Genomic DNA, 60948 nt, shown 5'->3' on the forward strand with positions numbered 1-60948 from the left:
CACAATCCAGACTGCCCATTCTGTGTTCTATACTGGGGCTGTGTTGGAGTGTATCCTTCCTTCCTGGTCCCCTCATCTCCCCATGACCTGGAATGGGCTAACTGGCAGCCATGACAGTGAATATGCAAATTGTTTAAAAAACAAAGGAAGGAAATATAATGTGTTTCATTTGCCTCCTTAGGTGAGGGATACAATGATGCATCAATTATGGAACAGACTTATATAGGCTATATACAGTATGACTGCAAGTCCCACAATGCTTCTGCTTTTAACAAACAGTTGGAAGGAAAATAAATGCAGAGGAAAAATTATAGCTAAACAGGGAAGAAGTGAAGGATGGTTTTTACTGCTATGGACCTATGTGTCTGAAATAAAGTTAAATTGAAATTGAATTGATGGATACATTTTGTAAATGTATATCAGACCTGGGTCAAATATGTATCTTGTTTTAGATTCAAATACTTTTCTGTGCTCTATTGATCTTACCGGGTGTAATTGAGCCTGCCAATATGACCAGAAGGCCGGGTTTGCACTTTTTGAGAGTATTCCATTGGTTCCAATACACCAGACAAGATCAGTAAAGCATAGAAAAGTATTTGAATCCAAAACAAATACATATTTGACCCAGGTCTGATGTATACAAATTGTGACAAGTCAAAAAGAGCTATATGAAATGTTTGCTAAATAGCTTGGAACAATGGAAAAATAATAGAAAATAAGTATCTAAATAAAAAAAAAAGACAAGTAATGTCAAATCAATCATTATTACATGTTTTTTTTATTTATTGGTAATACCTTTTTTAAATAGCACACACACAATGAAACACACTGGTCAATGATGTGACATGGAATTTGTACCCAAAACATATTCATATGAAAAATATGTACATTTTAAAATTAAAACATATCTAATCTTATCTTCATTTATTAGTTGAGAGGAGTATTTATTAACAGCAGTTAAAAAAATTTTAAGGTGATATTGGGGTGAAAATTGTCAAAATTACATATGGGATAATTGTCCCTAGACTCAAAATGGAAAATGATATACAAATTCAATAAAACCTTCAATCTAGCCTATGGGCATAATTGTGTGTTTTCATTGATATATAAAAGCATTGCAATTCTGGAAAGAATGCCCAATTGTCCCAACATTGAGATTTCAGTCCATGCCATTTTGGATAACCGACATGCAGCAGCAATTTTATACCATTCCTGGCATTTAGGGAATTTTCAGGTAATGGAAGTAATTTTGATTATGGTCCTCACTTCTCTCTTCACAATGTTCTTCTCTTGTCTAGCAACCACAGACGTGAGGAGGCTGGAACGATCAATGTTTGAAATGTTATTGGATTTTGTTTGGCTTCATGTCATAAATTAACTACACTTGTGTTATTTCTGTTAAATTCTAGCCTACATTACTTCTTTACAATACCGTATGTGCCAGGAAAGTTCAGCGCATAGCCTATGAATTGGTTCATGGGCTGATAATTAAGCTAATGTTTTTCATGTTAAAATGTTTTATTGCTGCTATTATTTTCCAAATGGCCATATTGTACCAAATGAACCAAAATTCTACTCGCTACTGATAATTTACAGAATTAAAAAAACCTCCATAAGTTTCCAGTGTTTCACATTTAATATAAAATGACTGTTTTAGTACATCTTTTTTTCGGAGTCAATCTGAAGACATCATCCCATATGGAACCATTTTCATTGACCTGAGGATGCAACAATAATCTTATCCTATTTACTGGGATGCATTTCCAAAGATTTTCCAACCTTTCCCCAACTTTTCTGCAACAAGTTCTATGCAAGAAATGGCAACCAATGCACCCGTGTAAGTAGAACAATTCAAATTTGCCCATTTAATGCAATAATTTTGATTTCCAGTCATATATGTTAAGATCAAACCGCAGTTATTTATATACAGTCTTCAAACAAAAGTAAAAAGGCTATTTTCACAAATCATTGTGGCTGGTCATCTTGACATTTTTGATGAGAAACCATGTGATTCAAAATAAAAATGCACAAATTACAATTTTTAAAGAATATATCATTGAAATTTGTAGGCTACACAAAATATCAATGGAAGTATGAAGTGCTTTAATTTGTCGTTTTAACTCACCACACCCCTTTTTAGTCAGTTTTGCAACCAGTTATGTGCCATTCGGCACAAAATAACAACAAATTAAGAGTCAAGGGGCTAATCAAATTCAATATATGAGGCAACTCATGTTAGACAGTTAGATTGCATGGCTCAGTCAGCTCAAACAAGCATTACCTCTAACGCAGCGGTGCACAACTCGGTCCTAGAGGGCCGGTCTGCGTGCTGGTTTTTGTTCCACGGATTACCTTAGTTTTACTACGCTGATTTACAGTTAAATATTTAGGGGACACCTACAGTCTGGAACTTACACAAATGCCATGATTGAGCCAAGTGAATAAGAACAGAAGTTGTCACAAAATCTTGAAACGGATCGGCCCTTGCTATGCAACCCTGCTTCAACGCCTCCCTCATCCCCTCATCCTCCTCCCTCATCAAAGCATAAGCACTGATAAGCAGGCATATTCCGCAATCAGTGCTCGTTTCTAACAAGATCAAAGCCCTGTTAACTACACAGACTTAATTTAAAAAGTCATTTCATACGATGTGTAAACGCGGAATCTTAAATCAGGGTCAACCAAAAGAAAACAAAAACGCATATTTAATGAAGCAAAACAGAATATTCTAAGTGTTTCCGGTTGGTGAACAAAGATGTGCAGCAATTCATGTTCTACAGTCCTTACTCTTTACATGATGTTGCAATTAACAAGATGGGGATAAAAATTACAGCCAATTAACGTTATGCGAAAGCTTCAATACAGACGAAGACGTTACGCCATGACTGAGTAAGATCAAATGCAAGCACCAATTAACCACACAAATTTGGCTAACGACTTCCAAAGCAGAGTGCTTAGACAAACGAATTTCAGTTTCTAGCCAGCATAACACAACACCCATCTTAGCCAACTAGCATAAAATGGATATTTTCAACATTCCAACATGCCATCTATGCCTTTGCAGCTTTATGAATGACTGCTGCAGAAAACTAGCTTGCTTCATGACTGTCGCGGAACAGCGCAAAAACTGGAAAAAAGCATAAAACTGAAATGGGTTCAACAGTCTATGGTTCCAAACTGCAAAAGAAAAAACCAGTTACTGCCTCGCGTTACCATGCTAAGCTCTCGTCGAGAAGAAACAAGAACTTGTAGCGCGAGATTCAAAACTGCTAGCAGAAATCGCAAATACTTTAGAAGCGAATAATTCCTTAAAAAGCAAAGAATTCGGCGCTGCACGTGGACCGCTCTATTTCATCATAGCGAACTAGCAAGCAATAGAATAAAATAAAATAAAAAAATAAAAACAGAATAACTTCATATAATACAAGTTCACTTAGAAGCCTCCGATCACTGTACTGACAGAGTACAGTAGGAGGAGACTATTTATTGACAACCTCCTCATATGATTGGACGGATACATGTACTTGTTGTTGATTGGTCACATTTTGCAAGATGGCCCAGTGTTATCCGAATTGTACCATTTCACATGAAAAGGGAGTACAGAGAAAATATTCGACACCACAATTCTTAATGCGCATATAACAGAATGTTCGCGATTTTAAAAAGTCATATAACATTAAATATTTTCTGTACTAATAATATAAGGCGCTCGTTGATATATAGTAATAAAAATATATGACCATCGTGTTAGAAATGTTTCCCCTACGGTCTAGTAAACAAGGTATAGCTCAAAATGGCTGTAATGAAACAGTTATGCAGAGCTGCTGTTCTTCATGAGAATTAATGTGTTGCATTTGTTTCATTAATGGAGAAACCTATATGCGATCCGGACGAAATACCGGAAAGGTGAGGTTTGATGTGTTCCAATTGTTTTGAAAGATTTTCGTGTTTGCTATTGAAAATAAAACCCAATAGGGTTCCGGGATAATAGTACTACGATTGCCATTTCAGCCAATAGGAGTCTACAGAGCAATTGCAGGCTGTGGCCTCTCGAAGTAAGCAGGAAAAACAGTAAAGCAGGTAGCTAGTATGCTAGCTGGTTACTTTGTGCAATATGCTGCATTAAGTTCAGCTAACATAATGGATGTTTTATGAAGTTGCCCACGCGTTATTAGACGAAAGACGTAATCCTCTGCCGACTGTCAGATGCGTAATGTATTTGGCTCGCAAACTAGCTTGCAGTCATGTGCAAACATAGCCGCGTTCAACTTAGCACCAGCTAGCAGTAGCTAACTAAGTTATATCTTGTGTGTGGTTAGCTAGCATAATGCACATGATTGTAATCGTATAACGTACATCTAAATTCATGGTGGTTGTGTTAGATTTGAAGCTCTCTATTTTATCACTCAATCAATGACCCCTAAATCATGCAGCCTCTTGTTTGGGTAGCAGATGCACCTAGCCTGCACCACACGTTTAGTTAGACCATGATTCTTTCAACTTAAAATCATGCAACTTGGCCGTAAACAGCAGAATCTCATCCAAACAAAACTTTTCCGTTATATAATATGCCAATCCACACCCTTTATACGAAGTCAAAGCAGATACCAAAAGTTTAATAACTTGTATTATTGATGTGACTGTTCAGTGGCGTGTCTTCACTTTAACAACATCCACTCATATTCTCCCTCTGCTCCAGAACGCTGCCCTAACACGTCTGTCTGTCTGGAGTGCTTTCTGCGAAGACCCTCTCCGACTCCCCTGTGAGTTAAGCGGAAAATTGTTTCCAGCTAGTAATTTGGGTGTTCCTGTCTGGGAATAGGGTTTCTCCAATATTGGTCGTCATTTTAGCATCCCATAAAAAATAATTTATTATTGCCCAGGCTGTACAAAGCTATTCACTTAAGGGAGCATATCCAAGTCCCATACTTTATTCGCAAATTAGTCGGCCTGCAGGATTGCTTGAATATTAATCTAAGGACGCGTTGTGTTAATTAGACAAAGCTGTAAGTCTGGTATTCAAATCGAAATTTAGGGTTCAAATTCAAATTTAGGGTTCAAAGTATGGGTATGAAAATACCCATTTTATTTCAAAAGATGAATTGTTAGTGATAGATCTAACTAATAATTCCCTAGGAAGCACAAACTTTGAAACATATAGTCCAATACCAAGGGGGATTATTTTATCATCCTCCTTCATTGTACAAGTTTTGTTTTGCATACTGTTGTTTTATTCTTTGTTAGTGATGTAAGGACAACTGTGTACATCCACTTTAGTCAATTATGGTCAGATTTCTTTTTTTTAATTAAGAGAAGTAAGCCTCCAAAAATTCATCTTTCTTTGTGGGATAATTAGTAGACCTACTTTGTGACAAGACGCGATCAAATCTCGAGCATGAGTTCCTTATTAGAAGGGCCCATCAATGCAAATATTTACTTTCCGCTCTACACGAGTACGTTCTGGTAGTTACTTCGCGGATTTAGTGACCGCTTTCAATTAATCACCTGCGTCAAGGCCATAAGGATAAGTAGGGCCAAAGTTTTTCTTGACCTTGTTTCTCGACATGCATTCTGCAGTTTGTTCACCAGCCATCTCTATAGTTTCTCCCTATGTATTATTCTCTTGAATAATTGATCAGAGAGCTGATTGAAAACTCATCTTGATTTGCACCACGCAAATGGAGGATGGAAGTGCACGAGAGAAAATGTTGCGAAAAACTCGTGACCATAACCCCGGATTTACACCAGTGGCATTATTCTTGCTGGGCCTGGGGATATCTCCCCCTCTAGCACTAAGTAATGGATCCATCTAAAATAAGCAAGTTGGGAGCAGGTTTCCGAGGGGGCTGCATAATGGAACCGAAACAATGGTACAGTCTCATTTAAAATAAGACATGTATAACACAGTTCATCTATCCAAATCATGAACGAATGACTTCTGCTGAAGCTGAAAGTCATTCATAGCACTGGAAAGAGGGCTGAAAGGAGTAATGCCATTCTACCTGCTAGGTGCGCCGCTAACCTCAAAATAGATACCATGAGAGCATGTTAAACAAGACCAGGTTAAAACCTAGTATATGGCTGGACCTAACACACCAGCCGACCATAACTCGGCCGACCAGTGGTGTAACTTCATCACTCAGTCACTCAGTCACAGACATTTGCGTTTGTAGGGCTGGCCTCGCTGTTGCGGTTCAGCCAACAAAAATACAATAAAACATTAGATATAGGAACTATGCGAGAATCAAGGTTGTTCAGAACTGTTGAGTTAGTAACGTTGAAAATTAAGTGAAAATAAACCACGTTTAAGCTTGGATAATTTTAAAAGCTCTCATTTGGTGGCCCTTTTTATTAGTCAATAAGCTTAGGCTACATGTTTTAAGCCTAAGCTGGTTCTCATTTGGATGTTTTTATTCATGATTTTTTAAAAAGATACAGGACAGTAAGCGGCAGAATAATTACCTCTCTGTAGCCTATATAACAGAACAACAGAAAGCTATTGTCTTGCCTTCTGAGAAAGGAAAACATAAGCTAGAAGTTAAATGTTGTAAAGAATGCTTGTGTATTAATTGAAAATAAATGAAAACCTACTGACAAAGAAAAACATTAATCTGGGGGCAATTGCAGCGTTACGGACGTGACGTTTGGACAGAAAATTCAAACATAATGTCTGCTCTGACAATTCTGGGATGCTGTTGAAATTGGCAATGCATATTAATATACATTTCAGTTAGGGGAGCAAAGATGCAAAATATATTGACAAGGAGTGAGTACATATGCATATATATATATATATATACTTTTCTTGGAAAGTTTGAGATTCAAGTAAAATAAAATATTACTGCTTTGAATTAGAGACCATATCCTATACAGAAATGGCAATTAATAGGAAGTTTGATTAATGCATATGAAATAGGAGAGAAAAAATGGAGCGTTATGAACGTGGCGGTTACTGAAGTATGCACCAAGTGATAACGTGTCCAATCACATTTTGCTCTAACACACTTGTTGCTACTGAAAATGCGATATGGGTCAACTTTGATGTTCAGACACACATTTTCATAGAATTTTGAGTAGTTTAACTATTTCTTCCTTATTGCATTCCTTTCCATGGAATGAGTCTTTTACATTATTTTTAAACATTATTATATGTAAACATGGTCAGCCAAGCCAATTTATTATTATTATTATTTTTTTAAATCAGGCATATTTAACTTGAGGTCCTGTCTCCCACATATTTGTGTTTCTCCCTGGCAGTTTATGAGCCTCATACTGTACCTGAGATAAGACACTAGACCACAGTGACCATGATTGAGTATCCATTTTTTAAGTTATTGATACTGCACCTCTACCCCTGTCCCAATCCACATGCCCTGTCCATCCTCCCTTACTGTCCTATTTCTCATTGATATTTGGCTGTCATTGCTACTGTGGGCTGTGCTGCTCTGACAAGCGCACAGTGGCACATTCCTCAACACACAGCCTATCCAAAGTAACAAGACGTTGGGGTACACTTGCTTATTTATCCAAGAGTTCCCACAGATCGCCTTGTGAATCATTATAGCACCTTATCGCAAGAACCAATGTCACTCCCCGCCCTGCCTTACAAGTTTGCATTTATGAAACAAGCAAGAAGCAAGAAAGATAGACAAGCTCTTTGAGCAAGGGCTAATGTAATCTGATGTGATGCTCTACATTGAACATTATTTTGTAGATAGCCACAGACCAGAAGTGAATGTTTATCTAAAGACTAGATAGCCTAGATGTTTAAATTCATAGGCTATGACTAAGCACGAACCTGAATCGAGACAAATTATAATATATATTTTTTAGATGAATTTGTTGAAATATTTCTCAAGAGGGAGAAAGTCTGATCAGGGTGATGGTGTGGAGGCCAGCACTAGTGGTGAGACTGGTAATCATTATAGCACCACAACTCAATCTAACTCTGTGAGAAAATTCCTCTCATTCAGAGGTGCATATGACTGATTGTCATGTGGGCGTCATGTGTCTCAGGAAATATTCAAATAGTATTCCGCCACCATTACTACACAGCTGGACAGGTAGTGCAAAACTGGAGGGCTTGGAGTCTGGAATTGTCGTACGTCTTGTGACATTGGTTCATACTTGAATCTGTCCTTAATTTGCCAATGGATTATTAATTGATTTGAACAATAAACAGATGCACAGCTTCTTCCATCACATCATGTTAGGGAGATTAAACAGTAAATTCAATTTAGAAAAATCAGGTTTGATCACTAAATATACACGTAATGAAATATGCACCATCTTGTTAACTACTACATTAGCTTTCATTTAACTAGCATTAAAGGCTGTCTAACAAAAGCCACTACTTCTACACTGAGACAAAGTTCAAAGCATGCAAGGGATGATCCTAGTTGTATAATAAAATAGCCTACATGGCATCAGTGAGGGAACATAAGAAGAGGACCAGCCGTCTGCTGAAGAGAAGCACTAATTAAACTGCTTCTAGCACATTTAATTAATTAATGAATCAGTTGATGATTCAAACAGTGTATTAATATGCATGTGTTAGCCTGTTTTATACAAGACGACACATTGTTTCTGTTTAATTACACAGCTCCCCCCGAAGCTTACTGCCAACTTTCTGATTTTAAATGAATCTTCCCACTTATTTTGGAGCATTGGCAATAACTTCGGGAATCTATGTTTTGTGTAATAAGGAGATTGAAGAGCATTAATTGCTTATTCTACTTCCAGGTTCATATTCTGTTTGTTGTCAGTCTGTAACTGAAGTTTCTGTCTCTGAGGTTCTGTGGCATTTTAACTTCCCTGCAATTGTCCTGAGCAGTGAACACACCAGACAATCATTTGACAAGAAGAGGGGCAACGTCACACCTATAGCCTACACACAAACTTAAGGTGTTATGGGGGTAATCAAAAAACGCTTTGCTCGTTAATTTTCATAAAATGATTTAGGCTAATTATTTTAGTTTTATTTTTATTTAGGGAGTAATCATACCGCAGTTGCAACGATTCCCTGTCTAAACTAGCCAATAGAAAAATATAAGCAAAAATATGTCAGTTTTGTTAAGATAGTCCTACATACTGAATGTAGGGGGTGACCTGTGCATTTCACTATTCTTCTGGACACGTCCATGACAGAAGCCAGTTGGTGAAATTTGCTCCATTTTTGAAATACTGTGTATTTTTTCTTAGGAGGTGGCTGCCCAAGTGGTGGCAGTTTCCCTTCCTTCTGATGTAAAAGTAGGTTCCTTATTTTGGAAGTATACAGGGTAGGACTGCTTTAAAAGCTCAGTAGTGTTTCAAAATGAAAGCCGCTCAGACTATTCTAAATGTACGCGCACCTGACATATTTATTATAATTGTGTTTACTAAGTGTTCCGCAGCTGAAGTAGAAAGAAATATCAGGACGTCTTTCTGATTTAGATGGACCAGAGAACACTCTGTATTCCTTTGTGCTTTAGACCATGGTGGTATAAATGCATGAGGGAAAGTCTTGCTTGCACCTCAAAACTGCTGTATTGATATCAAACATTTGGGAAAGGAGCAAGAAAGATGCGTGCAAGAACATTTTCTTAATTCTGGATCTGTGTGCGGAGATTGCATTTTGTTAAGGGTTCTCAGGGGAGGTCTTTAATGACTGTGGGAGCGAATGCATTCTTATGACTGGCAAAGATAAAGAGGGAAATTCCATTATATCCAGGGTTTTTTAAACTTTAGTTTAACCCCTTCAAAGTCAGAAGGACAGCCAGAGATATAGGCAGACAGAGCAGCTCAGCTTTTCTTAACAAGAGATGCACAGGAGAGGGAACGCAGCATTAGCAGTCTTTATTTGGATACCCATTGGACTTTGGCACAGTTCAGTTCTCTCTCAGAATGCAGATACATTTTACAGGTAATGGAAGTGCAGCAGTGTGAGCAAGTCAAACCAGAAATGGCAAAATGCAAAATGTTTAGGGTGAATCAAATGTAATATTAATGCCCCCCCCCCAAACCAAGGTGATAAATAATGCATTGTTTTCCTCTTCCTTATTTGTTTTGTACGACTTGTATTTGCAAAGTGATTGCTTCCAATAGATTTGTGGTAACAATGGATGTTGCTCTGGTATTAGAGAATACTTAGGAATGCCGTGTTTCTGTATATTTTAATTGAAAGGTGGACTGCAGTTCCCCGGGACTGGATTTGCCGTAAACACACTCCTTTTGGAAAATGTGTGGGCTTGCTTTGGCATGGGAGTTGGTACAGTGCGGTTTCACATGTGGTGAGAGGCGGGGGTAAAAGTAGGAGTCAAGGAAGGTTCTTCAAAACAGAGCTGCTTATTTAACATTTCCGGTCGATCGCAACCGAGTCAACATCACACATTTGTTACGGGAGATGGAGAGAGATTATTTGCTTGGACCCGTGTTCAACCCGCAGTCGGTCTCTTTGAAGTGATGGCCAGCCATTTTGCTCGACGTTCGGACTCGTGTTGTGCAGAGGTGTATAATTGCAGCACGCATACCCATACTAATAGGAGGTCCTATCAGTGGAGAGAGCTGGATTTAGCTGACTGTGGAAATAACCCATTTACTGAAAACAACGTTTGGTGTCACGTGCAAAATGTAGCAAGCATATATTTTTGTGTTTCATGCTTGCAGTTATAAGTAACCAGTCTGTTTTTGGATAGTGAAATCAGTTGTTTTCTGTAAAACTTAAAAAAACGAATTTCTGCTTTATTATGTTGTCCCCTTTTTACAAAAGTTGTACATTTCATACATTTACATTTTCTTACATTTTTATACATTTTACTTTGTTCCAACAAATCTTGATGCAGCATAGCTTGCTTGTATCTCTTGCTTACTTATTTATGATACAGAGTAAGCATCATAATGGGCTCTTTGTTAAAAAAAAGATGTCTTTGTGGCATCACATTGAACTGTATTAGTGCCACTGTAAAGTGTGACAGAGCCTGTATTGGAAATACTGATTAAAAAATGTCAATAGTTCTACTACAAAGTTGTTTGTGATCTTTCTCTGTAGCTGATTGTGATACCTTTAAATACGGTATCCTACATTTAGAATCAGGGCAACGTTATATGAAATATTAAGCCCTAAATTTGATAGAATAGATTTGATGTGTAATTATTTATTTATTTTAGAAATACTTCACCTACTATAAGCAGAAGACAGGAGAGCTTGTCAACACGTTGTACATGGAAAGTGCATAAAGATTAAATTATTAATGGCAGTCACTACGTGGGAGAAAATGTATGTGGTAATAGTCTTGTGAATTTTTAATCTGTGGGCTGTTGCACTCCCAGCGTATTCCTTCGGTTTGAGAAGGTGTGTGTGTGTGTGTGTGTGTAGGTGTGTGTCCAACAGTCTGCCTCTCGTTCGCTATTTGCATCGTTGGCCCTTTGTCTCATGCTTGCTTTTGGAGAACTTTTAAAACCAGTGACGTGAGCAGGTCTGTATGTTTCTCAGCAGGAGCTAATCCTCGCGCGTGTTTGTTTCAGAGGAGTTTCAGGCTCTTGCTGGAAGCGTTCGTTGCCGTCACCTGACTAGGATTTGCAGACCTGGCTGCGACGTGTTCGGGCGAGCCGCGTGGCCGTCCGTGAGCGGGAGGCGCTCTCCGGCGGGGCCACGTGCAGGGGAAACAGGACCCCCGCCACCCCCTCGACCCGCGCGGCTTAAAAAAAAAAAAGGCGGACGCCAGCGTGTCCTGCTGTGACCTCTTGCCGCGCGGCGTGTTTGTATCGCAAATGTCAGGTGCACTCCCGCGTCCCTGTCAAAGATGTGCTTTCAGTCTCTCGTTCCCTTTCCGTTGTCTTCCTGTACAGGCTGTGATTTCTGCTCAGGACCACTTGTGCTCTGTTCCTACGCCCACTCTCAAACAAAATTATTGTAAAAAAGTAATTTTGTCCCCAAAGGGTAGATTGAAATTGTGGCTGCCTGTTGTTCTTCGTTAATGAATTAATAAAAGGTGCTAATGATCCACTACACGCTCATGTTGATTGGGCTGTAGGAGGGTCTCTGATCCTGTTTTACCAAACAAAACCCCTCACTGTTCGGGGTTGCGCGCAGCGCTCTGTGCTGTAGCCGTTACCTGGTAATGGAACTGACCAGTGAATCATACTGCATTGAATTGCACTGCATTTTGTTTTTGCTTTTGATTGGTGTGCGGTTCAGTTATATGCTGTATGATCTTTTTTGCCGATCAGACTCAAAGCCTTTATGCATCCTAACCTGCCAGGATCAAGAGAGCTCATTAGCACATATGGACAATCACAGTTTAGAATGTCTAACATAAAAGTAACTCTTATTATTATTTGAAATGCACACACACAATTAAAAATGTAGCAAATTAACTTGGCCTTGACCACAGTCATAACCAACTGATTCCACACACACACTGCAGCGCCACCACCAGTCATAAATCTAATAGATGTCATTTGAAAAGATCTGTCATTAGTTCTATATGTAAAATATTGACTGCTTTAAGGGGTCATGATTTCCCAGCAGGGGAAAAGAAAGGACGCCCCGACTCAGAAGTAAGGGAGATGAAGCTCCTGGTTCTTCTGCTGTGAGCTCAGAGAGGCTGCGTGCTGTTTGAGTACCACGGTCTCTGAGGGAAACGATAAACTAAGCACCATTGTTGTGGGAGCACTTTTGTGAGAAGTTACAGAAAGCACTCGATGCACGACACGTAGAACTGAGCCATAAATTTCCCCAAGGGGCACTAAGAACGAATACTGGACAAATAGACAGTTGCACACGTAAATCGTTCTGCCATATCTGTTATAAACTTTGTCTAAAGTTTAGAGCTCTGGTCCGTTTGTATCCCTGTCTTTACACTGTTAAAAATATTAAGTAATGGTCTACATGCGTCTCTCTGAAACCGCGCCAGTCATTGCATGCTGCAGTGGGAAGTGTATTATTGTTATTGGCTATGGGAGGACAAAGGCAATATTTTAGCATTACAAAACTGAATTTGGCATTGAGGGTGATAGTCTCCTGTTGTTTCAGAGACATGGTGGAAATAAAAAGACGTTCTGTTATGGCTAGATATTCATCATTAAATCTTCAAATGGCCAGTGAGGTGGGTCAATGAATGAAATGAAGTGGGAGTTTTTTATGTTTAAGAGTCTGATGTAGATGAGAATTTGAATGCCAGGAGATTACATAATGAGTCATACAGTAACAGCAGAAGTGCTTGCAGAAGTGCTTGATGCTCCTTTGAGGCTAAACTCATCATCTTTTGCTGGAAGATGTCAGTAGAAAGTGCAGATTGATTTGATGTTTCAGAAAAGTAGCCTATGTCTTATTTGTGCTTGAAATAATTCCTGAAATTAGCATTCTAGCATTTGACTGAAGAGTTTTGAATTAAGCTGCAGTTTTCATTTAAAGATGGCAATGATAACATGAGAACAATAAAATAAACGTTGTTTTCTGTAGGGAGGTAAACAACATGAGTAATGTGCGGTCCAAAGATTCTTAAAAGTCACCTGGTCTGCGCAGCTGAAAATTGATGCCACACTTTGCGTAAACAGGAAGTCCTGTTTAGCTGGGAGTCGCTTGGTATGTTTTACTAGTCCCCGGGTCACAGGAGAGGGGAAATGGGCAGAAACTCAGAAATACCTCAGTGAGGTTAAACCACGGTATTGTTGCCACTCTTGTGGGCTGCAGTCGGCCTTCCCAGCGTGTAGCTGCATGGGAGGGAGACGTTTACGGTCACGTTTCTCCGGGCAAGCCAATCATCTCTTTGCCCTGCACCTTTGTGACATAACGCTGACCGTCAGCACTGTGCCCAGTGAATGCACTGGATCAGGTTTCACCCCCATTACTCAGATTTTCCCTGGGAAGTTCTGGGTCATTAACATGGAGGTTCTGTGACCACTGATGCCTCTGATTAGTGGGCTGGATTTAAAAGCGCCCCAATAACTATATATAATATGACAGAAATTCTTATTGGTTTGTTATATACAGTAATGTGAGCACAACTTTTCAAATTAATGAAATGAAATGAAAACCCACTAGTGCTGCTTAGCTTGTTTCAATCCTGTTTATAGTATTGTAATTCCAAATGATTTTTATCCTCAAATTTATTACCTTGGAGCTGTACTGTGAATATATTATTGACGATAAAGACTCAGGTGGTCGTAATATGTAGCCTGTTTAATTATCTGTAGTGGTAGACGAGGATAACGTCGTCACTGTTATTGCAGTTTGTGGCTTACTTTTGTTCTGAGAATCTTTCATTTGGTTTGTCACAGACATAAAGCCTACAGGTTTTTGCGCCATTTTCCTTAGAACTGAAAAGAAGATGGCTGTTCGAGAGCACAGTGGCTTTAAGTTGCTGTCTGAGATTTATAGCACTCATAATTTTATGGTTACGGAATGTCTTAGCCTCTGAAAAGTGCCTAGAAATGTCCAGTAAAACACTATACTGTTCTCCTGTCCCATAAAGGAGAATAATGCTAGCTGTTGACTTGCCTTTCTCCTGGTTACAAGTGACTGTGTTGCCGGAGGGGGCTGGCCGCGCCTACTCAGAATACTGTAACCGTCATCACAATCCCCCCCCTCGGTCCACAATTACAATCTCTCGTACATCCACTCCCGCCAGATACAGTGCAGTCCGTAAGTATTGGGACAGTGACACAATTTTTGTTGATTTGGCGCTGTACTCCAGCTCATTAGATCTGAAATGAAACTATGAGTGTGAGGTTAAAGTAGAGACTGTCACATTCATTTTCCAGGATTTGCATCCATATGGGGTGAACCATGTAGGAATAGCAGCCCTTCTTATACATTGTCCCCCCATTTTGCAAGAGTACATGCATCCAGTGCCCTTCATAATTTTTGGGACAAAGTCTTTTTTTCTTCTTCTTGAATTGGCTCTACTCCACAGTTTTAGATTTGTAATCAAACATTTTTTTATACATTGAGAAATTACAGCACTTTGTTTTTACAAAACCAGTCCATTTCCGGGTGCCATAATGTTTGGGACATATTAATGTTATGCAAATGAAAGTAGTCACATTTAGTGCTTTGCACGCAGTGACTACTAAGTCTGTGACACCCATAGACATCACCAGGTGCTGAGTATCTTCTGTGTGTATCTGAGTTTTCTCTTCATCATATGAAATGCATGTTCAGTTGGATTCAGATCAGGTGACTGACTTAGCCAGTCAAGAATCCTCTAGTTTTTGGTTTTGAAAAGCTCCTTTGTTGCTTTAGTAGTACTGTTTGGGGTCATTGTCTTGCTTTAAGTTGAAGGGCCATCCAATAAGTTTGGAGGCATTCGGGTGAACTTGGGTAGATAATATGTGCACTTCAGAAATCATTCTGGCAGTTACATCATCAATGAAGATAAGTGAACCAGATCCTGTGGCACCCATACTTGCCAAAGCATAAGACCCCCACCACCATGTTTCACAGATGAAGTAGTATGCTTTGGATCTTGGGCAGTTCTTCTTGGGTTCAACACTTTGCTCTTGCTGTTACTAATATACAAGGGAATATTGATCTCATCTGTCCACAAGATCTTTTTTCTGGAACTCTCCAGGCTCTTTTTGGTACTTTTTAGCAAATTTTAACCTGGCCGTCGTGTTTTTGCGGCTAACCAGTGGTTTGCATCTTGCAGTGTAGCCTGTGTGGTTCTGTTTGTGAAGTCTTCAGTGGACAGTTGTCGCTGACACATCCATGCCTGGCTCCTAAAGTGTGTTTTTGATCTGTTGGACAGGTGTTTGTAGGCTTTTTTTTCATTACGGTGAGAATTCTTTTTTGATCAACTGTAGTGATCTTCCTTGGCCTACCAGGCCTTTTGCGATTACTGAGTTCACCAATGCTGTCTTTCTTCTTAATGATGATCCCAGTAGTTCATTTTGGTAAGCCTATTTTAAGTTTGGCCTATGACTTTTTAAAATTATTTCTCTGCCTCATAATGACTTCCTTGACTTTCATTGACTTTCGTCTGTGTGTGTGTGTGTCTGTGTGTGTGCGTGTGCACACGTCATTGTGTGTGTGGCTCACATTCTGCTCACTCTTTCCAGCGTAGGTCATTTCCAGGGCAGGTCAGAGCTGTGCAGTGCTGTGGCATTTCAGCCCGTGTCAGACGGCTGTATCTTCCATTTCGAGGTTCCTGCTGAAACGCGGCTTTGAGCAGCGTTTTAGTCACAGACGCTCATGCTGTGCTGTACCTGAACAGCCCATTTGAAAACATGCGCAGCTTTTAGATTCATGGGCCTTAAAGGGTTTATTTCCAAGCACTGGCCGTCCCATCACGGTGACCTTTGACACTGCTATTCAGAATGCCGTTGAGACACAATAATGAGAACAATTTTCCCCCCAAAATTATTATTTGATATAAATAAATATAGACTGAAAGGCTATTTGAAAAGTGCACAGAGTGTCAGAGATTGTGCTCAGTGAGCTTTATATTCCAGTTGTTTACACAGATTAAACGTCCATGTTTTCAAGTGTTTGCATAGCGATTGGAAGGCATTCTGCCTGGGGCAGTGTGCTAGCAGAAGGTATAGAGGGATGCAGTGATTGTTTATTAGTGTGCTGTGCATTTTGGCGCCCTCTCTCAATGTCTCTCGGCGGATCTATTTCTGCTTTCAGTTATTTATAATATTTGGAATTCAATATTTAGAACAAAAAATATATATACTTTTTGCCCAGCGGTACAAAAAAAAGAGAATCTTCTATTTTGTGGGCTTTTTTTTTGCTCGTCTGGCCTGTCTGTCTGAGTGGTCTCCCTGGGTGATGTCCTCGGTTATGCTGATCAGGCCCTGCAAACATTCACACCGCGTGCCCGTCTGGCCCTTCCCCTGTGTCTGTGGATAGGAACGGCGCTTATCTCCGGCGCGCAGTTCAAACTGTGTTCGGGGTGTTCGTGTTTGCTTTAGAAATTGTTTTTCGACAGCGGAAAAAACCGCGGCGGAGTAATCGGGTTACGGCTTGGCCCTCGCCGCGGAGCCCGAGAGGAACGCCGACGGCCTGGCGCTGGGTTCCGATCCGGGAACGCTGCGCCCGGCGTCGGGACGTGACCGAGGCGTATCCAGCGCCTGGTGGGGGTGGGGGGGGGGCGGGGGCGGGGGCGCCGGATCGCTTTCACACGGCTTTTGTTTTTAAAGCCGAGCCTGGCCCCAGAACTCACGGCCCACTCCTGTCTCCGCGGCGTGAGGAGCCGGCGCTGCGGTGAGGCGGGCCTTCAGCTCCGGCCCAGTTGGAGCGGGACACGCCGAGCCTCCCACAGCTCACTGGGGAGCTCTAAATTACAACTTCTCATGAGCAGGATAAAAAGCGCTTCAGATGTTTTCCTTTTTTTTTCCATCCATTTTTTCTGATATCATGTTTTTTTTGGTCTCAATGGCAACCATTTTTTTGGGGGAGAGAGGGAATTTGGGGGAGGGAGGGAGGGGGTGGTCCCCGCTTAATCTTTTATCCCTTTGAATAAAAGCAAAAAATAGAAAAAAATGTCGACCTTAAAGCCAAAGAGGTATTAAGTTGACCTTGGCACAAGAAGAAGTTTTAAAAAGCCTCAAGGTTAATGCTAAACTGCTGTAATACATTATTTGGTTGGTTTCAGAGGAGAGATAGTGAGGTTCAACGTGTACCTGTCAGTGCTAAATGATTGTTCATTTCCTGTGGAGTTGGGATGGAGTAATAGCATGCAGCTGGGAGGCTGGATCGGGCCCGCTTTCCCCCCTTTAGTCTTTATCAGCCTGGCCTCCGCCTGCCGCAGCCTCCCCCAGCCTCCCCCAGACCGCTCCACGGGCGCTTTCATGTTCCGCGCCGTAAAGGCTGGGGCTCGCAGGCCGCCTCCACACTCCACACTCCAGAGGTGAGGGGACTCTGGTTTCTTGGGGGGGGGGCGGAGGAGGGGCTGGACGGAGAGGCTGGACGGGTAGGGCTGGGATGGCAGGATGTGTGCCGTCATGTCACTCAGACCAGTGTTAGTCAGACCAGTGTCACTCAGACCAGTGTTAGTCAGACCAGTGTCACTCAGACCAGTTTCACTCAGACCAGTGTCACTCAGACCACTGTTACTCAGACTAGTGTCACTCAGACCAGTGTCACTCAGACCAGTGTCAGTCAGACCAGTGTCAGTCAGACCAGTGCCACTCAGACCAGTGTCACTCAGACCAGTGTTAGTCAGACCAGTGTCACTCAGACCAGTGTTACTCAGACCAGTGTCACTCAGACCAGTGTCACTCAGACCATGTCACTCAGACCAGTGTCAGTCAGACCAGTGTATAGACCAGGTTAGACCAGGTTACTCAGACCAGTGTCACTCAGACCAGTGTCACTCAGACCAGTGTCACTCAGACCAGTGTTACTCAGACCAGGGTCACTCAGACCAGTGTCACTCAGACCAGTGTTACTCAGACCAGTGTTACTCAGACCAGTGTTAGTCAGACCAGTGCCACTCAGGCTACTGTCAGTCGAACTTAGTGTCAGAGTGCACTGGCTCCACTTATACAGCCTGCATGACGTTACCAGAAATATATGCCGTGGCCGACGTTCACCTGATGGGGGAGGGAGATGCTCTTTATGAGAGATTAATCTAAATGGGGGGTGGGGGAGGAAATAGTTCAGGTTAATAAGTTTATAATTAAAAACGTATGGGGGAGAAACACTTGTATTGATACCTTTTCCATTGCTCAGAGATTTCTCCATTTGCGTTGTGGGCTTAGTGCAGAATTGATCTGCTGTGAGAAATGTGTTGTAGAGGCATGACTTCTGATTAGCTGTATTTATCAAAGGGGCAGCGCTGGTGATGTTGCTTCTCAAAGCCCTGCCTTCTTGCATCGGAAAACAATGAACATAAATCCATTCCCTGCATTACTCCCGGCCCACACTGAACAAGGAAAAACAAATATGTTCACATCTCTCAGGCACAAGGCACTCAAGTAAATTCAGGATCTGAAGCCTAGATTTGATAAAAGTAATTTTTTCTTTAAAAAAAAAAACCAAAACAATAGGCTTAAAAAAATAAAAACAACAGCGTTTCTTAAAATATTTAACTCTGAAGCACTTCCATATGTACCTATCATGATCGCTCATCTGTTTTCCATTGCCTTTTCCTTGAAAATATTGCGCTGTCCCATAGAATCACTGCTAATTAAGAAAGTAATTAAGATTGAAATCTTTGCTGAGAAAGCAAAGCTGCATTGTTTCAATATTCAAATCAGGCGTGAGAAAGCAATTGTGATTTTAGATGAGAATTTCATCTGTTACCGTGAGAAACATGGTTCTGTTATAGTTTGACCTTTTCCAGAAAAGCCTAACTATTTACGTGGGATTTGTTAGTTTATGCTTCATGAGAACTGTCCGGTGTTGTATTGAACGGTGTCAGTCCAAGCAATTGTATGTAATGCAAAATAATATATTCGAGAGTACGTTTTTAGAAGTCTCTGGGATTTATTCCAAAGAATGATTTCACTCCAAGGACATAGTGGGATATATCTCTTGTATATTTAATGTCTTCAGGGTGGATAATATTTTTCATTTCGTACTTCATGTGCAGGAAGATGGAATGACAAATATGTCTCCTGGCCCTGCATTGAGTTTACCCTTTGCTTTACTGCTGTCAAAGACTATAGAAACAACTCTTCTGCAAGGGAACTTCCACTGGAATTTGTTTTGTACCTACATGACAATATCATATTTTCAGAACTCAATCGAATTAGTTTGATGCTTTTCCCCCTCAGATATACAAGGTTTTTTATTATCAGCTAGCTGACAATGGCACATAACCGGTATCTACTATTAGCCATCGCTTTTGGACATTCTTTTGATTAGCCTACTATTCTTAGGTAATTGGAAGCTGTTCTTTTTTTAAATGATTTCTTTCTGCCTTCTCCTTTTTTATTCCCCATTTTGGATTCCCCAGTCATGTATGTCGTGTCTCACCCATTGAAAAAGCGCAGCAGCAGAAGCGCATGCCACCTCCCATGCGCATGAGCGCAGCGACTGTCTCCTGTGCTGCGGGCCATGCGATACCACAGGAGGCCTGTAGGCCGTCTGATGACAGCATTGGGAAGAACCAATGCAGCGGTAACCAAGGAAACCTGGCAGTCTGAAAGGCCACCCTTACCCGGGCAACGCCCTTGCTGACTAAACCACGTAACTGCCATGTTTTCTCACATTTCTATTCCCTTATTTGACTGTTTCTGTCAGATTTGAAAGCCGCTAGCCCCTTAACTCACTGTTCAGCCCCAGAGACAAATGTGAAAATCCATTTTTTGTACTGTTGCTGGTATCTGTCAAGGTAAAGGAGGTTGTGATCCCCCCTTTCCCCCTGAAAAAAAAAACGAGCAGTTTTAGTTCTGTGTGAAGAACGCCCTGTGTGCTTGGTGAGCTCTGTAGTCCAAACTGGCCTGACAAATGAACAAGGAGGCATGCGCAGGACTACTTATCACTGGAATTTCCGGTGATAATTTCATAGAGCCTGCACCATAATAGGAAGCCCTGTTTCTGTTGTGTTTTCCTGGCGGTCTTAATTTGTGCCGTTCCTAATGTTGGCCAGGGTTGTTTCATTACCGTGAATCTATAACTGCATGAAATGGAATGTTCTGTACAGCCGTGATGGAAAACAAAACATGGTGTCATGTAGCCCAGTGTTCATGAACTGTATCCTCTCTGCTCTGTAGCGTTAAATGGAAAGGGTTCGGTGCAGACCCAACAGAAGTTGTGATGCGTAGTTCAGCTTTGACAATAAAAGTTTAAAAGTACAGGATGTCTCCCAACAAGGATGTCTCAACACAGTGTGGAGCCATTAACTCATTGTGTGATGAGATCCTTGTCTCCTCCAGCAGGTGAAATGTGTGATGTGTGCCATATGCATATACAGCAGCCTATGTGCTTGTCTTTTCCTTATTCTTTAAACAATGCCTGTTCATGTCTCAAAGGGATCACTCAACATGCTGGTGTGGAAATTGATGAGATGCTTTGAATGTGTGTGTGTGTGTTCAAAGAAGGCAGGAAAGGGGTACTTTTCACATTTCCTGCTCAATTCCCCCTGCTTTTTCTTGCGTTATGATTGCTTTCTTGATGTTAAACATTCCAAGGCTCTCCTGTAACCTTCTGGCTGGCCTGAACTGGCCAAGAAGGATCCCAGGTGAATGTGTGGGTGGACCTCCTGTTTTTGAGGATAAAAATCTCTCCCTTACTCTCTTTTCTAGGGTGTGTTTTTTTTTTTACTTCTCCCATCACAGATGGTAATAGTAGAGTTGTGTTTTCTTAAGGATGTGCCAGTTAGGAGGCTGTTGGTTATATCTTCAGTCTATCTTCATGTACAGTAAAGTGCTCAAATTAAAACCAGTGTGGTTCCTTCCTGTCAGCATACGCATGCTGCATTATGTATTTTGCATATGTGTGAGTTGACGCCTGTGTAACAGGTAACTGTGTTTTGTTACAGCCACGTAGCAGACTGCAGTCAGTGCATCGCAATGTAACTGAGTGGTTGCTATGTAACAGTGTTGATACACCCTCCTTCCCAACTTAATTAGTGTTGTTGCACATTATCCTCACCTTAAAGTGTAACCAAAAACAAGCTTAGTGGACTAGTAGGTCCTTTCGTCCATTGTCCTTCCAAGGTAGGCAAGTAGTGTCTTTGTAAAGCTTCAATTTGGTGTTGTATATTAAGTAGATTGATAGTAGTAACAGGATTAGTGTCCGATAGAGGAGGGTGTTGTCAGTTTCACCCAGAAGAACTTAAGACAGTTAGACTTGATCCATATCTACTGTGTTCATGGCATTATAACTGCTACAAATTAAACACACCAAGGGCGATTTTTGTGAAAAGATAAAACAAAGGAAGTTATTTGCTAGGTGTACTGTAGAGTAGTGGGTATTTGAAGAGATGCTTTGGTCTGATACTTTCTTGTTGCTTTCTTGTAATTTAATATTTTCCCTTTTTCCCCAATTATTATAGATTTTCACCACCAGATTTTTAGAATGTTTTAAGTGGCCTATCTTGGGAAAAAATATCAGTTTAACATATATACATTTACGGATATACAGTATGTACATTTAAACTGGACAGCTTTATTGCTGAAGGTTGTATCTGTCCAGTTTGAGAGTAGTCAGGCTATTTCGCTAATCATCTACGGCTGAGCCTTAGGAAACAGCATTACAACTGTTACTGACCTCATATGGCATATTTTATGATTTCGTTTTAACGGAGCACGCTTGTCGGCCCCCTGTGAAACAGACGTTTCCCCATCCAGGTTTTTCACAGCGCAGCTTTTCCCTCTCGCTGGCTTTCCCATGCCTCTGCTTCTCATTCGAGGGTCACCTGACGACTGATTGATGGATTTGTTTACGATGCATTGTCCAGTTCGGCAAAAAGCGGAACGGAATGCTCACGTCGGTTCAAATCAGCTCCAGATTGCAGGAATATGACAGTGCTGCGTAGCGCCGACGCAGGAACAGACTCGCCAGTGTGGACTAAATTTAGCCATGTGATGCTCTGACTAATTGCCCTTCGAGCCCTAATCACTTCCAGGCTCTGCAGCTGGGAACAAATCGCTGGCCGTCATGTAAACAACCCTGTGCGACAGCGCTCCGCTCAGACCAGAGCAGCAGGCCTTACAGCAGAGCTTGCCTAGCGCTTGAGCTCATCTTCTCATCTAACTTGGGCACCATGCTTTGTGATGGGCGGGGACAGTTGTCATATTAACCAGGGACTCTCTATGGTGTAGAGGCATTTCCTTTGAGCACAAGCTGAGCCCTAGATGTGGTTATTTTAAGTGAGGGTTTCTCAGCCCAGGGTTCCTCTGGTGAACCCTCCAAACGAACCAACTCGGTACTCACTACTCCCCTACCGGTTACCAGGTGTCAGTAGCCCCTTTCCACTGTGGGTCAAAAATTCTAGGAACGTAAGCCCAGGAACTGAAGCCTGGAACCAAAGCGCTAGAGCGATAGTTCTTGTAGCATTTCCACTTGGATTATATAGGCTGCAACGAAGCAGAACGTTGTTTTTCACATCTCTGAGTCAAAACAATAACAATGTAGCCTATAGGGTTTTACTTTGTCTTACCCTGTGGGTGTTTTTGAAAATGAAGAGGATTGGGAGCTGCCAGTAGCTCTTTGCGTGTTTCTGATTACCTTGACGGGAGATTTGGCAATAAATAAATAAATGTTGGATGATTCCAGTCCGTTTCATGTGCCCTCATCAAAAGTCCAAACAGAAACATCTTTATCAATGTATTGTCCCAGTCCCACCCATTTCTAAAAGCAATTGAATTGTATGCTTAAAGCGTTTTCAATCAATTACAGATACATCTATCAATGCTTTCAACTTTACATAGCTTAACAAGCTACACCACTAACAGCAGTCATCAGCGGGACTTCTAAATATCATGAATGCTATTCTGACTGGCGAGTGTTATTAGGTAGTTAGAGATCAAGCCATCATGAGTAACAAGGAAGGAAAAAGAAAACAAAAAGAGGAGAGCGATTGTTTAAACATAAATATTAAAAAAATGAGGTGGCTTGTTTGATTTCCAAACCACCACCCAGATTTTTTACAACAAGCCCGAAAAATCCACAACCTGTGACTTGTGCGATTAGTAAGTAATTAGTAATAATAAGTAATTTCTACCCTGCAACTAAGTCCAAAAAGTTGCCCAGTTTAGCATGAAACCCACATACCTGGCAACCCTGAGTGTAAGGGCTTATTGCTGTGGCCCTGACTGTTGGAGCGGGGCTTCAGTTCCTGGATTAGCCCTGTTTAACCTGTTAAATATGTGATTAGAATGTTCTTAACTGAACATTCCAGTTCTAGAACACTGACATTGCATTCCCAAACATTAAAAAAACGACTCTTTAAAGGATTAAGTGTAGCCTGCCCAGGAACCCTGGAACTAACTTTAAGCAGTAGATTTGGCCCCCAGTGGAAAAGGGCCTTGTGAGCCCAGCCCACCCCTCAGTTTGGCACTAGCTGTTGTGTTGTGTAGCTTTTGGTGTGATTGAGTTTGAATTCTGGAATACACATAAACTGTGTATCTTTGAAAGTCTTCACAGAGGGAAGGTGAAAATTTTGGGGTGTGTCACACAGATACACATTAGCATAAGCAATCTGAAACAATTGTAACCAGTGGTTTTTTAAATTGCAATTGCTCTAAGTGAAATTTTTATGTTTATATTTCCCAAATAGTTTTTTTGCAGAATATTATCAGATTAAGATTAAAAAAAATAAGATAAGGGTAGTGTTTGATGTGCAAGGCCCCTTGCCTTCCCAGTTCTTTTACTTTCTTGATGTGCAATGGGTTACAACCACTTCCACACATCAAACAACTTTTATGCGTGCAAAGTGAAAGATCTTTAGTTTCCTAAAGCCATCTGTGATGTGGTGATGCCTTTGACAAGTAACGTTTAACTTTCTGTTGATCTGTTGTTTGATGACATCAATATCAATAACATAAACCACAGCAAAATCATAAAGGTTTCCCTTGTTGCTTTACTGTCGGTACTTAAAAAGAAATAGATGCTGAGTATCAAAAGCATCTACATGTGTAATTTCAGAAAGGTGTAGGCCTAGTATTCACTGCGTAGTATATACTGTTAAAGGGGCAGTTCACCCAAAAATGAAATTATGAAAAAATGAAATAGACACAGTTGGCGTGCTTCCGTAGAAGAAGTAGTTCTCGGAGAAACCGTGCACAAATTAAGCTCTGTGGATATCTGTGAGTTATCCTGGCATTATATTTTAAAAGAAACGTTGTTGAGTTTTTCCAATGTGCATTTTCGGAGTGCCACAAGAATATGGGTCTGTAGAGGTCCGTTGTATCAAATCTGAGCAAAACTATCTAGATGGATTGATAGAACTCTGGGTAAGTGGAATCTTACCTTAATTACATTTTTTGGTGAATTGACCCTTTAAAGCACTGTTCTAGACCATGCACCGGCGCCATGGTCTGGTTTGAATCTGGACCTTGCCAGTGCCGCCTGTGGCCGACAGCCCAGTAGAGCGACGCACAGTTAGCATTAGTGTTGCTCCGGGAAGACAGGGTTTCAGTCAGCTCAGATTACATCATCTCCTCCCTCACTAACGACCCCTTGACTGATTGGCCACTCGCTGTCCTCCTGTTGAGCCGCGCATGACATCTCTTCCTTTAACTCACGTCTGTGCGACCCTAACTTGTAGAAGTGATGAGAAGTGGTGGCTGACATCACATCCTTTGGAGAAGAGCGCACATCCTCCTGAATCGATAACGAAGGCTGCAGCAGTGGCCGCTGCTGAAGAATGCAAATGTTTTTCAAATCGGGATGAAAAAGGGGAACAAGCATTTCAAAATATTTTTTAATTTTTTAAGTTGTTTAGTTGATTCGGATGTTTTTAGCGTGAGTGTATTTAATTAATCATTCGTGACTGACGTCATATTCCCTGAGGGACGACTGACTGCGTAAGCGCTACCTCACCTCATACTCACCACCTCCATTCCGATTGGTGATTGGGCACTGTGGATGAGCTCATTTATATCCTGCTGATTTTTCAGCCTTGACAAGATTCAAGAGAGGAAAAGAGAATGGAACCAACATGCCCCCATTTATCAAAAGGACAGGGTTTAGTGACATTGGTCATGTTGGGGACGGAACAAAATAAACATTTTTGTCTCTTACTATCTTTGATGCTCACAGCTGGCAATTTCATTTATGCCTGCTACAGGTTCTCCAGGTTGCTAACAGAATATTTACAAAATCTGGCTGGAATGTCTTGCTCGGTTAAAGGATTCTGGGTGCTGAAAAATCCCTGATGGCGTCACAGGGGCTCTGACCCAGTTTACCCTCCAACACAGCGATTGTTCAAAGGCGTTATTCTCTTCATAAGGATGTCCTGATCCTGCTGACTACATTTCTAGATTTTGTCCAGATTAGGGTCATCTCATCAGCTGCATGCTACTTTGTCATTTCTCTGACTAAACGACAGCGCTTGTTGACATTGAAAAGTTAATCAAATCATTGCTGAAAATACACTGGGAGCCCACGTGGAAAATCTGTCCACCGTTTGTAAAAGCTTGTGTTCGTAGTTCTTCGAGTGAGGAGCTGCTTCAGATGCTCAGTAGGAAATCAGGAGAAGCTGCATGACCACGTGGAAGGAGAATGAGGAAAAGGTCAAGATGGCCGCTGCGCTGTTTGTGACATTTGAGCGGGCGGTGATTTTGGTCAGGGTGGGCAGCACGCAAGAGACCTGCAGGTAGCACCGGCCCCCTGCCCCCCTCCGGCGCAGAGACATTGTATTCTGGGACCCGCCGGAAATCCAAGCGGGATTGGCGCTCTTTATTTAGCCGGAGGCAGGCGCCCCTCCACGTCCTGCCCACCTCCGCGCGCATTTCTGCCTCGGGTCGCAGATGGCCACTGGCTGTTTTGTTTTGCCGGAGTGGATGAACTCTCGAGGGTTTTGCCTTCGATTTCGCCCACGCCTACCTCCCTTCCCCACGTATAAGATTACCGAGTTTCCTGCAGGGCTCTGGTCTCCCACCGCCACAGAGGGTGGAGTGGACATACGATCGCGGGGCAGTGGGTGATGGAGTAAGGTGGGAGGTGGCAGGAAGAGAGGAGGGCATTCTGTACAGAGGCTCGAGCCCAGGGAAGGCGAGTTTCCTTCCAGACCTGGCACCCTGTGGCTTCTTCGAGTGATTCACTGGCACTTCCGCCGCAAGTTATTTAAATCACCTCGAGATCTGAGAAGTGTTACCTTGGACTTCTGTAAAGGTGCACGGTCTACAAAGACCTCCCTGTTTCGAGCACAAGGTCCTTGGTACGAACAATCCCAATATCCAGATGGCAGCAGCTGTGGTGAAGGACAGGTTCCCATCCTAGGTGAGGTACTCTCATCTCAACCTTGAGCAGGTTGATCAACCTGAATTCCTTGAACCAAAATCCATGTATGTTGATAGGTTGAAATCTATGATAGATTAGGTAAACATTTCTATTTGAGGGCACCTGCAAAGCAAACGAGAAGAGGCAGCTGGTGATCAATCACTTAAAGCTAGCTGTGGTAGTACCTCTCATCTAGGCATGACAAATTTTGCCCCTTCTAAAATGGGCGTTCACACCCAAGATTCACTCTCAACCTGCTCACTACCCTGGGGGGGGTTTATGAAGTGGGACACATTCAATCAGGGCAAACCAAAAACTCAAATGTGTTGTGGATTTGTGTTTGTGGTGTTTGAGGTGAGTTTCCCCCCAGTTCTCTGTAAAGCCCATTGAGGTCAGGAGATGAAGGACACGTTATGAATGCAGTACATTTATTGTTTTTACAGCGTGTCTGAGATTTTGAAGGTGGTTGACAGGCGTGTCTCACTACCCTTCAGTCAGCCTGATTCCCCGAGTCCCTGTGTGCTGTCCTTCAGCCAGCCAGCAAAGGCACTCAGTAAAATAAGGGGGGCAAATGGCGTTGTCAGCTTTTTTGAAAAAGAGACCAGTTCTATGCTGGCTTAATTCTACTGAGTGACAAATCCTCCTCCCTCACTCCCCTCTCCGTTATAAATAGAGACTCTTCTTTTTTTTACCCTTGTCGAGAGAATTAACCTGAATGATGAGTCTCGTCTTGTAGCAATCAATTTGTCACAATGAGTCCCTCAAAAAGGTCACCGGTGGCTAATTGTGAATCAGTCATATAACAGCGGATTTCCCTTTCCTGTCACTTTACATTCGTCAGATTCGTTACAAGCAGCTTAATCTGGAAAGCCAGATGGATAAAACTGCTAAAGATCTTTCTTTACACCCTGGTGACCTGTTTGATACTTATCTATTCATTTCAGAGGCACAACTGGAGTGTTAAAAAAGAGAAATCCTCACCAGTAACGTGTGCAACGGTTAGCTGTCAGACTCTTAATCCAGATTAGTGGTGACTGGATTATTTATGAAGCTGTAACTTATTAATGCCTCGCTCTTGCTGTCTGTCACAGCTTTTGCTCTCACGTGGCCGACTGAAGACGCTAATCGTCAATTTGGATGCCAAACTGCTAATTACGTGTAAGCCTTCACACCCACTGTATCAGCTCAGGCTGTTTTTCCCTCTCGCTTCCCTGTTTGGTTTAGGCGCGTTTTGCAATAGGCCTACAGTATTCGTTTCCAGGCGTGCCCTTGCATAACAGCGCAGACGGAAAGTCTCCGATCTGTGCGGGTAATTTTACCACAGCGGCAAGCGCAGTTACGGCTAACGCTTAATGCAATTCAGTGAGAAAGGCAACCTGATTAAAGCAGCGATGGCTCCTCATTACGGCACTTAGCGCTGGCTAGCGTCGTCTGACTGCTAATCGCACACCATATGTTAAAGGCAGAGCCAAGGACGACGGTATCTCTCCCTCTCTTTTTATTTACTCGTCTGGCTTTTTTTCCCTCCTCATTTCCATCTATTCCTCTCGCCCTCACGTTCTCACATTTCTCTCAGTCTGTCTTCAGTCTCCCGCCCTTCCCTGTCCTCCATCTCTGTCTTTTCTGTCCCTCCGCCCTCCCTGTCTCTCTCTCCTTTTCCCTCACTTCCGTGCGTTGACATTGTCTGAGTCGCCGGTTCAGGGTGTGGCTTTGTGCTGTCCGCTCCCCAGTGTCAAACTCGGCCCCCCCTCCCCCCCATCGCCAAACTTAGCACTGCCTGAGGTGCGCTGGAATTCAAAGGATCCCGTGACATAACCATTTCATGTGGCGCCCACCGTGACCACCAGCTCCGCTTTAAAGAGATCCCGCACTAAGACTGCCGAATGGAAAGAGTCCCTTTTTTTCCATGGGGCAGGGGAGGTGTGGGTTTGGCTACTCTAGCCCCCCCCCCCCAAACCCCTACAGACTTGACTAAAAATGCATCGGTGTGTCATTATTCTGTTCTTCAGTGTGTACTGCCTGAACCCTGGGCGTAGAGTATTAAGGGGGGCACTGGCTGTGTCTCAAATTGAGGGCAACATTTGAAGGCAGCATTTTCACTATTTTCACAATTTTAGTAGATGTGCCCCCGACCGAAATCATAAAAAATTCCCTCTAAGGCACTTCATTTAGGTTGAGTTTGAAAGCAGCATTGATGTATCCTTCATCAGGATATCCCATAGATCTTTGCAATTACCTCTGGTTTCTTACTTCTGTTAAAATAATGGTAGCTGAAAACAGCGAAGCGGAAGTCCCAGTAGCAGAGCAGGAGCTCATTTAGAGTATACAGTGAACTTGATAATTTGTTGTAGTTATATTTTAAAAAATACATTATTCAATTATTTAATAAGCTGCAATAATGTATGTAATATTTTTAAGCCACTGTGAGCTTACCCTGTTCAGCTTGCTTGCTAGTAACAGCTTGCTTTTCTGTGACATCATTCTGCCTTCGAGTTTGTCCCACATTTGTTGCCGTTTGAGGTTCCTTGGTTGGACGCTACTATAGGAGTGAGCTGACTTTGTAGGCAGTGAGGCAGCTGCTTTCCGTTTGAGATGCAGCCGTTGTCTGAGTCTGATTGTTCAGAAAACAGAGGGCGAGGACATTTAACTTTTAGCAAAAGGTACTTTATGGATTCTCTTTGTCTCAAAGGGCAGTTGTGTAATCGTGCAAGGGCAGTTCTTCACCGACCGGTTTCAGAAGTGACCGGTGCACACCGTGCTGCGGCATCTGTCACCATTTCCCGTGCATGACATCATCGTAACTCAGGCCTTGTTTTTCTCCGCTCAGCTGCTTCTTGTGTGACGGACAATGACGGACGCAGCGATGATGTGCACCAGAAGATTCGGTTTCACAAAATGAATTTGCTGGCTTACCTTGTTCTGCGGTCCTGGGCTGCTGTCAGCACTCAGATTTCCACCGGCATTGGCCTCTCACTTAGATTGAAGCACCTGTCTGTTTATGGAGCAGCTGAGATCATTACAGCCATAGTGTTAGCGATGTCTACCCCCCCTCCCATAGTCAGGCTCAGTCCAGCAAGGCCAGTGTGGGTCCAAACATCTGCTGTGTTCCTGGAGGGTGTGTGGTCGGGATGCTGGCAGTGGGTACAGCCAGGGCCTTCTGGGCCGAGCTGATATCCTTACACACTCTGTGCTCAAGGGCTGAACTGAGGCCAGTTCTTAATGAGGGGACACTGGAGACGACACACACACACACACACACACACACACACACACACACACACAGCGCCTGTGGCTCACACTCTGCACCATACCTTACGGAAATAAACCGCATCATCAATAACACCAGCTTGGTGAATACGTTTTTTTTTCAGAAGTGTGGTAATGCATCATTAGTTATGTTGGTTTATCGGGGTGAAATACTCTGTAAAGTATGCTGAAATTAATTTTGCAAATGGTGCTCAGCGAATCCGAAGTTGTGGCGTCTCATTGAACACAGGATTGAGCACCGGATTTAAGTGGTGGGGGGATGGCCTATCTCTTTAACTGGAGACCTGGCTGTTGGAGATCGGTCGTTTATGTGGAAAGTCTGTGAGATACGCCCAGTGAAAATGGGTGTTGCTCACTCGCATTTAACTCCGAGAGCATCCGCTTCCCAAATTTTGCCCGCAGAGAGCAAATGTTCACAGTCGACACTGCGCTGAATGCATGTACATTTGAATGCCTTCAGGCGCAGTTTAACAGCCACTGCAGCAAGGCATGATGGTATCAGAGCGACCTTCACTCGCACCTGGCATCACTGGTCACAAAAGCTTTACTGTTGACTGGCTTTTGTCATAGTAGCAGCTGCACATTAGGCCAGGCCCCTGTGTTCCATCTCTCTCTCTCTCTCTCTCCCTCTCTCTTGCTCTCCCTCTCTCTTGCTCTCTCTCTCGCTCTCCATCTCTCACTCTCTCTCCCTCCCTCTCTCTTGCTCTCTCTCTCTCTCTCCCTCTCTCCTCTCTCTCTCTCTCTCATCTCTCTCTCTCTCACACCTTAAAGGCCTGTTGAGGGGGGGGGGGTGATCAGATTTCACTTTGCACGGCTGTATCCCATGAATCCTTGAAGGTCTCCCTGGGATCAATTTTAAGGGAGGCTCCCTGGTGTCCCAGCTCACGCTGATCCGTTTTCCCAGTATCACGAGGGCTTTGATCTCCTCTCTCAGATCTGAGACTTCCCGCTTTATCTTCCCGCTCCGAGGCGTCCCGACAGGGCCTCCGCGCCGTTCTCCCCCAGCACCGATCCAGCTTCTCCCCGCGCGCGGAGACGGCGCGGGGATTTTCACGTTTTTATGAAACGCTACACGCCTCCTCGTGACTGTAGGGATATTTTGAACGCGGCGTCCTTATGTTTGGCCCGTAGGAAAATGTTTCACCAGTTTCGTTTCCGCAGCATGATGAAATATGTAACCGACAAGCGCGAGGAGGGGAAGTATTGTGCTGGTGGCGCGGGTTTGGCTAACGCGCACGCGCGCTGGAAACAGCCGAAGCTTAATGCATTATTCAGCCAAGCATATAGTTTTCTTCCATTTGCGGAGAGGTCATAAAAGCTGTCGGTTTGTAAAGCCCTCCAGACTGCAGCGCTAAAAGTGTCCTGCTTTTGTTAAGACCCGCATTACATCCAAAGTGTATAACATCGACACTGAGAGCGCCAAGGGGCGAGACCGCTGATTGGGAGAGCGGCTGCTTCTCTGCTTGCTAAGGACTGTGTGGGCGATATCAATGGAGCAGAAAGGAAGGTGTGTGTAGAGGAGAAGAAGGGGCATTAGTTCACCTTGTCGCTGCTCGACGAGAGCCAGAACAGTACATATTAAAGGTCAGAGAAGGTCACACAGAGATTTTTGCCGTGACTCAAAGATATGCCTCAAGAACTAACCTGAGAGTTCAGGGGTGAGATTAGCTGAACAGAGCAAGGCCGGACTCTAATCTAGATTCAATGCTGAAAAACCACAAATCCAAATTTTCCCCGTCTTCTAAGCTCTTCGAAGCTGCAGCGAGCAACAGAACCTCAAGCAATTAAAGGGTCGGTTTGGGTTGGGATTAGGAGCAGTACAAAAAAGCTAGTCTTTACAAACTGATGCTTGTGTTCATTGTACCCTCACCACATATATATATATATATATATATAATTTGTGTGTGTTAATGTGCCAAAATGCATTAACACATATTCAGGATATATTTTATAATTATTTTCATGATCCCACTTGATCAGAACTAGCTGATTTTAGATGGATTCTGCTCTATAACACACAGTTATAGAACAAGATGCGTAGTTACATTTTATTGTTGGGAAGTGCAACTCCTTTCCGTATAATGCTAGCCCTTTTATTTTCTGTAGTAACGAGGGGTTTCCACAACTTACCAATAAACGAAAAAAGAGAAAATGTTCCGTGTACATATTTTGTTGCAGGTGAAGGACAGTTTTACAGGTTGGGATGCACTTGAGCCATTGACTGTGGCTAATTTTGGTACAATTAATTGTGCCAACCAAATATTAAAGGCACGTGTGTTACTGAAGCCAAATTTCAGCACTGTGGTGTGGAACAGAAGGTTTTAGGATAGGAGGTGGTAGGAATTTCGTACAGGAAATTATTGTGGAAAAACATACCCCAGAACCTCTATTTTTTAACAGGTGTTCCTTGTCTGCGAAAGCTGAATTTGAGTGTGCAATGTCATGATGACTTGCCAGAAAAAACCTGTCTGTGTGGGTATTTCTAAGATGCGTGACTCCAAAGCACGCTAAGCAATCTATTGATCACATTTCAACCCAGCTGAACAAATACGTCCTCTCCTTGATTAATGAAATATCTCACCTGTCATGGTCCATATGTGTGTGGTATTTTTACCATCGCATTTTCATTTTGTGAAACACCTTGAAGACCTGCAAATGTAAATGTGAGTTCTTGGTTCTTGGAGGTGTTAACACTAAAGTAACCAGTTTATAAATCATAACTCGGCCTTTAACGGGAAGATGTCAGTCCCTAATATTGCAACAGTGATAGTAACTTTTGTGAACAACCCCTCGATTATGAAAACAAACCCCAGAGAAAGGCCTTTAGATAAACCTACAGACCGAGTGTACAGCTAGAAATGGCTGATATGTTGAATCCTGCAGCATCCCTGGTATTGCATGTCTCATAGAGTCTGAGTGCATGTTCCTCATACACTGTTTTATCAGTGAAGTGCTGGTGAACTGGAATAATAGAGCCTTAGAGCACGAGGTGGGTACATAATGCGTACCAGCTGATCTTCTGTTAGCTTCAGTACCCCTCACTCATGACATCACCATGCCACACTAATTACAGTCTAATCGTAGGTAGAGTGGGGAAGAGGTGTAATTTTCTTACCTCCTAAAATAGAGCTAACGCTTTTCATGTGGTTGAAGTTAATTCTGGTTCTACAGCAGCTGGGAGATATAAAACGCTAACACTTTTCATTTCAGTTTTTATTTTTATTTTTTTTTTTCATTTTTACTCCCTCTGATGAAAAGTTCTTGGGGGAAAAAAAACCATATTTGTGTGGCTTTGCTGTGCGCACGCGCGTTTGGCTGTGTCAGGCTGAAGGCTGTGTTTGAGAAGCCGGGTAGGCTGTGTCAGAGCGGTCCTGTGAGGTGGACCCAACCTCACAGTGCGCGTCGGGGGCGCGTTGCGACTCGCCGCCTCTCTGCTGAAGAGCGTCACCCGCGCAGCCGAAGCAGGGGGGGCTCTCATTTTGAATTTTAATTTGAGTTAAAATGAGTTTAATTAGTTCAGTTTTAAGGAATGCGGGCTGAGACCGCGCGGCTGCCGGGCGGGTCTGCGGCGCGAGCCCGGAACGAGATGCCGGCGAGCCTCTTACCACACCGGGTTACGCTTTCTGCTGTGGCAGTTGTCGCGGGTCTTGCTGGGACATTTGTCAGAAAAATGTCCGACCACACAATGAGAAAGGTCACCGCTGTCAGAGGGAAGATGGCCGCATTGTAGGTGGCACACAAGGCTTCGGCTATGACACCTAAGGACACAAGGTTTCCATTTGTGCCTGACACTCCTGACCACATGACCACCCCCCGCCATCCCCATGATAACCACGCGCCTCTTACAAGCAGTGAGCCTAGTGAAGGTTCCACACTAAGCACCTATCTGTTTTCAGGTTTAATGTTGTCACGAAAATAAGGTTAGCCTCCTAAATGTAGACTGGAGAAACAAGAGCAGGGAACGTCCTGTCTCAAAGCCAGTGCTCATGCCTCTGTGTCTGTGGACAGCGGAAGTGATTAAAAATGTAAGGAAAAAAAAGTAGTCTTAAATAAAGTCAACATGAAACCCGGTCATTTACAGTACACATTTCTGCATAGCCTTGCACAATTGTTTTATTTTCGAATTTTCAATTTAATTTAGCCTAAAGTGAATACGGCTGTTTTAATCTAAAAGGCTCCTCCATTTGTGTTCTCTGTTCATATATTATTTCTGAAGGATTTTTTCCCCCCCCAATTCCTTTTTGCAGCAGTAGCAGACAGGCAACGTTTTTCTTTCAGCTCCTCTGAAAAAATGCATACCTTTTATGTTCAAACTGACGTTTACTTTTCCACCTGGGGCTAAAGCATCCTGGGTTTATAGAAAAACGAGATGAATAGCCTGTCACGTGCAGCATGACATTTGTTCTTAATTATAAATGTAGGCTATGGTAAAGGACAAAAATGAATATATACGCAAAGATCGGCATAATAATGTTTACTGACCAGAAAAAATATATATACAGCGGTACCCAGTCCTGCATGTTGTATTCCATTATATATGGATTGTGTAAACACTGGAGCCTTTTGAAGATGGAATCTTTAATCATAAGTGTAATCATTTATATTGCACGGTGTTTACCATGTGGTGACAGCGAAAATGAAAGGTTGCTCGCGGCACAAATAAATAATAGCAGCGTGATGTGTCTGCGGTGCTGAGATGAGGAGATAGGAGCACGGGATCCAGGTCTGAAATGTGAGGCAGAAGAAGAAAGGAACCTTAACTTGAGTTTTCTGTCGTAACATATTTTATTACCCAGAAGGTTGTCACCTGCCACCACCTATACAGCCCGTAGTTCTCTTGGGGAAAACATAGCCACCGATAGCCATTCTATTAAGTCGCGATAAAACAAGCAAAGTATGAAGTAGGCTATCCCAACCATGTATCAATACAGTATTTATGGTGCAGGCGTATTGTGATTAGTATTTCACACAGCATGCGAGTTCGCAACATCCAGATGCTCAGTCGTCCTACAGTAGCTCAGCATTACGCGAAGAGCTTATCTTAATACGCTTTGCATGAATAGGAAGACTTGGGCAGGCTGTATTTATCATTTCTGCCGGTGAAGACCTGACTTGAATCGATCTATAGTCAGGGCTTCACAACTTCATAAGGCCAGGAAACCCAGTCCCGTCTTTAGACTAACGCTCTGCGTGTGGAAGGCTAATCCCATTTTAAGACACATGCTCATTTGTCTCTCCCTCGGTGGAAGTCTGTTAGCTTGTACTCCGGCCTCATCCATTAATAATGAGGCTTATTGGACAGTTCACGGCAAAGCTTTCAGTTGGGGAGTTTCTCACGTCTAAGAGGAAGACTTTTGACCCTTATTGACCACCTTGTTTTTGGTTCATTTATGTTACTCAGTCCTGAGTCATAAAAACATGTTTTTCGAAATATTATTTTAGTTTCTGCATTTGTTTAACTGCTTGATCTTCCAGATCTAAGGGATAATTAAAGGGGGAAGTTTATTGACTGCCATTTGATGAGATCCCATTTACTTATCAACTTCATCTGCGTTGCTACACAGATGGCACAGAGCAATATGGCTGACACTGCCCTTTTACTTAAAACACTTATTATCCATGCCATTATCATGATTAGTGACACAGGCAATGTTTATTTTTGCCCTTAAAAGAAGTAATAATGCTGCATTTACCTTTTACCAAGCTTAATTGATGCCTCCATGCAGGCAGTACTGGTGTCTGCTCAGACACTTACATGCCGGTTGGTTTGACGCACTCATGCCAGAATGGCTTACCTCCTGAGCTATCCCTCTATAGAATAGAAACAACGATTTACTATGCAGTCTGTCGCTTAATAGCTTTAGACTGGTTGTATAGATTGGTAGTGATGTGCTAGACAGGGAAGAGGCTTCCTTTTGATTACAGAAAGATGAGAGAAGGGGGAGAGCTTCCCCAGTGCTGCGGCTTCTTATGTTCCTCTGAAAGAATGCTAGGTCCGGGGGTGATTACACAGTGTGCAGAAATTCTGTTTGAGCGCGCTGTGTTGGAAGAGCGCTGCTCTGGAACGGTGAGGTGCGTCGAGGTGCGTTATCTCCCAGCCTGCCAGACAATTCAAAGAGGCAGAAGATGTAACGGTGGTTTTCGCTGAGTTGCAGATGAACGGTTTTTGCTTTTTTTTCCCCCTTCCCCTCCCCCTCTACTGCCCCTCATCTTCAACCTCTTTTTCCTTTCTTTTCTTTTTTTTTTTTTTTTTTACTTTTCACTCATGAGGTGCTCTAACAAGGCTGTTCTTTAAGGATGAGGAATGTTAAATGAATAATTTACAGAAATCCCTCGTTATTTATTTAATATTGAACTGACAGCCTCTGCCAGGCCTCGTTGCCCTCGTTATGCTAACAGCGCGGAGCTCCTGCTAATGGGGAGCTGGATTTGAGGGAGGGGCCTTGTGGTGATTGAGTGGAATACACGGAGGGGCCTGCCGTAAATGGGCTTAACTGACAGCTACTTACTGCGCCCTGGCGAGGGCGTAACTGATGCTGTCGCTAACACGGGTGGCAGTGCAGTTGCTTCTTACAGCTGGCTTACAAAGATCTTTGGTGTTTCTGTACTGCTGTCTAACAGTATGTCCCCGTCACTGTTCCTCACACCATTAGCTTTGTTGCAAGTATGTCTTTATCTAGGCCTACACCTTTTAGTATTCAGTGCTATTTGTGTACTGTAGACATAAACAGTCCTGTACTTTCCATAATGGCCACAACTTGACACTGAAATAGGTATGTAGTGTAGTGCTGTACATACTGTAAAGATGATGCACTTTCTCTTGCTGAAATCAAAATAAGTTAAATATTGTTATATGATTCTTCAAACCTTGAGACAGCTTATCATATACAGCATATATATAGTACAGCCAATTCGAACCAACCGTTGTTTTGATTCCTTAATGTGATATATTGTAGAAATACAGTAGAGTTGTCCTGTTCCTCTGAGGAAAATCCCATCCTAAGCCAATAATAAAGGAAAATGAAAGGTTACATCGACAACAAAAGAACACACAAAGGTTAGATTCTCAATGTTTTGTTCGTCCTCATTGTGCACGGCCTTCAATACTTCTTGCACCGGTCCTCTAGGGCTCTCTTGAGTTGCTTACCAAGGGGAACCAACCATCCCTGTTTGGCAATTTAGTGTTGCACCGGTACCCTGAAGGCAGCCTGTGAATCAATTGTGCATTTCCTTGAATTTCCGAGCGGCTTTGGTGGATCTCTAGCAGATTGAATCTTCAGCTGTGTGGCGCTGGGCGTAGAGGATTCTGGGAAGGCAAATACTGCCTTTGCTGAGAGAGGCCTGGAGAGACCCTGCAAGCTGTGGGATGAAAAGGAGGCTCTGCCGATGATATCCGCATCACTCGTGGGACCCCAAACTAGAGGAGGGCGTCCATACTCAACACTCAGTGAACAGATCGCTCTCGTGCCACTGTCTCGGCACGGTGCGCTTCAGGTCCCGTTCTGTTGCTCCTCTCACTTCACTGAAACTGAGGAACCTGAGGCAGTGCCAGAGAGAAACATAAGTCCACCCCCCACCGAGAAATGTTCATATTTCAGCTGTGAGTGCCATGGGTTTGTGAGGGTGAAGTCCCAGAGCTAAGAGTGAGCTCATTGTAAAAATATCAGATTGGGGATTTTCGTTGCGATTTTCTCCATTTTCTTACTGCCTTCCCCCCCTGCCATCTTACACGTTTTCTGTGCAATTTAGTATGCGTATTAGTATATGCATGATAAAGTAAGAGTGTGTTTTTAATTTGAATTCCAGGCCAAGTTCAGTTCTCCCACACTGATGTTGGTATCTATGATTAGTGATTAAATACTGACTGTATAATTTCTTGTTCTGGCAGTAGATGCCCTGTTACTACAAGGCACTGGATGCTTGTTTAAAATTTTCAGTGCAGAGCAAAATGTTCGGTGTAAAATTAACCATAATAGAGTACTTTTAACTGCAGTATAGTACATTAGATTCCTACTGGACTCGTATATGCTTGTGTAGTTAAATTAGCTATGAGAATTTGGTGTGTGTGTGTGTGTTTGTGTAAAGCTGTCTACACTCAAATCAAACTGCATATTTTTTCTGTTGCTTTCCAAACTTTTATATATCCTGCTGAGAGGGCAGCTTGTCCAAGTTGTTCAACGGCCAGAAGTTCAGGTTTTAACAAAAAAAGCTAGGAAACAAACCAAACAAAATCACAAGGGTAATATTTGTAAGACCAGACCACAGCCAACATTTACATCTTTGCAGCTGTTGTGTCAGTTGAACCTTGTGATTTTTTTTTTTTTTTTTGGTTTGTTTCCTAGTTTTTTTGTTAAAACCTGTTGTTCCATGGGTTTTGTTGAAACCCGCTGTCCAAAATCTAGGAAACAAACCTAAAAAAAATTTCAAGGTTCATTTTTGTAAGAGCAAACCACAGCCAACATTTAAATCTTTACAGCCATTGTGTCAGCTGAGTGGTTTCAGGGGACACATATAATTTTTTTTCCACTATTCAGTGCTTAAGAAAACTTTATTCTCCTGCTTTGTTGCTGAACAAGGCTGTCTCGAGACAGACAGAGACAAGTACCGTGACAAAGAATTGCTTAGCGAGCAGGATACCTATGCAGGAGAATTAAACACTGGCCCTTTAGCACCTTTCCTCTGACACTTTCCCTCCCACTGAGCTGCCTTTGGAGGGCAAGGAGGAAGGTGTGTCCTGGAAAAAATATGCTCACACTTTTAACTTAACCATAGTAGTAAACTGTTCTATCATCATACTTTGATCTTTACCAGACCTGTCAAGAAAGATTTTTAATCTGCAGTCATCAACTGATTGAATTAGTCTAACAAGCCACCCTTTAATATACGTTGTCAAATTCTTTTGTTATTTCCCCCCCAAAACGCTATATATTCTGCAAATTATTTTTGACTGTTAATCACCCTGGGGCACCTTGCTGTAAAGAACAATGTATGAAAATAAAATTAATTTGATTGATTTTACTTTGATTGACAAAATAAATGAATAAAGACATTTCTGATCAAGGAGAGTCGGGCGGAGCAGAGAGGGAAAGAATCAAGAAGAGAACGATACAGCTAAATGCTAACAAATTACAGGTAGGCTATGTTTTCATTCAAGGGACCAGGTCTGTAAAACACAAAAAAACAAAACATGCTACCTGTAGCTAGCTGGTGGGTTACGAGCATAAGTTTGAGTCCTCTAGAAAAGTTATTGGGCGTTTAGACTTTAAAATCCAACACTGTAAGTGCATCCTCCTCTCACAGCTTAAACAAATATATTTAGCCTTAAAATAATTGTGCTTTTAAAATAAATGCAAAAATCAACTCAGTAAAGCATACCGTCAGTTTTCTTCATGAAAACCCCCCTCCAGACAATAGACAGCAGGTGTCGGTACCTAGGCGCAAATGTGTCGTTTTCCTCTGGCACATTATTAAGCAACTGAAAGATGACACTTTGATACGAATGGTTCGATTAAGCACTATAAAAACTAATTTTGTACATATAATCACTCAAAATTCAATCATTGTAATCATCTGATGAAGTTGAAGAAGACTTTAGGGTGGGGATGAATAACTTTGAGCATTTTAGTTATGGAAATGATTTGTAACAAAGAAAGAGAGATAACACCTCAGACATATGTTCAGTTTTTCACTGAAACTGAGAATTTGAATAACTTTGAATAAACTCTGAAAAAACTGTCAGGTTGGTAAATGCAGTCGAAATAAGGCTAACAACAACGGCATGAATTGCAAACAATTTGGGTGCGGTCCCTGCTCACACAAACCACCAAAGCTATGTGATTTGTATTATGGGGGCTAGCTGTGTGCCATGATGTTTTATATGCATGTTTGCTCTGATATAACGATAGCTTGACAGCTAACATTAGCATTTTCCATTGTTTATATAGCTTGGAGAATCCTTTTCCAGCTGGTAGAGCTTGGTTGGCTCTCTGGTAGAGCTAGCTTACCAACGAAGTCAGCCCTTTCAGCATCTTTAATGATTTTTCTACCTGAATATTCAGTGCCCTCCATAATATTTTGGACAAAAAAATATTGTTTTCTTTATTTGGCTCTGCGATTCTTCATTTTTTAAATATTTGTAATCAAACACTTTAACCACATTTGAATTGTTTGATTGCAAAGGTAAAACTGTGGAGTAGAAATCAGGAAAAATAACAATAATAGGTCTTTGTTCCAAACACTATGGAGGGCACTGCTGATGTATTTTAATTTAAATTATTTTTTATTTTTTATTTTTTTTGCAAAGAATTAACTGGATTTTCATATGGTGCTGTGAAGCAAAAAGCCTGTTAATTTAATTCAGGTCATCACCTGGTTAATTTCACAACTTTACTGCAGGTTACTATGGTAATTGCTCTCAGGATTCCATTTGATCCAGTGTGACAACATTTCCCAGGGTTCCACTGCCCATCAAAGACCCTGGGAGCAGCTGCCACATTACTGCCCTGACCTTTCTCCTCTGATCACAGGCTCCTCTTTTTCTGCCTCATAAATGAGAGCTATTATTCCACCGCTTCAATCAATTTAGGAAATGTGTTGCCAGCGAGGGAATTTCCGTGCGGACCAAGTCCACCCGTTTGTTTTCACACGTGTTACCCACATTGTTTCCGAATCACATGCCGCGATCTGGTAATCCGCGTAGATGGAGTGGCAGAAATGTTCTTTCGATCGAATGCGTTGTGCATGATTCACGGGAAGCCGTGTGTCCGCGAGTCCACCTGGATATTGCCAGCTTGCCTGGCTGCTGACGGTTTTGTGAGGAAGAGGGGACGTTCACCGGTTTGAGCCCAAGATGGCTGGAGAGGAAGTGGAAGTAGGGGGCTGCTGCAGCTCTCCTGCTGGTGAAGGGGCGGGCCGTGACTTACTGGCATTATGCGGCGCATGGAGGATGGGGGTTTAGACCATTTATCATTCACACTGTAACGCGCCATCCCGGCTGCTTGGGAACGGAGCCAGAAGGCTGGGACATGGGGGATTGTGGGGCTGAGAACCGGTCCGGGTTTCCAGAGCTCGTCTGTGGTCAGGAACCTCTGACACCACCGCCTGTGTGACTACTGTGACCGGGGACTGACACAACCCCGTCAGCCACTCCGCTTCCCGAAAATAAACCTTTGCCCTGCCAGAGACTCTCAGCAAAACACGCGTACTGTACCTCTGCATTCTTCCTCTTTCCAGTCAACAGGACTTCTCGGTGGAGGGCTGTTTGCTGTTGTGTGTCCTTTGGTCATTACTATGCCTTTAACATTATATTTTCATGGGAGGTCCGTGTAGATACTAAAGTGACACAGGTAGATACTAAAGTGAGACTTCATGAATGGGTGGAGCCATCGTTTGTTGTCAGTTGCTTGCTTGATTTGGCCCACTTTTTGGCACGGTGCTCATCAAATCAAAGCCCTTTTAATTTGTTCAAACGATTGAATCGGTGCTTGATGGCGTGCAGCAACTCCACCCACTGTGAGGTTCGGGAAGCCTGGTTGGTCGCCTCGTCCTGGAAGACGAGCCCAACAACGCAGCCGTGGAGAGGCTTGCCCTCACCTGCAGCCGTGCAAGTCACTCAGAAACTCTCACTTCTCTTCAGCTCTCTTCGCTGAATTAAGCACATTGTGCACATCAGGTGGCTCTCCTCCCCCCGCTCGCTGTTTACCCACTGCCGCTGATGTTGGTTCATAAAGCGCAGCCTTGAACTCAGTCAATTAGCATCAGAGAGTCCTGTTTATCTACCCAGCTACCGTCAGAGTGAGAGGAGGAGAGACGGAGAGAGAGAGAGAAAGAGAGGTGGGAGAGCAGTCTCTCTGAACTGATCTCCCCCCCCTCCCCAAACGTTTCATCCTCTCAGCCCACAACGCCTAAAATTAAAAGAGACACAAAATTCGGCCTCCTTCCAGGAGCCTTTTAAAATGTTCCTCTGCCACGTTTGGTAATGATCAGACTGCGAGTGAAAGAGCAGGGGGGCTCTTGCTGTGTATCCCCAGTCGAGGCTGCAGTTGTTTCACGTGTCCCCGGTGGGGCAGCTAATTAAACTGTAGGGTGAGGGTAATGAGGGAAGATGGAGGGGGAAGGCACCCTTTCATTCCCCCTGTGTTCCTCTGCAGCCCTGCGCAAAGGCCTGCTGCACCTTCTGGAGCAGTGAACGCTACGATCTGCTTTCCCCGAATCGAGGCTGCAGACATCTCCTCTTCTGTTTGCCAGCTCCTTTTGGCTGCAGCGGGAGTTTTCATATTTGACTTTGTTCTGCGCCTGTTCTCCTGTACGCTGCAGCTTGTAACTGCACTCCTGAACCCATGTGTTCCTGCTTACTTTCACAGGAGGCTAATTTATTGCAAGGACACGATAAAAATCTAAATCTGCTTTATGATAGAAGTATTTGAGTTACAGGGTATCCATTCATAAATATAAGCTGTATAAAACCGTAGTCTTACATTACTGGAGCACACTGCGTCTCATGCTGTGGAAGCCCTGCTGGACGTGGAGGCCATGGACAGAATTAATCTTAAATGCGGAAATGATTCAGTCCATTATTATTTTTGCTTTTTTTTCGTGGAGGAATTGTGATACTCACATATTTTGGTTTTGATAAATACTCTTTGTTTTTCACTGTGATGACAAACAGATCATCACCTTCCTGGTGCTTGGAACACTTGGAGGAAGGAAATGGCGTTGCATTTTTTCTCCTGGATTTCCCCAAATCCCCATTTTTCTGAGAAGCACTTGGAGATTCCAATAGGTATTTTTGAATTTAGAACACACACACACACACACACACACGCACACACGTACAAACACGCACACACACACACAAAATTTGTGGGGTGTACTCAGTGACAACTTTATGTCCTAAACCAAGAAAGAGCCGCTACATTGAAATTGGAATAGTTTTTTTACCGCATTGATCGCACGCAGGTGACCGGTAATGGCTCTCTGGCACTGCGTGCCTCCTTTCCTTTTCGGCAGTGGCATCGACCCCCCCCCACCCCCTCGAACCCCCCGGCCCCACGCCGTCCCCTCGCGTTCGGCTGTTCCTGCGCGAGGGTGTCACGACTCGAATCCCCCCCGCGAGCGTCTCCCCGCCTTCCGCAGCCCGAGCGATAAAACGGAATCCCGCAAAACGGTGATTTCATTTTCCCCCTGACTGCCTTCGGTCCTCGTCCTGCGTCCCTCCCGGGTCTGCCCCTGCCCGGGAGCGCGCTCGCGACCGCTCGGCAGGAGAGGGGACGCCTTCGCGCGCCGGCAGGGAAAAGCAATGGAAAGCCGATAAATCCGCACTCAGTCGAGCAGAAAAAAAATTTATCTGATCCCTCTCCCGCGGAGAATAACATAAAAAAATAATGCCTTTTTTCTCTGCGGCGCTGCGCTCGGAAAAGTTCCGGAAGAGGAGTTCCCCTCCCTCCTCCGCTTTTCCTGTTGTGTTCGCGCTGCAGCGCGTGGGGAATTGGACGGGCGAGGGTGCGGAGGGTGCGGAGGGCGCAGCCAGCCGTGATGCGTCGAATGCGATCGTTTTAAAAAGCCGCATCGATCAGGCCGCGCGGGTCGCCCTCTCCGGGGGAGTGTGCGGTTTAGGGCTGGGCTGAAGCGCACATCTCTGCATTTCGCAGAGCCTGAGGGATGGGTTACCTGTGTTGGGTAGTGGGGGGTGGAGGGGTGGGGGGGGGGGGAGGCTGGAGGTTGACAGTCTGCCTGCTGGCATGGAAGCAGAGGCCAGCTCCAGACCCCCTGTGTCTCCTGCCCTGGCCCTGCTTATCTTCCCCCCCCCCCCCCCCCCCCCCCCCACGACCCCCCGCAGGCTCTCCATCTCCTTAAACCTGCGTCCTGTCTGTGCGCCAAAGCCACTGCTCTACATCCAAGCCCCCCCCCCCCCCCCCCCCCCCCTCCCCTCCCTGCCTCCGCTCTTTCCCCTAGTGAATAATTGCCTGTATCTGAAGACCGCAGATGAGTACCCTCACCGACAGCCCAGATAAGAGGCCCTGGATTGATGGGCCCTGATTTACATTTTTAGGCTTGTTTTTCTTTTTTGTCAAACATTTTTTACACGTTTGCTTTTCTTTTTTTTCGCCCGTGTTTCCGCAGCCGCGCGGAATCGCTCCAGCGCGGCGGCGGGAGCGCACGGCGGAAGCGGCTATCTGTGCGCGTCGCGCGGGGAGGGTTCTCCTGCCAAATAAATGTTCCTCTTTTGCAGGACATCTGCGGCGGCCGCACTGGACGAAGCCATGAAGAGTCAGGAGCAGAAGATGCACCAGAGCGCACTGAAAGGCCAGATACAAAGTAAGAATCAACACCCCAAAGGTCAAGAGAGCAATAAGTACACAGAGCAAATAATTATTTTTTTCTCTCATATGAATCAATCAGCTGGAAATAGACTACTGGTGGAATGCAGTGAAAAAAGGGGGGCTCGCTGAGCGACTGTTCTCTGTAATGTGTCCATTTTTACAACACACTGGTCCTCAGAAATTTTGCAGAAGCAAGACTAAAGGACAGGCGTTTGTCAGGTTGTGTTAATGCTCCACCGCTGCTCATTCTCTCAGACTGCTCACCCTCACAGATACGGTATTACCTGCTTCAGCACATATCTCCTCTTTTCTACAGGTAAAGATTAAAGCTTTAAAATGGTGAACATGCAGCTGAAACATTTCCTTTACCGCAAAGGCCGCAAAGGTATACTGGGGCAGACCACACCACAGACGGTGAAAAACCTCAATTCTTCCTGAGAGGAAATGACGGCCACTGCTGTGATTATGAACCTATTTACGTGCACATGTGACCCATGTGACCCAGCCTGACAGCGCCCCCTAGAGTGCACTCCTTGCCGTGCAGGCACACAAGCCGCTCCCCCATACGCCCAGCGCCTGAGCGGACCTCACCTGCTAATCCGATCACGGCTCATATCTTTGGGAGCTGCCCCGTATCTTTTTCCCATGGCAACCCAAAGTAACCCCTCAGCCATCGCTAAAAAAAACCCCCTGAAAACACTGATTCCTTGGGTTTAAGGTGCCGTTCATGTGAACCCCAGTTCCACGCTTTGTCCCGACTGTGGCCTGACATTGCCTCACTCCTTAAGCCCAGTGACTTCTTAAAGTATGTGAGCATTTAATCATCCCTGGCTATAAAGATCCTTTTTTATAGTGCCTTCAAATATATGTGCTGAGAGCTGTGAAGAGAACCAAGTGAAAACAGGCAATTGTGTGAGTTCTCTCTTGACCTAATGGGACCATGAACGTACGTTTATGGAGTGTTATGTGGAACACAGCCCATCTAGTGTGAAAGTTTGGCATGTTACAAGTAGACAGTAAATTTTCCCACAAACTGAGTTGGGAATGTAATGGTAACAGAGTAACAATTAGTCAGGAAGAAAAAAAAAAAATTCTGATACCTAGCATGAAAAGTTTCTGATGCTTTTTTTTCTTCTGTGTCGCAATGGCTTGGCATACACAGAATTGTTTCATGAGCATCAGCCAATGAGCATCAGCCCCCTTTAACAGACATGTGCTGCCTGTCTTCCTGCTTTCCTTTCTTTGCATGTGATTGGTTAGTGCGGACAAATCAGCGCCCTTTGTTTATGACGACGGTGGCAACAAAGTAGGCTGATTTTAATTATTCAGCTGTAGAAAAGGAGGCCTTAATTTTTCCATTTCACTGCGTTTCATTTTCCCTAAGAGCAGTATAACCATAGACCACCCCCCGCCCCCGACCGTCTGGTTTTGCCCTGCAGCGGACAAGCCTGGGAGCGGGCGATAAATGAGGCACTGTGGGAGATGTAGTTCTTATAATCCCAAACTGCGGTCAGACAGCAAAAGCTCAGGGGTCAGATTATGCCTGAAAAGCCCCTGGGTGGAGGGAGGTCTCGCTCTCTCGCTCCTATTAGCCTGTCAGGTTCGGCAGGAGGAGAAAGGGGTGGGGGCATCCTCCCTCTTTGTGCCTTTGCCCAGCTCTCCCACCGCTCTTGTATCATTATCATCAAACGCAGGTGTGGGGGAGCAGTTCCTGCCTCCTCACCCCCTACCCCCTTCCAAGCGCCACTATGCCCCAGGAAACGTCATCACCTCAGATAGCCGACATCTGTTTCCATAATGCGCCGGGGCTGATTGACGCCAGGGGCACCAAAGGCCCTATCCCTAAGACCAGTCCACCAGCAGCAGATGTTAACGTCTTCATTGTGCGGAAAACTGAAAAGTAGGATAGAGGAAAAAAAAAGAGAAAAAATGCAAAAAAATTATGAATAATGTATTCAAATATTTCATGAAATAAAAAAAAAAATGTAATATTGAAATGATTAATAAAAAATTCCCTATTCATCTGTGTTCCGTTGCTATTCAACTGTCTTTTGTTCATAATATGATTTGACAACATAAGTGTGTAGTTATGCCAGGATACAGTGAATTTGAATTTTTCCAGGAGAACAGGAGACATTTGGCAGTACATTCTGTAGTTACCTTCTGCAGCATGAAATAGTTCTGACCTCTAATGCCCTGTTAATTTGAAGTTTTCTGATATTATTTGTTAGTACTATTACTTCCAACTATTTTGTAATGTTTGTATTATTGCTGTGTTATGCCTTGTTATTGTTATTTTTCTTCAAGACAATATACTTTGTTATGACAACGATATATGCTTTGGCAATGTGAAATGTAAAACTTTCCGGGCCAATTAATCATTTAACTTGGAGAGTTGGAGGGAGATTTGAGTTAAAGAGATATGGATTGATGAAGTCTGGCTAAAGACAGTGCTGTGGCACGATTCTGTACACAGAGCCACAGGATATTGCTCAGGGCTGCCCTCATTAATCCCACCCCAGTGTCATGTAATTAGCACTGTCCGCACCTAAGGGCAGCACTGAAGAGAACAGGGTGTGTTTTACAGAAACTGTTCAGATTCTGAGACAAGAAGAGCTCCACCTCAATCATTTAACAACAACCAACATTCATCTTCATTTAGCTTCAAGAGTTCTTAATCCATCTCTCTCTTCTCTCTGACTCTATCTCTTGCTTTCCCTCTCTTGGTCTCTCTCTCTCCTTCATTCCTCCCCCTCTCTTCCTGTCTCTATCTCTTGCTTTCCCTCCCTTTGTCTCTCTCTCCTTCATTCCTCCCCCTCTCTTCCTGTCTCTCTCCTTCATTCCTCCCCCTCTCTTCCTGTCTCTCTCCTGCGATGCACTGCTCTGGCTGGGCCGCTTCGTTCCTGTCCAGGTGCACACATCTGTTTCGCTGGGATGAAGCGATCGACCGTTTGTGTTTTATAACGAGTGGGAAAGACGCTACTCTTCCTCTGTGAGGGAATTGGCTAGTCTGACGGGAGCAGCTGTACCTGACAGATGTGTGTCCAGGTTCTGCTCACCGCATTACCTAATTCAGGGCAGGTTGGGAGAAACCACACGGCTTTCATCAGGATAAATGCGTCCAGTATTTTCCAAGAAGTTGGAAATGGTTGTCCAGCCAATGCGAAAAGGCAATACTTTATACTTGCCATACCATTTGAATACACTGATCATTATACTTTTATATAACATAAATATACATTGTATATGTGTATATAAATATACATTTCAATATTGGTTTTATAACAACATCGGTTTTTGTAACATTAGACTAAAAATCTCATATGTATGTATGTAAAGTGTAATGTTATAAGTATAAGGTGTAAGTATAAAAAACAAAGATTTTAGTATTTTAAAAATATACCTAAGCATACCAGCTGTTTAATAAAAGAGAATGTGTAGTATCTTGATCAGGGTGTTATGAATCATACTGGTTTTAAAGAAGAGCAGAAGTCAAATGAGTCCTCTGCTTTTTTCAGTTCTATGTTGAAACGCTTCCTTTTGTTACTTCCCAATTTTTATTCTGTCCCAGTGGGTAGAAAATTGAAGCAGCATGTCACGAGTCAGATGATATCATGATTCTCTCATCTTTTAGATTTATATATAAAACAGTATAAATATAGAGTTCTAATAGAGGTTTACATGTAATAATAAATCAGAGAACCATTTGTTTTTTTTTTGTTTTTTACCAATTAATGTGTGTGAATAAAGCATTATTCACAATGGACTGCTGGATAGCTTTCAAAATACACTTGCAAAAATACACTCGGGTAGAGCAATATATAAGAGCAAATGTGAATATGTACTGCAGGTCTTTCCCGAAACGTGTTTAGTTCATTCTCTGTGGCGCTGTGTAATGCAGGTAGTCGCTAACAGGAGTAGCGTTTTTGTGTTCATTTTTGCCTGATGACAGGCCCAAGTGTCCGAATTTGATGACCCTAATGCACTGCTTTTGCAGCGAATCGTGTCTTCTCAAGACATTAGTGCTGGAGCACAGTGCAGCCACGTTCACTCACCCACAGCTGTTCTCAGAGTTAATAAACATGACTGTAAAGGTAACGCTAATGCGGTAAACTTCCTGGCCTGAGGCAGTTTCATGCTTCAGCAAGATATTCTTTCAGGAGACATGGTTACGAGGAGAACCCCGTAGAGAGGTAGCGTGGGTCCTTCAGCAGGCTTAGAGGGAAAGTCATGTGTGTGCATGCGTGACTGCTTTGGGAGCTGTTGGGTACAGTGCAGTCTTTCTTTCTCTCTTGATCTGTTAAGATTCAGGTCAGATGAATATCTACGCAATGTTCTTTATCGAAGACCCATGAATACAACAGAATGCCTGTGCAGCTGCTCAGACAGTGTGAATTTAGACACTGCCAGCCAGGCTGTTTACTGCTGGAGATGTTATATTCTTGCTGATCTTTATGGATATTAATCACCCACCGCATTGTCCTGACAGATGAAACCAGACCGCAGTGCCAGACCAAGAGCCTCCAGTTCAGGAGCATCGCCCCCAAGGCCCCCCCGGCAGTGTCGGCCCCACCCGCTGTCCTGTCCTGCCAGCCCCCCTCCACTCTGCCTGAGGCGTCGGCGGCGGTCAGCCCAAAGTCCATCATCGTCCCCGCCCAAAATTACGCCCTCATGCAGGTGGCCGGCCAGGAGGGGACCTTCTCCCTGGTGGCCCTGCCGCCATCGCTGTCCCCTCAGTCGCCCCAGCAAATCCAGAAGGCACTACCCATCCCCAAAAACCTGAAGCTGCCCATCCCAAGGTACCAGCCGGTGAGGAGCAAGAGCACCCCGGAAAAGGCCTCGCCGGGCAGGGCGTCTCGCGTGCAGAGCCCCACCAAATCGCCCCTGCCGAGGCGGAGGGCCGCCACCGCGGCGCGGGCCCAGCCCTCCGAGTGCCTGGAGAGTGGGCCCGCGGTGGAGCCCCCGGAGCAGGTCATCCTGATCGACCCTGGCTCCTCCGAAATGGCGGTCACCACCCTGCTGGCGGACAATGCCGTCCTGTGCTCGGGGTCCCAGGTGGAGAAGCCCGTCGACCCAGACAAGACGGGGGGCGAGCAGCCCACCACCGGTCTCCTGCGAAATCTGCGGCCGTCGTCCGGCGCGGGGGCGAGGGAGGCGCTGGTCCCCGCCTCGTTGCCCGCTGGCGACGGCTCCCCCGTTAAGCCCCTGGAGGACGAGAAGAGGTTTGGGCCGTGCCTCTCGAAGCCTGCTGGCCAGCCGCCCAACAGCATCACCGTGCTCTCTCCAGCCGTCTTCAGCAAGGCAGTCCAAATCATCCCCTCGCCACCCAGAGGAAAGCTGCCCATCCTGCCCTACTCAAAGATGAAAGGCACCCTCTTACCGGTGGCCAAACCCAGCCCTAAGTGTGCCGGCCTCCCCGCCGGACCCTTGGGGCCCACCGAAGCGGTCCATCAGAAGCAGCCGCCAGGCTTGGCACGTCAAAACTCGTCGGCGGCTAAGAGCGCCGGCTTGCTGGGAATGGGGCTGTCTGCCTCGCCTAAACCAGCTGGGAAGAAGAGGGGAAGGAAGAGGAAGACCATGGAGGACATACTGGCCTTTGAGGCTAAGAAGAAGAGGTCCCTGTCCTTCTTTAGGAGGAGGGTGCCAGAAAAACCAGCCCCGGCCTCTGCCACATCCGTCACGTCCGGCACGGGGCCTAAGGACAGGGCGGTGGACATCTCAAAGAAGTACCGCAGCATCAGGCCCAAGCCTGTGCTGGTGATGGAGACACTGCCGCGGCTGGTTGGCCTGCCCACCCTGCCGGCGCCTGAATGCCTGGAGCAGGAGATCCTGGTTGCCCACCAGGTCCCGGGGAAGCCCCAGGACGGTCAACGGCTGGAACACGCGACCGCCAGGCCGGGGCTCCCGAGGCCGTCAGGGGCCGGGCCCGGGGCGGGGGCCGGCGGCTACGCCTTTCTGGGCAGCCGGCAGCCGCACCGCTGCCCCACCTGCGGCCGCTGCTTCCAGTTCAAGCACCACCTCCAGAGTCACATGAACAGCCACACCAACAGCCGGCCCTACGTCTGCCCCATGTGCCGCAAGACCTACGCCCACTCGGGCAGCCTCAGCACCCACATGAAGCTGCACCACGCCGAGGGCTGGCCCCGCCGGACCCTGCGCTGCGAGTTCTGCGAAAAGGCCTTCGGCTACGTGGGCGTGTACTTCAGCCACCTGAAGGAGGTGCACAAGGTCATCCTGACGGTGGAGCCGTCCATCAGCCAGCACGAGGAGGACGTACCAGTTCTGAGGTGACCATTCCCCTATTACGCTGTGCCACCATTCTTCTATTGTTTTGCATTATGAATATGTATATTTATATGCTACACTCTGCAGTTACTTCGCTCTTAATCAAAGATTTAGTACTCACTGCAACGTGATCAAAATTTCAACCCATAGGTCTTCTTCAGGACCTTCTCCATTTGCCTTTCCCGTGGTGTTTTTCTGTCCTCCACCGGTATACACTTTTGGAAGTGCATATATTCCTTATTTTTTGCATGAACTGTAATGCTAGCATTAAATGATCTCTATTATCCATAAGAAAACCTTCAGGCTTTCCATGGTTGTTTTCACCCTAAAATTTGATTGCCACTATCTATGGTAGATACTTTGGTAAAATATCTAATACATCCTTTGTTGCATGCACAACTGCATGGGAAAATGAAAAACCAGCCCTGTTCCTGTACCATCCGGTAGGTTTTCCATTTGGACTTAATTTGACACACCTGACTCTACTACTCTATTACTAGCAGCTCAACAAGATCCCTAGCTGTTGAAGTGAAGTGGGCTTTGTTAGGGTTGGAGTGAAAACCTATAGGATGGTAGATCGCCAGGAACTGGGTTGGTTACCACTGCTTTACAGAAACATCTCTGCTAGCATAGAACGAAAAAAGCTATAACTATTGTGTGATGTGTGAAAATGAGTGTGAAAATTTGAATTCTGTTACACATAGATGGATGTGATTAAATTGAATTGAACTGACTAATGATAAAAAAGCAAAAACGGGAAAAGTATGGACAACAAGGATGTAGCTAGCTACCCATCTCTATAGACTACAAGAAAACTGCAGCAGTTTTAGTTTAAATAATTTAAGTATTTACTGTTTGTTTTCATCCATTTGTTGGTTTAGTGTTTTTACAAGGCAGGGTTTTCTGGTGACATGCATTCCATTACGTTACATTTATTTAGCAGACGCTTTTATCCAAAGCGACGTACAAAAGTGCATTTCATGGTCATGGGCAACTACAAAACACAGGTTCAGTAAGGTACGGTACTCATTTTGTACAGCTATTTCTAGCCAAGAACACAGTTCAGTTCACACGGTGAACACTATTCTGACCTAACTTACGCCAAGCCAAACTAGGGAGAAGAACAAGCTACAATATTAGGACAAATACAAATGACCAAAAGTGCTGGAATGGGGGTACATGTAGCACGAGTGTCATGAAAGGGGGGGATTTAAAGTGAAATGATGTACAGAGTGGTAGCAGTTAGTCCCGGTATAGTCTGAGGAGATGCTTCTTCAGTCCCCGACGGAAGATGGGTAGTGAGGGAGAGGTTCGAAGAGGGACAGGGAGTTCGTTCCACCACTGGAGAGCTATGGTGGAGAAGCTCTGTGATCCCTTTACTCGGGTGGGAGGGGGGAACAAGGTGCCCTGCTTTCCCTCCTCAGTGCATCACAGGTACATTTGTCTTGCAGCTCGGCACCACCGGACGCGGACGAGCAGGAGGAGGAGGACCCCGTGGAGCTGCAGATCAAGTGCGGGCGCTGCCAGGCCATCACTCCCACGTTCGCAGACATGAAGCTGCACCTCCTGTACGTGCACGGCGAGGAGGTGCAGGTCCGTCTGAAGGAGGGGGCGCTGCAGGGGGGCCGCGAGGCCGAGGACGAGCTGGTCAAGCACGCCGCCCACTACTGGAGGCAGCTGAACGAGAAGCGCAACATGGTCAAGTGCGGGAGCTGCGAGGAGGAGTTCTTCTCCTTCTCCAAGCTCAAGAGACACGTCCACTCCCACCACCAGGGGGAGCCGGGGATCGGCACGCAGGGCAGCGCTGCGGAGGGGGGCGGGAGTCCCGCTAGCGAGGAGTCCGAATTGTTCGTCAGGGGCGTTCTGGCTCAGGGGCTCAGGACTGGCTCGGCCTTCAACTGTGTCCTGTGCAAAGAGCTCCTGGACAGCAAGGCGGAGCTTCTGGAGCACTGGAGGGGTCAGCACAACTGCGAGGACCCCTCCGTGCTGTGGACCGTGTTCACCGCGTTTGCAGAGCGCGAGGATCTCCAGCAGGGGGCGACGGCCTGACCGTTATCTCCCTGCAGGCCTCCTGAACACACCCACAACCTGTCACATGGCTAAGTTAGAGCACAGAGTAGACCCAAGACTCACATATTGTTTTGTTTTTGTTTATTTTTTTTGTTAGAAACTTGTTTTGTATTGTTTTGAATATTTTTCCTTTAGGGTACTTTGATTTGTAAAGGAGTAAAACTGCCTTCACTATTTTATTTTAGCCCACTTTGTTTGCACTGTTTTAACGTAGTTGAGAGACTAGCGAGATGAAAACACATTGATAGTAAAGCAGTGAAGGAATATCTATAAAAATCTTTTTGTCATTTAATATTTTTTGTCAGCTGAAGACATTTTCTAGCAAATAATATAGGTTTCTTTATTTATGAGATGCATTGGTACATGTATTAGGCCTCATGAATGAAAAAAATCAGTGGAGTAAAGAAGAAAAGTAGTTTTATATGGCATTCTTTTTATTTGTGACAATATTTGTTTTGTATGATTTGATTCAAGGCCATTTTCCTCAACCAACAACCAGTTACAACGAGGCACTGTGATCAGTGACAGCCTTTTTTAAGCAAAGCTGAGGCATGTTCAAATATTTCCTACCTGTTACAAAGTTACAAGGATATCAGTTCCTGAAATACACACTCTATATTCAGTTTTAGAGAAAAATATTTGAATGTGTCAGATAGTTTCACAGGTCATTTAATTGTACGCATAATAATGTCATAGATAACCTGTCTGGTATTACAAGATAAATTAACTTTGTTGGAGAACTTGTAACTTTGCTCATCTTAATTTTACAGTGCCGATTTCACTATAGAGCAGGCATTGCTGAATGGTTGTGTTGGAGCTTTGTAGTTAAATATCTTTCATTTTAGGTTTGTGAAGTTACATGGCCATTTACTATGTACAAATTATCGCTATGCGTTCCGTATCGCTGTACACCACTAGCATGAGTTTGTTTCAGTGTTTGGTAGTGTGTGGATAATGCGTCACCTATTCTAACTAATGTTAACCTGCTTCTCTGTAAACCTGTGAAATCTGCTTCATCTCTGATTTTCGGAATCATGTATTGCAGGTGTGCAGTTGTACAGCATAACAGGGTTTTTAAACAGGTTTTCTGGTTTTCATTCGTACGACCTCATTAAAATATATAAATACATAGTGGCAAAGGCTTACTCCCTGATATACACTAGTTTTAAATATTGCTAACCTCAAAAGAGTGTGTTTTTTATGCTGTTGCTATAGAGATATGTTCGGTGTTTTGATTTTTGAGGTGGTGAAATGGCTTTAATAAGGCGTTAAACTGTTCAAAGCATTCTATAAGTTTACCGGATTTTCGTTGTAAAGCATTTTCACAGGGTAACTGAATGTTTCTTGAATGTTTTAAAACTATCAAATATGTATATACATATATATGCACATATATGTATATATTTGTTTAGTATATGAAGTAAAATGCTGCTTGTGTTTTCTCTCATTTGAAAGAAACGCACATCCTAATGGTTTCTCACCTCCTGCAGCTTGAGTTATATAAATGTTTCCCTGCTGTGTCTGATGAGAAACCCTGGATGTGGGGAGAACTTGGAAATGCAGTCCCCTGGCATCTGTTTAACTGTGTCCTTTGCGACTGTGATAAACAAATACAAAACGTGTCTCTCGTAAGTACGAATCACTGGAGGTGGAAATGCTCCAATATTAAGAGGGTATTCTGGGGTGAGTTTAGTGGCGTGTTAAATGTTAAAGTGGATTTGGCCATTCATCCAAAGCACGGGTGATAGAAAAGTCTAAGGCCTATGTTCAATATTAATTTTGAGCTGTGTAATTGAAGAAACTTCCATGTTTTTGCACAAACTTGGCAGTATATCAAGACAATGAAACAAAGCATTATGACAAAACGGTATGAAATCGCAATGGTTTCCTAAATCGCAAGGTCTTGTGTAAACTGTATGGAAGTGGTGCCAGGGGCACAGATGCCAGTAAGAAAGCTATTATCTTTTGTGGTGCGTTTGAAACGGTTTCATCCAAAACAATGGGGAGGGACTGGGGCAGGGGCAGGGGTGTGGACTGCAGGAGTCTGTTCTGGGTTCATCCTTGAAGTGCTTGTTCTCTGACAGCTTTTGGAGTGTTTGCTAGAGCGCGGTGCATTAATAAAGGTTAATGGCTGAGTCCGAACGGAGCTCGTCTCTGATGTCTTATTTTAGCCCCTTTGCTAGGATGGCCCTGCGCTAACGTTGCGCGTCTATGGAAGCCACATCACCCATAGCAGAATGTCTGGAGACAGGGCACGCATCCATCACACGGGATCCACAGAATGCAAATAATTGGTAACTGAGGGCTCCTTCCACTACACTGAGGATGTGCACGTGTGTGTGCGTGTGTGTCTGTGTGCGTATGTGTGTGTGTGTCTGTGTGCGTGTGTGTGAGGTGGGAGGAGCGAGTTCTAAGGGGAAGACTAAGGGGCTAGTGTCTCTGCATTTCTCTCCATCTGTCCAATAGGATTTTCTTTCCTAATGCGTTCTTCTCAAAATGTACACATAAATAGACCCAATGTTTGTGTGTGCGTGTGTGTGTGTGTGTATGTTTGTCTCTGCGTGTGTGTGTGTGTGTGTGTCTTCATATACAGAGAAGGTACAGTGTGGTACTGAAAAGCCACATTTTACATTTACATATTGTGTGATCACATGCCACAAATGAGCCATGACAATCTCCCATTCCCCTGTGGATTTGCAGTAATGTACTGTAGTGTTTCCCATGAAGTCACAGAATTATCAACAAATTTTCTGGTGAACTTAACATTTGTTTTACCTCAAATCTTGCGTTTCTTTCCCTGATTTTAATTGAATTTTACTAGTATGGTGAAGTTTATATTTAAAACTACAGTGTGTACAACTATGCGCACACAATTTGAGGGTCCGCCAGGTAAGCTCTTTGGCCTGCATTTTTGGGACTGCATTTATATAGCGCCTTTATCTATATATCCAAAGCGCTTTACAATTGATGCCTCTCATTCACCCATTCACACACACACTCACACACCAACGGTGAAAGGCTGCCATGCAAGGCAGCCACTCAGCTCGTTGGGAGCAATTAGGGGTTAGGTGTCTTGCTCAGGGACACTTCGACATGCGCAGGGCGGAGGATTGAACTGGCAACCCTCCGACTGCCAGACAACTGCTCTTACCTCCTGAGCTATATCGCCCCCTATATATCCTAGTCTTTCATGTTTGATGCAAATGTTACTGGATCAAAAATCATCATAATCTTAAGTGTTTTCAATTTATTGCATTGGTGAAGTGGAACAAAAATATTTAAATGCATTAAAATTTGAAGGTGTAACAAGACAAAACGTGAAGTTCAAGGTGGGTAAATACTTTCAGAAAGCACTGTGCTTTATGCATGTATGTATGCATGTATGTATATATATATATATGTGTGTGTGTGTGTGTGTGTGTGTGTGTATCTATACAAATTTCCTCAGTGATAATAATTGAGTAATGGCCGCTCAGACCTGGAGCAGTAAAATACTTGAAACACAATCGTTCAGTCCTAGGTTAAAATCAGACCAATGCAATAAAAAGTGTTTACATCAGCAAGTGTGCTCTAACAATACCTGTATTACAATGTTGGCTGGCTTTGGCCCAGTGGCGTAAGGATGACTAGCTGGGTGTTTGAGTCTTTCTTGGCCCATAGCTTAGGGAGACCACACTACCTGCTCCATGCACCCCCCCCCCCCCCACTTCCACTCCTGTCTCACCTCGTTTTTTCCCCCAACTCAACTTCTGGCTTCCAGACCTGCTGACCTGACCCAGTGAGGTGCAGCAGTCACTTTGCACTGCACATGTGCATGTCTGTGATTAATATCTTCATATGGGATAGCTATCAACCCCCAGCCCCAGCCTCAGCCTCACATGTCAGCGCATGCCTCCTTTTGAACAGAAAATAAGCTTGAATCTGATCAGCTTTTTATATCTAACCTTTGCATTTGCGGGGAAAAATATTAAAAACACTTCATTCTGGACTGATGACTGAGAAGATTTCCCCTGTGTCCCAAATCTTGGCTGACATGGCACCAACATGCCAACCCAGGGCGCCTAGTGCTGTGTTCTTAAGATTTAACCGAGATTACCTGTAACTTTGATTTATCATTTAATATATACAAATAGTCAAACTGGAGCTTGAAGCCAATCTGATATTTTGAGCAAAAAAAAAAAAAAAAAAAATCACTAAGCATTGGGAAAATAAATTTAATCATTGGGTAATTGATTCGTCCAACTGGCACATTCACTGCAAACACAGAACAATGCTCATTCCCTACAATACATTTTTTTTTTCACAGAGCAATTATAGGTGCTTTTTAAAATAAGGTATGTGTTTTCCCCCTGCCATATCGTATAAACTGCAGCTTTCAATAAATAGCACTATAATAGATTACTGCAAGCCATGCCAACGTTCCCCTGTCATTAGAAGTAAGCTGTGATTCGAGGCGATGTGTTTGTTTCGCCAAGGGAACGGACAAGCTGCAATTGCACTCCACTTCGGTTTGACCCTGGTTTTGCTGTCAGTCTTGCACCAATATTAGTTCAGTGTGCAGTGCGGTCGTCTGTTTGAGTTTAATTTGCGGCAATGTTCAGAGGTGTTTGCAGGGGTTTTCTGTGGGTCATGGAATGTCTGGAATGCTAAGGAATTAAAAATGTGCATTCCAGAACTGGAGCACCAGAGAAGTCTGTGTGTGTGTGTGTGTGTGTGAATTCATAACATTTTATAAATGGTTACTTCCTTTGAATTGCCATGGGGATATATATATATATTTTGCTAAGGGCTGTGAACCTCTTTGAATATATACACTGAAAGTATTACTCTGACTCACAAAAACTTGTAAGGGAGAAAACTGTTTCTCAAACGTACGTATGACAGCTGACAAATAATCAGCAATTAAAGTTAAAATCAATATTTTTAACGTGCTTTATATCAAGGCAAGTTTGCTTTCATATAAATCTACTATAATTGACAGGACAAATGCACCTATCCGGGTGCTGAATGCTGGAATGTGGCGTGCTTTGCCAGAATTAAATGCCATTGATGAAATACTGACTGCCAGAGTTAAGCCTTCCGTATAGGCCTCCGCTCAAAACATGTTACTGATTACTGATTCTGCAAAACGGCTGTGCAGTCTGTTACATACCGTTTATCCCTCGGTAGTTGTAGCAAAGATATTTTGTACTGAAAGGTAATATTAGGGTGACAGAGCGATAATGCCATTGTTACACGCAGCACTTTAATTAATCGTTAGCGTTAATGCCTGATTGGATATTGCCAGCTTAATTAGGGTGATGGATAACCAATGGGAAGGCGGTGACTGGCGCCGGCAGGTGCGGCGCGCCGAGTTCATCGGAGGGGCGCGGCGGCATGCGGAGGGCGCGGCATACGCTGGCTCGCGTCGTCTGAGAAAAATGATCGTCAGTCGCAGATAATAAAGGAGGCTTTATGGTTACAAACGATGAGGGCCGGGAGATGATGATTGATGCGTAAACAAAACCCGGCGTGCGCACGGCGCGGCTGTGTTTGCCGTGTAAATAAAGAGACGTACGCTGGAAGGTCAGAACTCCTTTTTTTGTTTTATTAGATGGGTAAACAGTTGGGCTCAGGTTTAATTTAGCCAGGTGCCACAGTGTTGCGCATAGGGATTTACCAGGCTGCGATGAAAGGCTGTGGAATTGTGTGTGTGTGTGTGTGTGTGTGTCTGTCTCTGTATGTCTGTGTGTCAGTGTTTATGTGCAGAGAAGATACAATGTCTCAGAAAGCCACATTCCTCATTTACATTCTGTGGAGATGTGTGTGTGTGTGTGTGTGTGTGTGTCTGTGTGTCTTTCTGTCTGTGCATGTGTGTCTGTGTACATATTCTATGTAATGTGTAATTTATTTGTGTGTCTGTTTGTCTGTCTCACTGCCTGTGCATTGTTTGTGTGTGTATGCAGGAGAGATATGTTCTTCTGTACACCAGTTTAACACCTTTTTTCATACCAATGTTTCCTTCCCCTGGTCAATGTTCACCTGAGAGCCTGATAAGTTGTCTCTTATAGTAACGCTGCATTTACATTTGGGATGAACAAATGTTTTTCCTATTGCATTAATCCCCATTGAACAATAATGAAAGGAAAGGTGGCATGTTTACGTGCTTTAAAATTCACTGTTTGTGTATACACTAAAATACCAAAAGCAAGTTGAGAATGATTAACCTTTTTTATTTGTATTGGGTGAAATGTTTTCGTTTTGCTTCAGCAAATCGGAAATACCAATGATGAGAACGTCTGTAGGTGTCTGCATGTTTAAGAATACACCGAGGGAACTCTGTGTTCTGTATGCTGTAACGCTGGTCTGCAGTGGTGGGTGGAATGCAGGTCCATCTCTGTGATTATCTTTGAGGAGCACGACCTGGGTCAGAGGTCAAGAGGAGGGAGACAGCTTTCCATTGCTCTGTGATGTCCAGGTTTTTGAGCTGGCTCTCCTGAAATCCAAGTGCCTGGGCTGCATGGACAGGCAACCGAAACGCATTCACGTTGAGCAGCACCCCACAGGAACACACAAAGCTAAGTTTTTTTTTGGATTGGGGAAAAAAGAGAGAGAGGCTGTTAATTGAAATAGAGCACATCAAAGCCCGATCTTCTGACTTGTGTCTGTTCCTGCCAAAGACATCAAACGGCTGTCATGTGATGACGAGGGTGGAGGAAGGAAGAAGGAAGGAATCCATAGGCTGATGCTCGCACTGTTCTGTGCTCGATTTTAATCAGGCCCTGCGCCACAGCCGTCCAAGAACTTCCCTCCTCTGCGGGCGGTGGGTCTCCGTGGCGGGATGGGAAGGGTCGGATCAAAGGCTCTCTAACGCGATTAACAAAGATGGAGGTGAAGACGGGCTGCTCTGCCGGGTGTACTGAAAAAGAAAAAGAGCAGGAATAATTGGGGTTTGCCCCAGAGTTGCCTCCCTAAGCTAATTTCACACCATGTGTACCATGCAAAGCTTAGGCAGCACGGTAGGCTGAAGCTACATGAGGCTCAGAAATGGGTGGAGCTACTGTTTTCAGCCACTCACTTAGACACACCAGACCTATTGTTTTTACTGTGGAGATAATCTTCTTTCATTGGTTTATACAATGACTGATAGAACATTGTAGCTCCACCCACAAAGGGGGGGTAATGAAGTTTTGCTATCCCACCACACGCAGCATGTTCCTATTAGCAGAAATTTATGCAACTTTAGAATTCGATTAGATAAATCGTAGTTCACAATTTTTATAGATTGCAGGAAAAAGAGCCGTTGCTCAGGTAGGCTGGTAGGCTGTGGTATTTTATTGCAAAAGAACAGATCTAAATGTATATGGTGTGAAAAATGAAAACAGCTGTAATTCACACAAAGCTCACTGTGTACCTTGGCTGTAAAGCATTCCATGATAATGAAAAGGGGGTGTGTTTTCTACAATCATCATGGCATCATTCAACTAAATTGTCACATAGCTTAAAACATATGACACACAAGAAATGCACCAACATTGAGTGCATCAGTTATGTTTGCCAATATTTTATTGGATTTTATTACTAGTTTTTTATGGATTAGTGCCAGAAGATGTGAAATGTGAAGTTTGAGACTGTAGAGCACAAACACCTGACAGCTGAGAAGTCTCCATTCCTTACCTCCCGGCTAGACCTGGATCTCCAGTTTCTCTGCCGTTGTTTTGGTGAGAACATCTGTAGCCATCGAGGGTCACCATTTTACTATGCCATAAATCCCTCCGCTCTCTCTCTCGATGACGTCGCTCGGTGACACCGGGACCCGCGTGTTACTGGAGGTCTTGTTTTCCTTTCCGTGTAATTTCCCTCTGCGCGGTCTCGGGTTTCAGCTCCGGTGGCTGGCTCTCCGCAGCCTCCCACAGCCCCCCCTGGCCAGCCAGTGCGGTACTGCGGGACCCTAAGGACCAGGTAAATAATTCATAATGAGCGGGCCTGGGGTTGAACAATCGATCCGTTCTGTTCCTAAATTGAGGGGGCAGACAGAATGGGCGTCTGCTGGAGATTTGGCGGACGATTGGTGAGACGAACGGGAAACGTTGGTCGGGGAGAGCTGCAGTCATGGCTGCAGCTCTGTAATGGGCATGTGCAGTCTGGAGGCCCAGCCAGGCTGAGGGCAAAGGGGAGACATGCTGCCCCCATTACGCCCCTGTA

At 44.0% G+C, this 60948-nt stretch overlaps 1 protein-coding gene and 1 long non-coding RNA gene across 4 annotated transcripts; one reads left to right on the top strand and one right to left on the bottom strand.

Moving 5' to 3' along the window:
- The first annotated feature begins 3772 nt into the window (after positions 1 to 3772).
- Positions 3773 to 54906, top strand: znf438 (zinc finger protein 438). Of its 3 annotated transcripts, none has more exons than XM_064332376.1 (5): positions 3778 to 3906; positions 4700 to 4763; positions 44319 to 44404; positions 48899 to 50696; positions 52146 to 54906. In XM_064332376.1, the coding sequence occupies exons 3-5, from the start codon at positions 44350 to 44352 to the stop codon at positions 52741 to 52743; spliced, it is 2451 nt and encodes an 816-aa protein (XP_064188446.1). In that variant the 5' UTR covers positions 3778 to 3906; positions 4700 to 4763; positions 44319 to 44349; the 3' UTR covers positions 52744 to 54906. The 3 variants fall into 3 exon arrangements, with proteins under 3 accessions (XP_064188445.1, XP_064188446.1, XP_064188447.1); XM_064332377.1 differs by lacking the exon at positions 3778 to 3906 and adding an exon at positions 4026 to 4080; XM_064332375.1 differs by lacking the exon at positions 4700 to 4763 and having other exon boundaries at positions 3773 to 3906.
- A 3424-nt stretch (positions 54907 to 58330) lies between these two features.
- LOC135254293 (uncharacterized) lies at positions 58331 to 60612 on the bottom strand. Its single transcript, XR_010329820.1, has 2 exons — positions 60421 to 60612; positions 58331 to 59662 (listed from the first exon to the last, which is right to left on the bottom strand). It is a non-coding gene; the product is annotated as an uncharacterized LOC135254293 (long non-coding RNA).
- Between the last annotated feature and the right edge of the window lie 336 nt (positions 60613 to 60948).

This window comes from Anguilla rostrata, chromosome 4 (assembly GCF_018555375.3).
Source record: "Anguilla rostrata isolate EN2019 chromosome 4, ASM1855537v3, whole genome shotgun sequence".
NCBI lineage: Eukaryota > Metazoa > Chordata > Actinopteri > Anguilliformes > Anguillidae > Anguilla > Anguilla rostrata.

Excerpts from the sequence above, each read along its gene's own strand:
- znf438 (XM_064332375.1), top strand. The coding sequence starts at position 3,866 with ATGGAGAAACCTATATGCGATCCGGACGAAATACCGGAAAG. Across the intron at positions 44,405-48,898 it reads ACTGAAAGGCCAGATACAAA|ATGAAACCAGACCGCAGTGC; the intron begins GTAAGAATCAAC and ends TTGTCCTGACAG. Across the intron at positions 50,697-52,145 it reads GAGGACGTACCAGTTCTGAG|CTCGGCACCACCGGACGCGG; the intron begins GTGACCATTCCC and ends TTTGTCTTGCAG.